This window comes from Alexandromys fortis, unplaced genomic scaffold (genome assembly GCF_014885135.2).
Source record: "Alexandromys fortis isolate MF-2015 unplaced genomic scaffold, M_Fortis_MF-2015_v1.1 scaffold_329, whole genome shotgun sequence".
NCBI lineage: Eukaryota > Metazoa > Chordata > Mammalia > Rodentia > Cricetidae > Alexandromys > Alexandromys fortis.
This window is the reverse complement of record NW_026068249.1, coordinates 387,249-457,199: the sequence shown is the minus strand read 5'-3', so window position 1 is coordinate 457,199 and position 69,951 is coordinate 387,249. Positions and strand designations below refer to the sequence as shown.

Here is a 69,951-nt window from a genome sequence, read left to right as displayed (position 1 = left end):
TCTCAATCAGACAAAGGTTTGTTCTGGAACCCTCAGGGAATGTTGTTTTTTTTTTCAGGGGAGTTCGTGTGGAGGGGTCATGCAGGGGTCCGGGAATTAATCTCAGAGAGGTGGAAGAACTCCACCAGCTCCGTAGATGCTGCATTCCGCCGTGGTCCCGACAGTGTCTTCCTGATCAAGGTACTGCGGGGTCTAGGGAAGAGCTGGGCTGGAAAGGGCTTGAATCAACAACCTTAGAGTCCCTCCTCCCCCAAGTGTCCTTTGCATGGAGCCTGACATGGTCCACGTCCTGCTGCCGCAACAGAATATCTGATATTAGATTATTTTAATGAATAGTATTTTCTTTGGCCTGTGGGTCAGGAGTTTGGGAAGCCCGAGGGCATAGTGCTGTTATTTGGCAAGAGAACTCATGCTCTCTTATAGCCTATAGAGAGATGGCACCAAGGTCAAAGAAAGAAGGCACAAGAGAGCCGGAAGGGCCCAAACCTGCTTTTATAGTGGCCCACACTTACACTAACTAGCCTGTTCCCATTGTCATATTGAGCCAGTAATGACATTCAGCCATTTGCGAGGCTAGGCCCTGATGAACTAATCTTATTAAGTTCTGCCTCCCAGCACTGTTGCATGGGAACGAACATATTACCTTAAAGGACACATTCAAACTATGGCAGGACCCTTGCCAGTAGGTACAAAGTTTCCTCTCCCTGCGCCTTATTTTCCTCTGTGTGTGTGTGTGTGTGAGAGAGAGAGAGAGAGAGAGAGAGAGAGAGAGAGAGAGAGAGAGNCTCTGTGTGTGTGTGTGTGTGAGAGAGAGAGAGAGAGAGAGAGAGAGAGAGAGAGAGAGAGAGACAGAGACAGAGAGAGAGAGACAGACAGACAGAGAGAGAGACAGAGAGAGACAGACAGAGAGACAGAGAGACGGAGCATGTGCACCTGTGGGCAGGAAAGGCCAATATCCAATGGCCATCCATCCTTCATACCTAATCTAGTTCTAGCTGGCCTTGTTATTCCTAACTCATGACAATTTCTTTCCTTGACCTCTATGATCCTGTATATATGATCCTGTTTATATGTGGGGCAGATTGTTTCCAACACAGAGGCACCTGGCCAAGGGGGCTAACAAAGGATAAAATACACTGACTCTTGTGTTCATGAAGCCCCAAGCCCTGGCCCAACCTGTCTGCTCATAGGAAGAAGTTCTCTTAACCTGCCTAAGGGTGTGTGCGGTTGGGGTGGCAGTAACTGACAACTTCATTTCCTCTCCAGCCTCTTTCCACTCCCTCTTCTTAACCAGTGTCCTCATTAGGGTCACTACAGCTGTGATGAAACACTGTAGCCGAAAGCGAGTTGGGGAGGAAAGGGTTTATTTGGCTTGTACTTCCACATCGCTGTTCATCAGCAAGGGAAGTCAGGACAGGAGCTCAAACAGGGCAGGAACCTGAAAGCAGGGGCTGATGCAGAGGCCACGGAGGGGTGCTGCTTACTTGTTTGCTCCCCATGGCTTGCTCAGATTGCTTTCTCATAGAACCTGAGACACAGGGATGGCACCACCCACAATGGACTGGGCCCTTCCTATTAATCACTAATTAAGAAAATGCCTTACAGATGGCTCTTACTGAGGCATCTTCTCAGTTGAGGTTCCTTCCTTTCAGATGACTCCTAGCTGTGTAAAGGTGACATAAAACTAGCCAGTACAATCAGTCCCCAAATGTTTGTTGTTTGGGGATCCACTCTGAGCCTTTCCAAGCATCCTCCCTGGGTGATTCCAACCACTGCCCTGGTTTTGAGGGCTCTGTGCTCTACAAACCAGATCTGGGTTGTTCTTCTGAATTTCGGAAATCTCCTTCCACTTTGTTGTTGAAAAATATTTGATTTAGCTTTTCCTCAGCTGCCCCAAATCCAGCAGCCTCCCAAATTAAGCATCATTTTTACAAAGCAACCTTTCCTCTGTGTTTCCTGTTTTAGCAAAGGTACCGCCATGTACCTGGTTTCCATATGCTAGTTGCACGTGGGTCTGAGGGAGCTGGTCTTGTTTTTTTTCTGTTTTGTTTTGTTGTTTTTTTTAGTTTTTTTTTCTCTTGCCATGTTGATTGTGTACCAGTCACATGAGGTCACACAAAATCTTCTGAGTACTCTGTACCTGTTAGGGTCCTCTATGCTGCTGTCCTCTGTCCACCTGGTAAATTCTCACTCATTTTCATCTCTTCTGTCATATGCTTTCTCTCCATGCTAAAACTTTCTGGGGCTTTTCCAGACATAACTAGACATTCCCCATATTATCGATGTGCTTTTTTGCATGCTTTTCACCTCGGTAACTGAATGGCTGGGATGTAGCAGTTGCTTTCAAGGGCGCTTGCTATCCCTGGGTGCTCAGGGCTTCTCGTAATGCTCAGCCTGTAATAGTTATTCAATTTGTGCTTCTTGAATGAATCTATAAATAAATGGGCAAATGAACATGTGAATGGGTGAGTGGCTAGAAGATACCTACTGTGGATGTGCTTGCCAAAACTAGAGTGCTATAGTTAAGTGTAACACAGGAGTGTCTGGTTATACATGGCCAGATGTGTGTGCGTTGTAGTTTGGTGACTGTTGGCTGGGAGTATTGTACTAGGGGCAAAATGGTGTACTCCACCGGCGGACTGAAAATGCATGGAACTGTGAGGAGATGCTGTCACCTAAGTGCGTACACACGCAATGTATCTGGAGGTGAACTGTCCCGAAAAGAGTGTTTCCAAATGCAGGGAGACAAAATCTGGGTGTACCCCCCTGAAAAGAAGGAAAATGGATATCCAAAGTTGCTCCAAGAAGAGTTCCCTGGAATCCCATACCCACTGGATGCCGCTGTGGAGTGCCACCATGGAGAATGCCCGAGCGAAGGCGTCCTCTTCTTCCAAGGTGTGTCCAAGAATGTAGATGGCATCCTGGTGCCCATGCTGATGGTGGGAGCGTCACTGTTGGCTTTATATGGAAGGAAATGGGAAAGCCTGTTACAGGCTAGAGGTCACGTAGAGCAAGGGGCAGAAGTCATTTTAATGAAGGTAACTTGGCTAAACATTTCTCCTTTATTCCTCATGACCCCGGGGCTGACCTCTTCTCCTTGGCCTTATGTACACATCTCACCATGACCAAAGCCCTATTGACCTTCCAGCTTGGACTTCTGACATCCCCTGGCCTTGTCCCCAGAAACTCCACACTATTCCCTGCATATCGAATTTGCCTTCAACTTCCCTTCTTGTCTGCTTTCTAACTCCTACCTAACCTTCCTCTGACTTCTCCCGACTCTTCCTGTCACTGGGTTGATCATGTGCACCTTGCTGCTGACTTTCGATGTGTGATGGCTCTCTTCAGCTGCCTCCCTGCTATGCTTGTTTGCTCTGTATAGCCGCCACCCACTGTGATCCCACCTGTCCGGGACCCCAGTGCAGGCCCAAGGTGTGTATATCCCAGCCTCGTTGAAATGCTTTTGATTTCTTGGTCATAGGTAACCGTAAGTGGTTCTGGGACTTTGCTACAAGAACCAAAAAGGAACGCTCCTGGCCAGCTGTTGGGAATTGCACCGCAGCCTTGAGGTGGCTTGAACGCTACTACTGCTTCCAGGGCAACCAGTTCCTGCGCTTCAACCCCGTCTCAGGAGAGGTGCCTCCCAGATACCCTCTGGATGCCCGTGATTACTTCATGTCCTGCCCTGGCAGAGGTGAGAGAGAGAGCCCTGTCATCTGGGACCTACTGGAATTTATCCGTGCTGGCTGAGCTCATATGCTCACCTCCCATCTTAACGCTGTACACTAACATCTTAGGAGTGAGTTCTCCTATTATCCGCAAACAGGGGAAGCCCATATTCCTACTAACCCTGGCTATCTAGCTCTTCATCAGCAGAACCTACTCTAATCCCAACCTCCCTCCCTCTCTTCCAGGCCATGGTAGACCCAGAAATGCAACGAATAGCACCCATCCTATGCATTCACGCTGTAACCCAGATCCCGGGTTGACTGCATTAATGTCTGATCACCGTGGTGCCACCTATGCCTTCAGTGGTGAGAGACTACCCCAAATTCCCCATCTCCAGCCTCCTGGCTCTTTTCCTTGTACCTCTTCTCTTACACAGCCCCTGCACTTTCTTCTTGTATTTTGTCCCTGCACCTCACCTTCACTCTGCACTCCCATCCCCTCACATGTGTACTTTCAGCCTTATCTTTGATTGTCCAGCCTTCCTTCCACATCTTCTACCTGTCTGATTCTCAGTGGCATCTACTCCCCTGTCTGTGTACTCGGCGGGACCCTTCTATCCCAGCAATTTCTCATATTTCCCTTGCCCTGCTGAGTCCTGTGGACTCAGTGTGTCCATGCCTGCTTGTATTGCTTGCTCTTGCATGTCTCTCTGAGACTCCTGGCTCGCTTCCTCTCTGGATCTGCCTGTGTCTGTGCCTCTTTGTGTCGTTTGCTCTCTCACGTGCCTTTCTGGGTACTCTGGCTCTCCTTCATTTATTCAGGAACCCATCTTTCCGAGATGCTTAGTTCTTACATCCTGATCTCTGGACTCAGCATCACTTAGGGATGAGATTGTTCCCACTGCAAGGACAGAAAAGAAGTATTGTGTACTCCAGACCCTTAGGATGTAGCTTCAGGGAGATTTTTACTTTGAATGTCCAATGAAGAGACCCATCCCTTGTCCTTTGTCATCAGTTGGTAAAAGCCACCTGATGCTATTTGGCAGGCAGGTAGTGATGGGGCACTCCCTACACGGACGAGATCTACAAAACGGGCAGGAAACAACCACATTACGTCCAACCTGAGATATATGTAGCAAAAGTGGCATAAATGGCAAGGGCCCAGAAAAGTGAAATTACCTTTTTAATTCTGAGCAAATATAGCGTGTTGTGACTAACAGGTTCTACTGAGAAATATATAGCTGCACGGAGAGTGTATCCTCTCAGCAGGAATGCACATCTTAATGAAAACATAGCTGCAACGAAACATACATGCCGTGACTATACAAAACTGGTCTGAGAACACATGTCATGCTAAGAACATGTAAGTGTCAGGAGAGTATGCATATATGGTAAGCATGTGGGATCATTGGGGGAAAACACAAAGTAAGTGTGTGGGGACGTGTGTTTGGGGGGGCAGAGAGTGATTGGATCATGCTAGGTTTGGAGTACCGAATAGGACCAAATGAATGCGTCAGGTGGACAGTTGAATTTGAGCCTAAAGTTCAAAGGAAATGTCATTCTGAGTGGAGAAGAGGTCAGGCTCATCCTCGGCATACGGATGGTGTTCGTGAGAACACCCACCAAGGGATCCAAAGGTATTTAGAGAAGGAAAGAGGACAAAACAGGAACTCAGATGTTGTAGACATAAGACCAAAAAGGATAGTCAGAAAGAGAAGCAGCACACCGGATAAGTCTGGAATTGTAGGAGCCAAGATTCTTTTTTGGAACGTTTAATGAAGAAGGACTGGTTAGGGATGTAGCTCAGTTGGCAGAGGGCTTGCTTAGCATACACACAGCTCTGGGGATCTCTACCACTGTATAAACTGGGCATGGCGGGTGGAGGCAGAAGGATCAGAAGTTCATGAATGCCACCCATGGCTCCATAACCTACATGAGAACTGAGACCCAGTTGCTGCCGAAAGCCAGGAGGTAGAACTTAGCCGTTATATTTGGAGGGCAGTGCTGACCTTGATGAACAATTTCAATGGAAGATAGAAACACAAGTATAATTAGAGAGCCGTGAGGGGAAGGGAGATGAGAGGGAGTGTTAATTCTTTTAGTACACAAAAGATTGGACAGACGGCTCAGTGAGTTAGCACGCTAACTGCTCAAGTGTGAGGAACTGAGTTTGGATCCCCCAGGATCCATGAAAAAGGCCAGGTAAACCTTTTACACCTGTAACCCCATTACTGTTGGGGAGCAGAAGTGGGAAAATCATTGGGGTTTGCTGGCTGCCAGCCTAGCTCTAGAGTCAGTGAGCGATCTGGTTTTCAAGAGAATGGGGTGGGGAGAGGGGAGAATGGCTGATAAAGCAGGATAGCCGACATCCTCCCGTGGCCTCTGCACACATGCATGAGTGCGCGTGTCCTCCTCCACACACATGTGCATGTGCCTCACTCACATACACCACACACACTTGCTAAAGTCTTGTCTGCTGCTCTCTGTGGTTGCCTCTCTATCCGGCCTGCTGACTCCAGCTTCAGTAGAGTCACAGTCCCCAGCATGGCTCTCCTCTCACTCTCCCTGTTTCTTCTTGGCCTTGGCATGCATTCTTTCCCTCTCACGACTCAATCCTGCACCCCTGGCTTGTCCTTCCACTGCATTAGCTTTCACACTACCTCTTGGCATCCCACAGGCTCCCACTACTGGCGTCTGGACACCAGCCGTGATGGGTGGCATAGCTGGCCCATTGCTCATCACTGGCCCCAGGGGCCTTCGGCAGTAGATGCTGCCTTTTCCTGGGATGGGAAAGTCTATCTAATCCAGGTGTGTATCGGGAGTGAGGTTTAACCTGGAAAGAAGGACAAGGCTATACAGGTCTATGTTGCTTACTCTCCTTTGTCCCCTAGGGCACTCAAGTATACGTCTTCCTGACAAAGGGAGGCAATACCCTAGTAAGTGGTTATCCAAAGCGGCTGGAGAAGGAACTCGGGAGCCCTCCTGGGATCAGCCTTGACACTGTGGATTCGACCTTTATCTGCCCTGGTTCTTCCAGGCTCTATGTCACAGCAGGTGAGGAGCTTTTGGGTGCCAGGGGGTCTTCTTTTTTTTTTTTTTTTTTTTTTTTTTTTTGGTTTTTCTAGACAGGGTTTCTCTGTGGCTTTGAAGCCTGTCCTGGCACTAGCTCTGTAGACCAGGCTGGTCTCTAACTCACAGAGATCTGCCTGCCTCTGCCTCCCGAGTGCTGGGATTAAAGGTGTGCGCCACCATCGCCCGGCAAGGGGGTCTTCTGCTAACTCTTCATGGCATAGATGATCAGGAGGGCATGAGAAAAGCTAAATGAAGATCCTCGTGATATAGGAGCCATGCTAAGTGTATTGCCTATTTTTTCCAGGACGGCGGCTATGGTGGCTGGACCTGAAGTCAGGAGCTCAGGCGATATGGACAGAGCTTTCTTGGCCCCATGAGAAAATTGATGGGGCCCTATGTTTGGACAAGTCCCTTGGTCCCAACTCATGTTCTTCCAAAGGTCCCAGCTTATACCTTATCCATGGGCCCAATTTGTACTGCTACAGCAGTATAGACAAACTGAATGCCGCCAAGGTGGTTCCTCAGCCCCAGAGAGTCAACAGCCTCCTTGGCTGCAGTCAATAAGAAGAAGCCCTGATGGGAATTATCCCAGTGCAGCCCAGCTACCTCTCCATTTTCATCCTAATAAAACCAGATGAAACAGTCGTCTTCATTTGAATTGAAAAGCTAGCAACTCTCTTTTTAAGATACATAGTAATCATTTTTAGAACATATAGGAATGTGTATGGGTGTGATCATTTTTAAAATGTATAGGAATGTGTATGGGTGTGATCATTTTAGAACATATAGGAATGTGCATGGGTGTGTGCACATGAGTGCAGGCGCCCACATAGGTGAGAGGAATTGCATCCCCTGGTGCTGGAGTTACAGGCAGTTATAAGATGCCCGACGTGGGTGCAGGGGAGCAAACATGGATCCCAGTCAAGAGCGCTGTGAGCTCTTAAAAGCTGAGCCATCTCTCCTGCTCAACAGACCACTCTTTTGACACCCCCAAGCTCAAACAAGGTGTTGGGAAGCAGGACAATACATAGATGGCTTTCTCATCCAAACCACAGGTCGTATCTGCTTGCTTTTCCTTTTATTTCTTCTACTTCCTCTGAGCCTCCTCCCTTTCCCTCCTTGTTCCTTTCCTCCTCTCCCCCTCCTCCTCCTCCTCCTCCTTCTTACAGGTCTCCTGTAGCCTAGGCTGTCTTCAAACTTTCTATTTAGCCAAGGGTGTCCTTGAACTTCTCTTACTGCCGTGACCTTTCCAGTGCTAGAGTTACAGGCATGCACACCATGCCCAGTTTGTGCCATGCTTGAGATCAAACCCCGTACACTGTGTCTTTTGGACAAACACTCTACCAAATGAGCCACATTCCCAGCCCAGAACACGATGTATTCCAGTCTACACACAGTGAGGAAAAAGGACCAGCGTAGGAAGAGAAACTGTTGAGTATGCATAGCATGGAAGAGAGCTAAGACTCTGACCTAACTTGCAGATTGGCCAAAACTGGTCCTAGGCATCAGGAACCTAGCGCTTAGGGGCAGCTATGCTATCCAAAGTGTGATGGCTTGGAGTCGCTGTGGACTCTCTTCTATGGGGAAGGGGGTGTAAAATTGTAGCTCTGAGTGGTTCTGGTAGAAACCAGCTGTCACAATTTCATTGCCTTGAGTTAAGCCCAAGTGAAAAAGCAAGAACATGAGGTGTGCATCAGTGGCAGACTGGGGACAGAAGGAACGACTCTGAAAACTGTAACAGTGATATGTATGTATAGAACCAGTCTCTGGGGGATTCTTCTGGGGCCTGGCTCTGTTGCATGGAAAGGCTGCTTGTTTGTACCAGCTGCCCTGCTAGCATAGCCCAGAAATAACCACACAGAAACTGTATTAATTAAAACACTGCTTGGCCATTAGCTCTAACTTCTTATTGGCTAACTCTTACATATTAGTTTAACCCACCTCCATTAATTTGTGTATCGCCACGTGGCAGTGGATTCTAACCGGAGACGGTCTCAGGTGGAGGATCCATGACTTCTCTGACTCCACCCTTTTTCCTCCCAGCATTCAGTTCTGTGTCGGTCCGTCCCCCCCCCCCACCTAAGTTCTGCCCTGTCAAAAGGCCAAGGCAGTTTCTTTATTCATTAACCAATGAAAGCAACACAAATGCAGAAGGACCTCCTACACCATGGCACCTCATGCAGTCTGTTGTTGGAGCTGTCTGGCTTCCCTTTGACCCTCCATGGTGCTTGCCAGTAGATGCTTCCCACATAGAAGTTACAATGCTTGGTTCTTTTCTGCTCGGATGCCAACCCAAATTTAGGCTCCATTACAACCATCTGGTTAGAGCTGTAACAATGGATCTTAGGTGAGAATCTATTCCTTTCCAAAATGCTGAGATTGGAGGCTGGTTTGTTTTAGGGCCAAAAAAAAAAAAAAAAAAAAAAACCTGAAACTCTAGCTGGGTGGGTAGAGGTGTTTGTTTTTATTTATTTTATGTGTTTGGGGGTTTTGCCTGCATGTGTACTGTGCAGTATACTGCGTATATGCTGGTGGAGGCCAGAGGAGAGCATCTAATCCCCTGGGACCAGCATTACTAGACAGTGGGGTGCTGCCGTGTGGATGCTGAGAATTGAACCTGGGTCCTCTGGAAGAGAAACTAGTACTCCTAATTGCTGAGCCATCTCTCCAGCCCCAGACTGGAGGTTTTATTCTGATCATCTACATCCTACTCTCCATGACTTCTTCAAAATGGGTGTAGTGCCGCTCCTGGTGGCACAGGCCTGCGATCCCACTTACTGCAGAGACTGGGTAGCCGAGGGGTCACCAAGCCAGTGAAGGCTGCTTGGCTACAGAATGAGTTTAAGGCCAGTTTGGGCAACATAGCAAGGCCTTTTCCAAATAAAACATAATAAGAGGGTTGGTGATATAACTCTGTTTCAGTTAGGGTTTCTACTGCTGGGATGAGACACCATGGCTATGGCCACTCTTAACAGAGAAAACGTTTAATTAGGGCGGCTCCCTTACAGTTTCAGAGGCTCGGTCCATTACCATCATGCTGGGGAGCGTGGCACCCCTCAGGCAGATGTGCTGCTGTAGTTGTAGCTGAGGCAACAAGGAGTCAACTGAAAGTCACACTGAGGGACGTTTGAGAAAAAAAGAGACCTCAAAGCCCACCCACACAGGACAGGGATACTCTTCCTCCAACAAGGCTACACCTACTTTAACAAGCCACACCTCCTAACAGTGTCATTCCCTATGAGAATGGGTCAATTACACTCAAACTACCACGCACTCAGTGGCTCAGTGGTGGAATGCTTGTCTAGTATGTGTGTCTGCCTATTTTTGAATGTGTGTGTGGACATGTGTGTAGGTAGGTGCCTGTGCATGAGGCCCAAGGTCAATGCCAAGATTCCTTCTGGACCACTCCTCCTGCTTCCCAGTGAGGCAGGCTCTCTCTGTCAAACCCAGAGCTTTCACCCTGAGCCAGCTCTCTAGCCTCTCTCTGCACCATTTTATGGCCATTATCCTCCACGTTCCTGACTGTGTCCTCTCAGTTGCAGAAAGGTATTGAATGCAAATGTTTCCCCTACTTCTGCTGCCCTGTGGCCAAACTGTTGCTCTTCCTCACTCACAACTGTTTCACTGTGAAGAAACCCCTCAATTACAGCTTCCCAGGCATCTTAGGGTTTTATAGCTGTAAAGAGACACCATGACCACAGCAACTCATATGTATAAAGAAACACATTTTTTAACTCTTATTAATTAGTTGATTAATTTTTTACAGCTTGATCAAGTTGCCCCTCCCTCCCTCCTCTCCTCCCAGTCTCTTCTACCAGCCTCCCCTCTTTTCCCATCCCCCCCCTAACTCAGTCCTCTTCCTTTCTCTTCAGAAAAGGGCAGGCCTCCCACGTAGATCAGTCAGCCATGGTATATCAATTGCAGTGAAACTAGGCACCCCTCTGCTATTGAGGCTGGAGGAGGCCGACCAGTAGGAGGAAAGGGTCCCCAAAGCACGGAACAGAGTCAGAGACAGCCCCTGCTCCCACTGTTAGGAGTCCCACAAGAAGACCACGCTACACATCTGTAACATATGTGCAGAGTGCCTAGGTCAGTCCCATGTTCTCTTATAGTAGTATTTCATTTGTATTTTAATAAATAAAGCTTGCCTGAAGAGCAGAGAGTAAACAGCCACACTGCTCAGCCTTAGAGACCAGGTAATGGTGACACACACCTTTAATCCCAGTAGCTACACTAGTTTGCCATAGAAACCAGGCGGTAGTGGTGCACGCCTTTAATCCCAGCACCAGAGAGGAATACAAAACAGCTCTTTTCTTTTTTTTTTTTTTTGGATTTTTCGAGACAGGGTTTCTCCGTAGCTTTTGGTTCTTGTCCTGGAACTAGCTCTTGTAGAGCAGGCTGGCCTCGAACTCACAGAGATCCGCCTGTCTCTGCCTCCCGAGTGCTGGGATTAAAGGCATGCACCACCACTGCCTGGCTTTTAAATGTAATTTTTGTTTTTTTGATTTTCGAGACAGGGTTTCTCTGTAGCTTTTTGGTTCCTGTCCTGGAACTAGCTCTTCTAGACCAGGCTGGCCTCGAACTCACAGAGATCCGCCTGCCTCTGCCTCCTGAGTGCTGGGATTAAAGGTGTGTGCCACCAACCGCCCCAAAACAGCTCAACACACAGTCTCATTCTGAGATTGGGACTGAAGTAGAGGTAAGTCAGTGACTAGCTGTTTTGCTTTTGTTTCTTTTTCTTTTTTCTTTTTTTCTTGATTTTTTGAGACAGGGTTTCTCTGTAGCTTTGGAGCCTGTCCTGGAACTAGCTCTTGTAGACTAGGCTGGCCTTGAACTCACAGAGATCCATTCACCTGCCTCAGCCTCCAGAGTACTGGGATTAAAGGTGTGCACTATCACTGCCCAGCTCTGTTTTGCTTTTCTGACCTTCAGGTTGAACCCCAATTTCTGTCTCTGGGTTTTTAGTAATTGTGCTCTCTGGTTGGTGGCTCAGTCTCTGTGAGCTCCTATGAATTCAGGTTAATTGATTGTGTGTGTGTGTGTGTGTGTGTGTGTGTGTGTGTGTGTGTGTGGTGTCCTTGGCCCTTCTGGCTCTCACAGTCCTTCCTTTCCCCTCTAAAGGAAAATATTTAATTTGGGCTGGCTTAGTTTCAGAGGTTAAGTCTGTTGTTATCATGGTGGGAAACATGGCTGCATGCAGGCAGACGTGGTGCTGGAGAAGGAGCTGAGAGGTCTACATCTTGATCTGTGGGCCACAGAAGGAGACTGTGCCACACTGGGCATAGCTTGAGTATATAAGACCTCAAAGTTTACCTCCACAGTGACACACTTCCTCCAAGAAGGCCACATCTCCTAATAGTGCCACTCCCTATGGGGCAAGCATTCAAACACTCAACACATGAGTCTATGGGGGCCATTCCTATTCAAACCACCATACCATGCATGAGCCTAACCTACCTTTTTTTCCTTTTTTTTTTTTTTTCTTAAAGATAGGGTTTCTCTGTGTAGCCCTAGCTATCCTGAAACACATTCCGTAGACCAGGCTGGCTTCAAACTCTCGGAGATTCCACTGTCTCTGCCTCCCAAGTCCTGGGATTAAAGGCGTGTACCACCAGCACCTAACCTACCTTTATCCTCTTCCATGCACACCCCATTCCTACCCATGTTTCTGCTTTTCTCCCTTTTCACTGTTTTCTAGTCCCTGAAAGCCAGGACTGAACTCCAGGACTGAGCATTTGAATGACTTTCATAACAATACTTTCATTTTTCTGCCTTACTGTCATTTTTAACTATAAAAAGAGAAGGAGAAACAAGCTCCACCTGGAGCAGAAACCAGGAGCAAATCCAGTCCTGGGAGCCAACCCAGTCCTGCGACACTGGCAGACCAGGATTGAGCCAAGCACCTGACTCAGAGTCTGTGATCTCCACCAGAACTGGAGTGGGACTGAACCAGTTACCTAGGACACAGAGAGAACAAGCTCCACCAGGAGCTGAAGCCAGGAGCAAACCCAGTCCCAGGACATGGGCGGATCAGGATAGAGCCAGCGACTAGATCCAGAGTCTGCAATTTCCACCAGAACAAGTCCAACTCCAAGCCAGGGACTTCTGCAGGAGGGGATCCAGACCAGGATTTACAGAAACAGATCAGAGCCAGCAACCTAGGGCAAAGTAGGCCCAAAACAGCAAACTCCAAGGGAGCAGAGCAAAGCACAGGAGCGCTGAGCTATCTCCAGGAACAGGAGTGACCAATGGGGTAACTAGAACTGTGACACTGACTGTACCATGAGAAACAACCATGAGCTTTGGATTCACTGGCACCTAGAAGATTATTCAACAGAATCTCAGACAGCCCCAACCACACCTATTTGAGGAAAAGATGAGTAGAAAAGGTAAAATCACATGCTACACCACAAAGAGCAACACAATACCAGTAAAACCTAAAGACCCTACAACAGCAAGACCTGAACAACCAAATATGGATGAACCAGAAGAAAATGATCTAAAAAACTAACCTCAAGAGAATGTTTGAAATTCTTAAAGATGAAATAAGGAATTACCTTAAAGAAATGGAGGAAAAAACAAAAAATTGGAAGATATCAGCAAATCACTTAAAGAAAACCATATAAAGAAATCAAACATATAAAAGAAACTACCCAGGACTTGAAAACTGAAATAGAAACAATAAAGAAAACACAAGCCGAAGGAATTATAGAAACAGAAATCATGAGAAAAAGATCAGGAATCACAAATGCAAGCATGAACAGCAGAATACAAGAAATGGAAAAGAGAATCTCAAGCGCTGAAGATACAACAGAAGAAATAGACTCATTAAATTAAATAAAAAATTAAAACATTAAATCTAGCAAAAGCTTAACCCAAAATATCCAGAAAATATGGGGCACCATGAAAAGGCCAAATCTTAGAATAATAGGTATAGAAGAAGGAGAAGAAGTTCAACTCAGAGGCACAGAAAATTATTTAACAAAATCATAGAAGAAAACTTTCCCTACCTAAAGAAAGATATGCCTATGAGGATACGAGAAGCTTACAGAACACCAAATAGACTGGATCCAAAAGAAAGTCCTCTTGCCACATAATAATCAAAACACTAAACATACAGAGTAAAGAAAGAATACTAAGAGCTGCAAAGGAAAAAGGCCAAGTAACATATAAAGGTAGACCTATCAGAATTACACCTGACTTCTCACTGGATACGATGAAAAGCAGAAGGTCATGGTCAAGCATTATGCAGACATTAAGAGACCACAGATGCCAGCCCAGACTACTATACCCAGCAAAACTGACAATTACCATAGAAGGACAAACCAAGTTATTCCATGACAAATCTAGATTTCACCAATACTTAGCTACAAACCCAGCCCTACACAAAATATTAAAAGGAAAATTCCAACCCAAGGAAGATGGTTATACCAATAAAAAAAAAACAATTGATGATCTCATAACAGCAAATCCTGAAGAAGAAGAAAAAAATGCACAAATTAACATTACCAACGATGAAAACTAACAGGAGATAGCAACCACTGGTCATCAATATCCCTTAATGTAAATGGACTCAACTCACCCATAAAAAGGCACCAGCTAGGGGCTGGAGAGATGGCTCAGTGGTTAAGAGCATTGCCTGCTTTTCCAAAGGTCCTGAGTTCAATTCCCGGCAACCACATGGTGGCTCACAACCATCTGGAATGAGGTCTGGTACCCTCTTCTGGACTGCAGACATACATACAGACAGAATATTGTATACATAATAAATAAATAAATATATATATAAAAAAAAGGCACCAGCTAACAGATTGGATACAAAAACAGAATCCATCCTTCTGCATACAAGAAAGGCATCTCAACCTCAAAGACAGATATCTTCTCAGAGTAAAGGGTTGGGAAAAAATATACCAATCAAATGAACCTAAGAAACAAGTGAGTGTAGCTATCCTAGTATCTAACAAAATAGACTTCAAGCTAAAATCAGTCAGAAGAGACAAAGAAGGTTATTTCGTATTAGTCACAGGAAAAATCCATCAAGAGGAAATCTCAATAATGGACATCTATGCCTCAAATACAAGGGCACCTCATATGTCAAAGAACACTTCTAAAACTTAAACCATACATTAAACCCCACACACTAATAGTGGGAGACTTCAACACTCCCCTCTCACCACTGGACAGGTCAATCAGACAAAAAATGAACAGAGAAATAGGAGAACTAACAGATGTTATGACTCAGATGGACTTAACAGACATCTATAGAATAGTCCATCTAAATAGAAAAGAATATACCTTCTTCTCAACATCTCATGGAACCTTCTCAAAAATTGACCACATATTCAGTAACAAAACAAACCTCAACAAATAAAAAAAAATTGGAATAACCCAATGTACTCTATCAGATCATCATTGTTTAAAACTAGAAATCAACAGCAATACTAATTCCAGAAAACCCATAAACACATGGAAATTAAACAATGCTCACAGAATCATCAGTCTGTCAAGGAAGAAATAAAGGGGAAAATTAAAGACTTCCTAAAATTCAATGAAAATGACCACACAACATATCCAAATTTATGGGACACAATGAAAGCAGTGTTAAGAGGCAAGTTCATGGCACTAAATACCTACATAAAGAAGCTGGGAAAATCCCACACTAGTGAATTAACAGAACATTTCAAAACTTTAGAACAAAAAGAAGCAAACTCGGGCCTGGAGAGATGGCTTAGTGGTTAAGAGCACTGCCTGCTTTTCCAAAAGTCCTGAGTTCAATTTCCAACAGCCACATGGTGGCTCACAACCATTTGAAAGGAGATCTGTTGCCCTCTTCTGGCTTGCAAGCACACATGCAGATAGAATACTGAGAATACTGTATACATAATAAATGAATCTTAAAAAAAAAAAAAAAAAAGAAGCAAACTCTGGGCATTCCAAGAAGGCAAGAAATTTAAAAAAAAAGTTGTCACAAAGTTGAGTTTGGAGATGCCTGTGGGGGATAACAGCATTATCCAAACACTAGGAAGCTAACTGCCAATCATGGTTTAGAGGCGCAAAACAGAGAAGTGGTATCGCCTAAAGATGCAGAAGCTGGGGTGGGCATATCTGAACTGGCTTGTACTGCTGATGCTTTTGGATCCATCCTTATTTCTGATTGATATTCAGGGACCACGGCTGATGTGGCTGGAGACGTGGATAGAAAAGGAGGGAGAGATTTCCCTTGCTTCCACCTTCAGACTTAGCTGGGACGAAGCTCACAGAGAACTGCACAAGCTGTGGGTCTCAGACCCTAGGCTTAGATGGTGCCGGGGGTGTTACAGACAAGTGGGTGTTGTGGGTGAGTACCAACAGGTGAAATATGCCATACCTACATCCATGACAACCCATATGTTGTAAAAAACGAAACATGAAGTCATAGAAGCAAAGAGAAAAATCTGTTGATTTATGTGGCTAAAACCTATGTAAGCAGATTTTGACTTCAAGCCGAGGGCAATACAGATGTTAAGTTGTTATTATCAGGCCTCTCTGTTCTGAGCCCTGCTGTTTTCTCCCACATTGGCCTCATTGTCAGGAAGGCACCACCTCCTTAGTGACAAGATGCCTGCCAAGGCTTACACTGAGCTTGATAGTTCCAGGAAAATTCCTGGACCTGATTTCTGTGTTCTTCTTTAGCTGTGTGCTCATCTCGGAATTGATTGATCATTGTAAGTGTTGCAGTTCTGAGGGGTAAGGTATCCTGGCAGCCAGGAGCCAAGGATGCCACAAAGTTACACCACACAACAACCCTCACACAGAGATTAAGATGCAGGAGAGTAGCTGCCTCTGCTGGGTGAGAAGCAGCAGAAAACTGAGCAGAAGGCAGGCTTTATTTAGTGTTTCTTGTAGGAAGGGGCAGAAGAGCAGAATTTCCAGGATGGAGATTGGTAGAATATCTAGTCCTGAGCTGGAGGCAAGCCCAGGGATTGATGGGATCTTGCACTCATGAATTGGTGGGTATTTGAACACAGGGATTGGGTTTTCAAACCCCGAAGTGAGCTCAGATCCTATACCCTACATTCGCTATGCAAGTGTAGTTCTGAGTTTGGAGCCCACTGTGAGATGGGTTGTGGGACCAAGACCCTATATAAGCAAAGAGCGGGAAGGGCGGGTCTCCAAGGCTTTCCCAGATAGGGTCACATAACTGAGGTTAGGATTGGTGAAAATGTGCCAATAGTAAAAGGTACTTATTCTCAGGAGTGGGATTTCTGGGTTAGATGCAATTTCTAGTTTTAGTTTAGTCATTTACTTATCTGTGTGGGCGCTGGATGAATGGGTCAGCAGTTAAGAGCATATCATGCTCTGTTTCCAACCAGAACTTCATACGCCAGGCAGCTCATCAGCCACCTGTAACTCCAGCTCCAGAACTTCATATGCCAGGCAGCTCATCAGCCACCTGTAACTCCAGCTCCAGAACTTCATATGCCAGGCAGCTCATCAGCCACCTGTAACTCCAGCTCCAGGGCATACAAAGCTCCCTTCTGGCCTTACTCTTCCTCCAATACACACAAATAAAAATAAACAAATCTCTTATTTTTTAATGTGAACTAGATAAGGTGGTGCAGACTTTAATCCCTACTCTCAGGGAGCAGAGGCGGGCAGACCTCTAAGCTTAAGTCTAGCTTGGTTTACAAGTTCCAGGACAGCCAAAGCTACACCAAAAAATACTGTCACAAACAAACAAGAACACACACAAACAAAGTGTATGTGTCTGTGTAAGTGTGCCACCTATGTATGGCTATGCCCAGAGGCCACAGGAGTAGGCTCTCCTGGAGCTATAGTTACAGGTGTTCCTGGGCTACCCGGTACAGGTTCTGGGAACCAAACTTGACTCTGCTACAAAAGCAACAAGTGCTCTTAGCTACTAAGCCATCTCTCTAGCCACCTCCTCCCCATTTCTTTAGTTTTTAAATGTATATATAAAAAATTTGAAACAGGACTAGACTCAAACGTGAGATCCTCCTGCTTCCGTTTCTCAAGAGCTTTGTTTTTAGTTTCTTGAGGAATCTCCATGCCACAAAACTAGAACCTTTTAATTTTTAAAAAGATTTATTTTGTTTTATGCATATAAGTGTGTTTGGCAGCGTGTCTGTGCACCATGTGTATGCAGTGCCCACAGAGACCAGAAGAGGGCATTAGATCTTCTGGAGATGGTCTTATAGACAGATGTGGGTGCTGAGGGCTCTCTTGATGAGTAAACAGTGTACTTAATAACTAAGTCATCTCTGCAGTTCCCCAAACCAGACAGTTTTTCTTTTGAGATGGAGTCTCTTTATGTAGTCCTGGAACTCACTTTGTAGACCAGACTGGCCTCTAACTCACAGAGATCTGCCTGCCTCTTCCTTCAGAGTGCTGGGATTAAAGGTGTGCACCATCACACCTGGCCCCAAACCTAACTCCAACCTCAAATCATTTTCCAGCCTCTACCTCCTGTTTCTTCCAAGTTTCTCACATGGAAGTCCTTCACTTGCTTATCTACTTTCTGTTTGCTCAGTTCACCACACTGAGCACCTCAGTTTTCTGCTGATGTGGATCATGGGGGTTTGCAACCTTCACCATGCTGGATTCAAACGACGCTGTTTCTGCTTCGACCATATTGGAAATCTTTGCAGAAGTTGATGCTGTTGACCGTTTAATGTCCTTGAACTCCCTCTTTGGATCGGGTCCATGTTGTTAATTTCTCTCATCTCCTCTCTTACTCTCAAGTTTCTTCTCACTTTCCTTCCTGGCTTGTCCTTTCTTTTGCTGGCTCCCTAAGCCCTGGCATTTCTAGAGTTCAGATCTCTGGCATTTGAGACCTTCATGGCTTTTTTACCTTAGTGCTGTTGGGGCCTAGGATATTTCTACTGAAGTGTCTTAAGGAAGTCCTTGCCAGGCTTGCAGTCTGATTTCTGAATTCCATCTCATGTATGGAGCATAGGAGAATATCTTGTTCTATAGATTTTCCTTCCTTCCTTCCTTCCTTCCTTCCTTCCTTCCTTCCTTCCTTCCTTCCTTCCTTCCCTCCCTCCCTCCCTCCCTCCCTCCCTCCCTCCCTTCCTCCCTTCCTTCCTTCCTTCCTTCCTTTCTGTTTTTCCAGACAGGGTTTCTTTGTGTAGCCTTGACTGTCCTGGAATTTGCTCTGTAGGCCAGGTTGGCCTCTAACTCAGAGACCTGCCTGTCTCTGCCTCCCAATTGCTGGGTTTAAAGGTGTGCACCATCATCACCCAGATTTCTATAGATTTTCTAAACAAAACCCACCACTCAGAAGTACTAGGGTTTATTACTTTAAATACAAGAAATCATATAATATAAGACAATATTTGGGCTCAAAAAATGGCTCAGGCAAGTAAAGGCTTGGTGCAAGACTGATGACCCAAGTTGCATCCCTGGGACCCACACGGTAGAAGGAGAGAACCAACTCTTGCAATTGTCTCCTGTATTACACACACACACCATAGCATGCATGAGCTCTCACGCCTATATGCACACAAAATAAATAAGGAAAAAGGTTTCTATAAATACATAAGTAAAAATTAATAAACCCCCAATAATCACATGTAGTGAAACATTGTTTTTTTTCCCTAAAAGTGTTAATATGGATGAAAATTATGTTCTTCCATATAGATGACATGGGCAGCAATTGGCAAGGAATGCTAATTGATTGGTCTATCCAATTTAATAGCATAACTCCATAATACATTGAGTATGGCAGCATGTGTTTAAAATCTCAGCATTTGAAGAGGAACCCAGTATGGAAGACACATAGTTTTTTTTTTTTTCTTGCACTATAGCTAATTAGACTAAGGAGGTTTGAATGAGGATGGTCCCCTAGGCCATTAGATTGAATACAGCTTAGGAAGACTTAGGAGACGTTGCTTTATTGGAGGAGGCGAGTCACTGGGGACATTCCTGTCAGTCCTCTGCCTTGATGATCAAGATGTAAGCCCTCAGCTACAACGCCAGCACCATGCCTTGTCCACCTGCTCCCATGCTCCCTGCCATGATGATGGTGGGCTTCTTTCTTCCCAGAACTGTTAAGCCCTAGATAAGTCCCAAGTTGCCTTGGTCACGGTATTTTATAGCCTAGCTACAGAAAAGTAACAGTTCTCATCAGACTGTCCATGTCTCTGGGATTATCTGGAAATATTTCCCGGAATACCTCAGCTTCCTGTTCATTGAGACTTAGAAAGAAAATTTTGGTGGGGCCATTTTAGGTGAGTGATATTCTGACTATTTTCATTGGTCAAAGCAAAAATCTAAAAGCTACTCCCCCAAGTCTATTCCTAAAAAATTAATTGCTCACTAATTTCTGTGACTGCTACCTCCTGATTTGCATTTTTCTCCATTCCTAATCCCACTGTATGGTCCTTACTCATTATCTCCTGCCTCGGCCACCTTAACTCCTTCCTAATTGGTCCCTACCCTTCCAAGGTTGACCTTTTCTTAAAGATTTATCTGTTCATTTATTATTCATAGTATTCTGCTTGCATGTATCCCTGCAGGCCAAAAGAGGGCACCAGACCTCATTACAGATGGTTGTGAGCCACCATCTGGTTACTGGGAATTGAACTCAGGACCTCTGGGAGAGCAGCCAGTTCTCTTAACCACTGAACCATCCTTCCAGTCCCTGCAATCTTGGGCTTCTATCTATTCTCCCTCAATATTCAGATGATCACATCTGCCATTCTCTCACTTTAAGCTCTGAGGACTTTCTACTGCCCTTAAAGTTATGAACATCCAACTGACCATACAAGACCCAACTTGATTTGGCATTGTTCCATCCCTTTTGCCATTTTCTGTGCCATTAACACTTGCCTTTGTTTGTTTTCTGTAGTTATAGCTAAATGCCATGAACTGGGTAATTTACAGATAATAAAGATTTGTTCAATTTTTATTTCTGAAGTCTTGGATGTACAAGATCAAGGTGAACATTTGGTGAGGTTCAACTTGCTGTTAGGACTCTGCAGGGTTTCAAGATGGCACAGGGTAAGAGGAGGGAGTGCATAAAAGAGACACAGCCTGGCTCCGCTGTGGTAGTAATGCCCTTAATCCCAGCACTTGGGAGGCAGAGGTAGGAGGATCTCTGAGTTCGAGGCCAACCTGGTCTACAGACTGAGTTCCAGGACAGCCAGGGCTACACAGAGAAACCATGTCTTATAAAACCAGCCCCGCCCCCCCCCCCCCCCAGAGAGAGAGAGAGAGAGAGAGCAACTGGCTTTTATAACAGACCTGTCCTCCACATAACCCTTTATTCCATTAACCCATGAATGGATAAACTCGTGTATGAAAGCAGAACCCTTGTGACTTCTGGGGTCAGGGTGGATGGGAGGGGCTGAGGCAGGACCTTTCTATGTGTAACTCAGGTTGTCCTCTTGACTCAGTGTGGTTTTGGGTGGAGATCTTTCACTATAGCAGCACCCATGCTCTTCCTGTCTTCCTGTCCTCCTGCTACTTTGAAAACTTCCTCTTCTTCGCCTAATATTTACTACCTTTATCTCTCATTTAAATTCTACTTCCTGTGTGGGTTTTCCAAACCTCCCAGGCCAGACTAACCCTACCCACACAGTGCCCTGTGCATTTTCTTTAAGACACCATGTTTCTAACTACTTGCTTGGTGTCTCTTCTTTCTGTTAACTTTGAAATGGTATGGAAACAGGAACTCTCTTACCTTGTTCCTTTGGGTGTTCTTAGCACCAAGGACAGTGCCTCACACATTTATAATTGTTGAGAGTGAACGAATGAATGAGAAGGATCCCTTATCCTTCTAGAAAAACCTTGCTCATTTCTCAAGGACTCGGGTCAGGTGCTAAACCAGATTCATTTGGGGATCCTTTTGTCCTGTGTGGGAACCAACAACCAACATGGTTTATATATTATAGACCCTTGTTAGATTGCAATGAACTTTTGAGAGATGGGCTTTGGGTTTTTTTTTTTTTTACACTGTTCTATTTTTGTACATATGTGAAAATGTCTACAACAAAAAGTTAAAAAAAGTTTATATGTACCACAAGATAAGTAAGAGTATATTCAAAGACAACCTTGGAGTACCTGCTTTGAACTAGTCAGGGTATAATAAAGAACATTCATCCAGATTTTGTGTGTGTGTGTGTGTGTGTGTGTGTGTGCTCGTATGGGCATGTGTATGCTCATATGTGCGTGTGCATGTACTTTTCCACTTCTGGAAAATTCCTTAGAAGACAAACACAAGATGAAATAATGAATTTACTTTGGGCACTGTTAGATGCATCTCCAATCAGCTGTTCAGTATGCTCTGAGTTCACGATTAAAGCTCAGGGGACCATGCTCTTAGGGGTTCTGCCTCTTTTTATTATTGATGGGATCTGGGTCAGCGATCTGACGACTGCTAAGACCTACCTCACTGCCCACGCAGGGCCAGCAGCGAACAGGAATATAGCAAGCACCCAGCAGTTCTTCCTCATATTTTTCACTCTCGTTCTCCGCTTTCCTTTAGTGAATTTCTAACGGGAGCCGGGGTGGGGAACTGTGTCACCGCTTTATGCTCAGAGACACAAGCAGAGTGTTAAGAAATATCTCAGTTATGGTCTAGTTTATTCTGTGACTGCAGGCAAGTCGCATTACCCTTCAGAATGTCAGCACCTGCCTTTCAAATTCAGAATAACAACTGTGGGGATTGAATAGTGTTGATCTGAGGATGAATGCATGCAAACGGTTGAACATAGAGCCTGGCACAGAGCAAGCGGTCAATAAATACGCGCTATTATTATCCCCAGGACGTCAGGGAGTGCTGCCACAAGAGCCAGAGAGCAGCCGGCTGCCAGCCTCTCGAGGCGCGGCCGCGGTCTCAGCACCGCCCCAGTGGGGATCAGGCTCCAAGCTCCAGGAGCGTCTCCCGGCGTCTGTGCAGTACCAGGGCCTCGCGGACGCAAAAGGTGAGTTGGTGGCATGGAAGGGGAGAGCTGGGTAGCGGTCCTGGGAGCCGGATGCAGCCAGCCATGCAGGCTAAGCTAGAAGCATGGGCCGCAGGGCTCGCAGAGGGCCGAGGGTCTGCAGGGTGCGGCTGGGACAGCCGCAGCCAGTGCAGCTCGCCGAGGCAAGCGCGCCCCGCCCCGGTCAAGATGGCGCCCCTCCCCCTCCCGTGCGCGACTCCGCCGCTCGGGGCGCGGCCCCGCGGTCTGCGCGCTCCTGGGCGGGGGATGTTGTGATGGAGAAGCTGCGGCGGAGCGGGAGCCCTGCAGCCTGAGCCACCTTCGCCACCTGGGCCTGGGGCCTCGCCGCACAGGTAGGAGCTGCCCCTGCCTCGGCACAGCCCCGGGAGCGGGATCCCCAGCCTCAGCAGCCTGCAGCCCTTGCAGCCCCTTCTTCTCAGGGTCTAGGTCCCCGGACCAGGCCTGATCCCCCTGCCTCATCCCAGCGTCGCCTTCCTACGGCGGGCCTGCAGACCACCCTCCGCAGGGTTCACTTCCGTACTCACACCGACCCTCTCCTCATAGCTATGCTTGATCCTCCAGGATGCCTGAGGTGGGGGGTGGGGGGGAAGCAAAGCGAGGGGCGGTGGAAGAGTGGGGGAGGGGAGGTCTAGTGCTGGGAAGGGGACTTGGAGCCGGGTAGGAGCCAGGTCGCCTGATTCCAGTCTAGAGTCCCAGGCCTGGGATCTGTCAAGCTGCATTCTGTAGTCCTCAGCGACCGAGGGGTGTGCCCTGGGGCCGGCGAGGTTCTCCTGTCAGCCCGAGAGGCCTAGCAGTGGCTGAGTGCTCTTCGGAGCAGTTTCCCCCTCCATTTCAGAGGTTATTCCCAGCCTCTTCTGAGTTCTGCCTGTCCATTGCATTCTGAACCCCCAACTTCCCATTCATTTTAAAAATCCACTCCATTCTGTCTCTGACGTCCACCCGAGCTTCCAGGCAAGGTCACCGGAGCCCTCCTTGTAACTTCAATGGACCCATTGCTGAGAGCCTGTTACCTTTGAGGAGCGTTCAGCTGGTTTGTGTCAGTTCAGTCTCCTTGAAGGGTTTCCTGTTTTCTTTCCTAGGCACTGTCTGCTGCTTCTCAGTTTCTGATGCTCTCCTCTTCCTCTCTTCTCTGCATATGTGGCCCTGGGTTCTGGCCTGAGCTGCGGTCTTTCACTTTGTCCTTTCTCCCTTACCAATTCCTCTATTTCCAGCTCTTTAAATTTAATACATAAACTGTCCAGTCCCAGATTTATTTGTCTGGGCCAGACCACTCTGAGGAAATCCAAACTCACATATGCCCAGCTGGCCCCTGGCCCCTGGCCCCTTTTCATCATCCCACAGGAGTTTCAAACCTGTAGACTCCAAGGTGAATTAATTTTCACGTCTCTTGTTCCCCTTGTACCTTACTTCTGCATCTGCTGTTTCTTCAGACCCCAAAATGGCAGCTGTCCATTCAGTTCAGGTTCTGCTCACACTGGTTTTCTGAGCGACACTCTCCCTCCCTCCTCCACACGTAATTTCACCCGGTTCTGTGTTACCCACTACTTCAGTAATTCCCAGGTCTGTTAATTTCACTTGATTCCAACTCTTGTCAAACTTACTCTAGATGCCCTCCCCTGCTCCAGTCGCACCCCATTGCCCTACCCCCCTTAGCTGCTATTATCAGCATTGGATTCGTAATGGTCATTTTAAAAATGCGTCTGATCATTTATTCGTTCAACAGATAGGATTTGAGCCCCGATACTTACAAGGTGCGGCATTAGGCACTAAGGATGCAATCAAAGAACAGACTGGTCTGGCTCTTGTCATAGAGAAATGAGGGTCTGTGAAGACGTCAAACAAGAATGGCATTGAAAGGGGGCAACATGAAGGAAGATGCACAGTGCTTTGACAGACCTCAAGATCGGCAGCTAGACTGGCTGGGGGTCAGAGTGAAGGGGTCAAGGGAATGTTGCGCTGAGGAATTGCTTAGTTTGACTAGAGTGTAAAGGGGGAGTTAGTATAATGAAGTTCCAGAAATGGGCTGAAGAGAAACCATGTAGAACAAAGACCATGATGCCTTCCAGGAATCAAAGAAAGCTGCTTTGGTTGGAGAGGTCAATTATAAGAGTTCCTCCCAGAAGGGAGGAAGGCCACGGGCAAGTTAACAGGACAATTTAGACAACTCTAAGGATTTTGACCAGAAGGTCGTTGACTTTGGCGCAGATTATGGTTGATAGTGGAGGTACTACAGAGTGGATAAGTCCAGAATTTTTTCTCAGAACAAGGTCGTTGTCTAGGAATGAATTTACTGTAAGCAGCAAGGGTGAAATATGGATCTAGGATTGTTCAATACTGGACAACAGAATAGGCGGTTATTTCATCCCATGGCCCCCGAAAGAGAATGAGATGAGGGGATAGGCATGAGAAACCGGAACGAATGTATTAGTTTGAGAGACCTTTGGGAGAGGTAGATGGAGCTGTTGGGTAGAGAGTTGATTGTACGTGTCTGGAATTCAGGTGAGGGAGCTTGAGATTTGGAAATCATCATTGGATAGGTGACAGCTGAATCTGTGCGCATGAATGACTACTTCTACTGAATACAGGACAAGGAAGAGAAAAGGGTAAAACTGAGAAACCCAGTCTGTAATGGGTGAGAGGAAGATGACCAAGCAAGGGAGTCTAAGAGGCCAAGAAAACAGTCCCCATAGGCATGGAAAGAAATCCAGGGATATAGCGCAAGGGAGCTATGAATAAGCACTGGGTGGGGACTCACGGGGTGAAATTCTCCCAAGAGTACACATGCTGACTACGCACCCACTGGTTAAATGCCACAGGCCTTGTTGACCTTAGTAGGTGTTGTTACCTCTCTTGCTGACAGGGAAGCAGGGGTAGAAAAGCCAGAAGGGAAGCCAGGAGATAAGAGTACTGAGGAGCTCAGGGGAAGGTCAGGCTAAGAACTATCTTGTTCTTACCTTGAGAGAATGTAAGTAGTAGGTGCACCTCTTGGTTTAGGCAGAAAGAGAAAGGAGAACAGATTCATCGAGTTTGATGTTTAGGATATTCCCCAAATGGCTTCCCTTTCTCCTGTGAGTTTGGAGAGGAGACAGAATGGGAGAGGACGGCTGATCCAGGAGAATTCCGACTGGTGCGCAGGCAGGAAGTCCCAGGCTCTGATGGTGTCCTGTTCTTCCTCTACCACTGCATAAAGTCAATAAAAAGGGCTTGTTCGTGGGCCGGCGAGATGGCCTTAGCAGATGAAAGTGTTTGCCACCAGACCTGATGATCTGAGTTCCTTCTTCGGGCCTCATGTGGTGGAGGAATAAGACAGACTCCTGAAAGTTGTCCTTAGACCTCTACACGTGTGCTGTGGCAAGGGTGTGACCGCACACAAAATACATAAATAAAATAAAAAGAAGAAGGTGCATATAGGTGCCAGTAATTGTTCTAGATGTCTGTGTCCTACTATGCGGTAAGGAGCTATACAGTGTCTCCCTAGAGTGTGACTTCCTCCTGGGGAGGATCCATGTCCTATTGTGGGGGGATGTAGGTGTTTGTGGGGTTATAGGTGTGTGCGTGTATGTGTGGATATAGGTATGGGGGGGATATGAGTGTGTGTGTCGGGGGGATATAGATGTACATGCACCACAGTGAAGGTATGAAGGTATGGAGGCCAGAAGACAATTTATGGAATTGATTCTCTCCTTCCACCATGTGGGTCCTGGGAATCAAACTTGGGTCTTGTGACTTTTTGGCAAGCCCCCTTACCTAATGAGCCATGTTGGCCCTTTTTTATCCTTTGAGATGCCCCAACTATAGATAACCCCAGTGAGAAAGGAGTTGGGTTGTGTTTGTTCTTGAAGAAACTAGGTAGTTTTTTTTTTTTTTTTTCTCATAAGTAAGAAGGTGGTGGTCACATTGCCTCAGGCTAGACAGCTCGGTCTCAGCACTTGCAACAGACTTTTCACTTCTTACTTCAATGCTCTTTGCCCTGGAGCCAAAGGTCATGACTCCTTAAAGTCAACCTGGCTCTTCCCTGACCCACAAAACAGCTGCTCTCTGCAGGTACACTTCCCAGTGTCACAAAAGTCAGCCTCAGCTTGACCTAGAAACATGGCTTTGTCCACCTCTGCTGCAGAGAACACATCCTTCCTGAAGTCTCATGAGCTGTCCAGGGGCATGGGGTCTCAGCTGCCATTGGATAGTCATTAAGCCACAGCATTGGTTTAAGTGTCTTTTCCTCCCTCTTTACACAGACCTGAGCCTCACCTGACCGGGACTCCTGTCTCATCCTGCCTTTTAGGGCTCCTTCATCATTTTCCAGCACCTTCCCTAAGATCCCTTTGCCTACCCAAGCCTAAGGTGGCTGTACAGACTTTCCTGGTATCTGTTCCCAGCCAGTTCCACGCTTCCAGGTTTCTAGTTCCCCAGTGTCTGTCCCCTTCGTCCATCCTTCCCTTCCACACAGTGGCCACTCTGGCAGGCACACAACATATTATCCTTGATGATGTTGTAATTCTGAGTGAGACAGAGTGCCATATATTCTGATAGCTGTGACACTGGGCGTTGTGGAACACAGGAAGGGATGGTCCTTTTTAGGTGAGGAAAGTTCAGGGAAGATTGCTTAGGAGCCCTGACAGCTGAGCAGAGGTTTGAAATACAAGAAGAGGTTCTTACAAGGAGGTGAGGAATCCAGGCTGAGGGAACAGTGTAAACAAAAACTTGGGTTTTGTTTGATGTGTTCCAGAGCCTCTCGTACTTCATATGGCTGAATATAAGGTGTGATGGGATGGGGGCTGAGAGGGGCTGAGTTGGTTGCAGTGGCCTCTCAGGTATCATGTAAACTGAGCTCAGACCTTATCCTAAAGTCAGTGGTGAGCCCTTTAATTTTGTCAACCAGGGAGTGACACAATGTGGTTTCCATTTTTGGAAAATTACTGTGGCTCTGGGTGGAGACAGAACTGCCTATTTTTTCCTCTCCATTGATTCCAGCGACCCATGGGTTTGCTCGCAGTCCAGGTGGAGCCAAAGGGATCAGCCCAACAGTTTAGTTAAACGTGAAGGTGAGGCACACACATGCACAGAAACCTTTTTTATTTGTTTCGTGCACGTTCCTAGCATTGTGCTACATTCTCAGGAGCTAGAAATTAGAAATGGTAGAGATGCAAACTGTGACTCCTGTCTCTGGGTCCTGGGCCAAGCCTGGAGAGATAGGTGGCCTTGCTCAGGTACACTGTAACACCTGCACTCCATATAGGCAGCAGAGAAGACCGAGGCAGGTGAGGGCAAGAGGGAATGGAGATGGGGGGAAGTGGTGTGCAGTGGGGGTCCTGTTGCCCGGCAGGAGGAGGAGAGAGCTTCGAGTGACACTATTGGGCGGGAGAGTGACGGGGAGAAGAATTAAGAGCAGAGGAATTGGGAAGTGGGTGATCAAGGAGGAAGAACTGGTGTGGGGGTTCCAAGGAAGGCAGAGGTCACAGAAGAACCAGCACAGGTCACTGACAGTGAGAAGGGTTGATTGGGCTGTGGGGGGTGTCCAGGGACCCTTGAGGATAGGTGACACCTAGAACCTGGTTGGTGCGTGTGTGGGAGACACCTGAGAAGTGGCTGATACTGAAGCAAGGGGTCCCCTTTCGCATGCAGACTGGAGGAGTGTGACCGAGGTACCAGAAACCACTGCGGAGACAGGTGGATCCAGAGCACAGCATAAATGGGGTCTGGGGAGATGTGAGGGCAGGCTGTACCCTTCCTCGGTGACTGCTAATCACTAGGCTCCTGCTTCTTGCTCTATGTCAGGACATTGCTAGAGGCTGGGAATGCGATATTTTAAACAACAACAACAACAACAGTAATGCAATATCCTGACCAACATGGAACTTAGGCATCAGGAGGTCAGTAAATAAACACAGGCGAAGCCAGGAGGCACTTTAATCTCAGCACTCGGGAGGCAGAGACAGGTGGATCTCAGTGAGTGTAAGGCCGGCCTGGTTCTAGGACAGCCAGGGCTGTTACACAGAGAAACTCCTGTCTCAAAAAAATGAAAGCAAACAAACAAACAAACAAACAAACACAAATGATAAATTATCTTGGTAGATGATGGTTCATGCCTGGGAAGACTGTGGGGTCACTAAGCTGGGGGAGAGGTAGCCTGCAATTAAAAAACAGATGTATAGGGAAGGTCTCTACAATAAAGTGATCCTTGCACAAAAAGACTGGAAAGGCTGGAGGCTCCAGATCAGAGGCTCCTGAGGGGACCATGGCATTATAAGGACTGGCAGCAGAGACTGGTGCCCTAGGTGAGATATTTCACAGACAAACACTGTCTATACGAAGCTAAGGCGTTGTATAGCCAAGAACTGGAGCTGAAGGCCCTTCCTCTGTGGCCTGCTCTCCTGGACATTGTCTGCCATCTCTACACACCCATCTGTCCTCTTTAGCCAGTCATTATTGTTGAATGGGCTGAGGGATGGCTGGTATGAGTGATTTATAATATACAGCCTAGGGGGCTGGCAGTGAGGGGGCTCCAGATAACACCGTGGCAGGAGGGAAGGGATAGTCAGTGTCTAGTATCCAAAACACATGAGCCTGTCCTGTGCTGGCTATGTTCCTGGCACAGTGAGCCCCAGCTGGTCAAGTGGGGCGTGGGGATGCACAGAGAGCCATTGTGCAGACACTCTGCCTTTGGTGATGAGGAGAAAGCAGGCACTACTGTGCTGCTCCAGAACACAGGGAAAGGGACAGCACAGAGTTGGGCCTGGCTTGTGGTGGGGGTGGGGCTGCAGTCTGATGGGAATGTAGCTCATGGGGTATGTACTGGTGTGTGCTGGCCTACGGAGCACAAGAAGATGAGAGACAGAACCTAAGACTGGGTCAGAAACAGGACTACTTAACATGGTCTCTCCTCCCTGTCTCGCAGGATCTGCCAAGGCCATGTCTGTTCCATCATCCCTGAGCCAATCGGCCATTAATGCTAACAGCCACGGAGGCCCTGCACTCAGCCTCCCGCTGCCCCTGCACGCTGCCCATAACCAGCTGCTGAACGCCAAGCTGCAAGCCACAGCTGTGGTACCCAAGGACCTTCGCAATGCTATGGGAGAGGGTGGTGTGCCTGAACCAGGCCCCGCCAATGCCAAGTGGTTAAAGGAAGGCCAGAACCAGCTTCGGAGGGCTGCCACGGCCCATCGAGACCAGAACCGAAATGTGACGTTGACCTTGGCAGAAGAGGCCAGCCAGGAGGCTGAGACAGCACCCTTGGGTCCCAAAGGCTTGATTCATCTATACTCTGAGCTGGAGCTCTCAGCTCATAATGCAGCCAACCGAGGGCTTTGTGGACCCGGCCTGATCATCAACACCCAGGAACAGGGACCAGACGAAGGAGAGGAGAAGGCAGCAGGGGAGGCCGAGGAGGATGATGAAGACGAGGAGGAAGAAGAGGAAGAGGAGGACTTGTCTTCTCCTCCAGGGCTGCCCGAGCCCCTGGAGAGTGTGGAAGTCCCCTCTGGGCCCCAGGCCCTCACGGATGGCCCCCGGGAACATAGCAAGAGTGCTAGCCTCCTATTTGGCATGCGGAACAGTGCAGCCAGTGATGAGGACTCAAGCTGGGCCACCTTATCACAGGGCAGCCCGTCCTATGGCTCCCCAGAGGACACAGGTACCATGTGGAGCTAGATGTGGCAGTATGGGAGGGCGTGGAATCGTGCAGAAGCCAGGGCCAGCCCAAGAACGAGGTGCAGAGCTTGCTGCCTCAGTCAGAGGGTGCTTGGCCATAGGTCTGTCTGTTGTGCATGCCGTGAAGGGTGTATCTATTCATTGTGTGGGCTGTCATGGTTAATGTGTAGACTAGCTGCTTTGATGAGCACTTACTAAGAAACTGACCCTCTGGTCAGCATTGTGGTACTTATAATTACAATAATGCTGTGACATAGGTACTCTTTCTATGTCCATATACAAACGATGAGAAAAAGGCCCGGCAAGTGTCATAGCTTCCTGAGGGTCACAGATAGTCCTGGATCATAACAGCTAAAAGCTAAAGCATCTCTGAGTCCAGACCTGAGTGAGCTCTGTGCACAGCACAGCACTAAGGTGGACTTGGGATAGTCATGTCTACTCCCGCTTTCCACCTCTGCAAACTGGGAGGGTTCATTTCTGCTTATGAACCACATGCAGAGTGCCATGCTGGTCGTTGCCAGGGTGCCATTTCAGGAATGAAATATTGGCTAAAAGTTAGGGGACAAAGAGAGTAAACTTGTGCTTCCTTCTAGGGAGATAGATATTGGAGAACAAAGATTGATCACTAAATGTGACCCATTTAATAAAGTTGGGACTCTGTATTTGCTAATGTCGTACAGAGTAGAGATTTCCCTACTGTGGCCGAAGCTACAGCCCAAAAGATCTCAGGGTGGGAATATAAGAAAAGCTTCAGTGGGGGGTGGCATGAGTTAATGATAGCTCACTTGCTTAGCATACTCGACCTAGGTTCTGTTCCTGGAAAGACAGATGCGGAGACAGACTCTGACTTTGACTTCTCAAGGTGCTAACAGTGTCTACACTCTACTAAATGGATGCTGGCATGGGAGATGCATTACAGACACCTGAGCTCTTTATCTTCTCTTTTTGAAAAGCCTAACTGAATGTTCTCAAGCACATACAGACGTAGAGATGACAGCCTGACCTGTTCATCACCCGTTTTTATAATCATCAATGCATAGTTAGTCTTGCTGTATCAATGCCTTATTCACTGCTGAGCCTCAGTCTAGGTTTGTGTGTGTGTGTGTGTGTGTGTGTGTGTGTGTGTTTAATTCTTTTCCTTTCAGAGAGTCTTGCTCTGTAACCTCAGCTGACCCTAGGTTTGCTGGGTCCTTGTCTCCACCTGAGTGTGCTGGGATTGTAGTCATGAACCACACCATACTACATACCCAGCCTGGTATTTATCTGTGTTTTTTGGAAGGGAACTCATACTATCAAATAATTACTTATTGTTAGCATACTCCCAGTTGTCTGGTAATTGTCCCACTTAGCCTTCTGAAAAGATGAGAACTATATGAATTGATATCCACAATGGTTTTGTTTTAAATGCATACTCATGCATATGGAAGTCAGAGGACAACTTTCAGGAGTTGGTTCTCTCTTTCCAACATGTGGGTTTTGCCGGGCAATGGTGGCGCACTTTAATCCCAGACGTGGGAGGCAGAGGCAGGCAGATCTCTGTGAGTTTGAGGCCAACTTGGTCTACAAAGTGAGTTTCAGGACAGCCAGAACTGTTAGAAAGAGAAACCCTGTTTCAAAACAAAACAAAACAAAAAAACAAAACCAAAAAATAAAATAAAAACTAACATGTGGGTTTAGGGGATTGAACTCAGGCGTTGCTTAACAGCAAACACCGTTACCTTAAGAATCATCTTACTGGCTCTTCTTTCCTTTCCTCTTTCTTTTATTTTGTTTATTCATTTATTTATTTGCGTGGTTAGGGACTCATTTTATAATCCTAGATACCTAGAACTAACAACTCACTATGTAGATCAGGTTGGCTTCCAGCTGGTAATGATGCTCTTGCCTCTCCCAGGTGCTGGGATTATAGCGTGAGCCACAATGCCTGACTTTGAAGTTTCCTGAACATGTATAAACTTTTGCTTTATTTTTCTGTTGATTGTGCACACAGTATGTTTTCTGTCTTGAGTTTTCCATGATCTGAACTTTTTAGCTTCTTTCTCCAAATAGTTTTGAACATATTCTTCCTCTGGATTTTGTGTAAACTAGTAGATCGTTCTAGAGCCTTGGTCAGATTCTGGTTTGGTGGCTTTTTGTTTTGTTTTGTTTTGGAAGGAGGGCACCTCATAGGTGGTACAATACCAAAGGTAAAGTCTAATTGTTTCTCCTTGTGTGCTGTTAGTGGCTTTTGGTGGCCAATGTCTTCATTCTCTGTAAAGGGAGCAGCTTTCATTTTACTCAAGCTACTTACTTACTGGATTGAGTTTAGAGAAAAAAAGATCTACACACCGAAAGTTAGATTCCAATGTAAACTTCCCAAATTCTAAATGTCAGTAACTAATTCTGGCTTTTCAGAAGAGCTGTGCAGGTCATATGTGTCTCTTTGAGGCTCGCCTCACTGCTGATTACAGTTGGTTTCCTCTGCTACCCTGGACAGGAGTCGCTGGCCAAATAGAGGCCTGGTTGTTGTCACTGGTGGCAGCATTTCTGATCTTCTGCGGTGGGAGGGCAGCAATACAGAAGGACTAAGGGTGTGCTGGGCATGGCCAGTGGTCTCAACAGGCCATGGAGGAGTGAGAGGGGACTCCTGGAGTCCAGGTGTTGTTGGACCTAGAGGTGTTAGGCCAGTCCCAAGGATAGGAGGGGTCCAGCTACTGCTTGTTCCTTCTTGGATGTGTTTCTTCTTTTATGAGAGCCACAGATGGTGGGTTTCTGCTAAGTAGAAATGGGGTAGGATAGAACAAAAGTTTTTTTCCCCTGTTTTGAGATCGCCACAAAGTAGTTTTTGACTAAATGAACTGTGTGAATTGAGTGAGTAGTGTGAATGGGTGATGAATGGACTGTGTGAACTGAGTGAGCAGTGTGAATGGGTGATGAAGGGACTGTGTGAATTGAATGAGCAGTGCGAATGGATGATGAATGGACTGTGTGAATTGTGTGAGCAGTGTGAATGGGTAATGAATGGACTATGTGAAGTGTGAGCAGTGTGAATGGGTGATGAAGGGACTGTGTGAATTGAATGAGCAGTGTGAATGGATGATGAATGGACTGTGTGAATTGTGTGAGCGGTGTGAATGGGTGATGAATGAATGAATTTCCTACCTGTGTTGGAGACACACTCTGAGCCAGGCCTTGTCCTGAACGCTGAGAACAGACTGGACAGGACAAAGATCTTCTTACCCTCTCGGGGTACTTGTGTGTACTGAGTGTCTGGTGAGGAGACAGAAATAGACAGCCATAATCAGTGATGATAAGCAGGTGGGTAGAGGAGCAGAAGGAGAGCGTCGTTCCATCCTGAGGGAGCAGGGAAGATGGGTCTGTCGTGAGAGCTCCCTTTACACTGTAGTCTGAAGGTGGACTGAGTAATATAGCTAGTAATAGTAATAGTAATTACCTAGGAGGGAGGGAGGAGAGCTAGGAAGTTGTCAGAGGCAAGGCTAAGAGGCAGACAACTAGGGGCTCTTAAGAGCACCTAAAACCCGAGGAGGGGTTTGGATTCTGTCCTGAGAGTAATGAGAGAGCAGTTAAGAGTATTAGACTGGAGAGGAACCTGATTAGTTTGGCATCTCCTAAGAACCATTCAGGCTGTAGTCCGCAGTGGAGACAGAAGGAAGCCAGTTGAGAGGCTTCTGCAGTAATCCACATTAAAGCGTGCTGGTTGTCAGACTGTAGTAGTGATGTGCACGGGTTGGGGGAGGGGAGGAGGAGCACTACACAATCATGGTCTCCTGAGCAAACTAGTTTGCCTGCCTAAGCCACTAAGGCATTCATGGATGAATGAAGGGAGGGAGGGGGGAGGCCATAATGATATCTGGATCACGTGAGTGCCTGAAGGAAAGTGCACGGTTGTGGAATTAATGCGCGTGTGTGGAAGCAAAGGCCCCGGCTGGGTTGTGCTTGGAGAGAGATGTGCCAAGCTCCAGAAGGGCCTCCCAGATGGTCAAGGCGGGAGGAGCTGCCCCCTCCAGGACAGATCGGAAGGGTGAAGCTCTTTGAAGCAGGAAGGCACGGGCTGACAGGGATGGCAGATGGATTGGTGTGCATGACTCAGTCAGGGGAACCGTAAACTGCTCCCCACATTTCAGAAACGCCCGACCCACCGTGAAGCAGGCTGGGGAGGGCAAGGGCCCTTGGGGTTGGTGTTCCTGGAAGGTTTTAGCAACAATGTCCTGAAGGGAGTTGGGGGAGGGTCTGAGGGAAAGCACACATTTGCTGAACCTCAGTAGAGTGGGATAGTGAGGGTGGAGACAGTGATGGCTGCCTAGAAGGTGGATGGGCACAAAGGACCCCTTTTCATTGGGTGTCTGCGGACTTACCTCATTTGCAGGCTGAGGATGGCGGAGCACCTCGTCTGACTAACTCATGTCAGGTGGGAGACACCTCGGCATAGCCACACCCACTCTCAGCCCCTCTGTGTCTTGGTACCCAGCAGCTTGGGTCTTAAGACTGCCTGTCCCTCAGTGCTGCCTCTTGGACCAGTCAGGATTCCTGGTTTCCTTGGTAACGGGAAGCACGTCAGCAGTCTGGGCGCTCCCAGCCATCCCAGTGCTGCTGCGGTTGCCGAGGAGACGCTGCAGCCTAGCTGGGCCCTGGCAGGTGAGGGGGGTGGTGCTGGGAAGCCTCAAATCCTCAATCTTGCTAGGGCTCAGGCTCTCAAAGACCACCCTTTAGTTGAAAGTGCTGGATAGGGTCTGGATAAGGGAGGGATCCCTGAGGGTTGGAAGCCACACCCTGTTTATGTTGAGCACTATAGGTTCTGCAGGGCCCCAGGTGGCTGAGCTATTCCCATGAGGCTGAGTCTCCTGGTGTTTGTAAAACTGGCTTAACTGTGCCATTGATGTCACTGCTGGAGGATGGGATGGAGACTCAGGATCGAGGAGGGGAACCAGGGTAAGGAAAGTAGAATAGGAGGTGCTGGAGTCTCATGAACCCCTCTTCTCATCCCATCTCCATCCCAAGGAGGTTCCCTAGTATGGTGGTCTTGGCCCCTCCCTTGAGAACTCCAGGCGGAGGAGGATCTTGCCTGGCAGACGCTCTGCCCTGGTGAGAAGGGGGCGGGATGAGCTTTTCTCTGCAGCCCAGCACCAGGCTGTGAGCCCAGCTGGCTGGGCTGGAAGGGAATGTGAGGAGGGAGGGTGGAGGCAGGAGGGGCAGGGAGTAAGCGCCATGTTCTCCCAGGACTTTTTCCTGGCCATCATCCTGCAGGACAACAGTCCAGGTGAGGGGCAGCATGGGGCTGGGTGTGATGTGGGGCAGGGCTGACAAAGAGGTGGAGGGCACACAGTCTGGGTGACAGGATGGAGTGATTTAGATCCAGGAGAGGAGGGTGTATATCACAGATATGTAGTCTGTATGTGTGTGCATGACATATTTGCCTGGGTGGGGGGTCTGGGTGGGGGGTGTCTCTGTGTGTGTGTGTAGTAACTGCACAGAGGTGGCAAGGGTTGATAATGTATTGTGCCTGAAGTGTATCCTCACCTGTATGTGTGGTACTCACACATATGTTGGGAGCCTTTGGTGGTGTGGTATGTACACATCTTTGTGGTAGGGCTGTGTGCGTGCACGTGTGTGTGTATATGTATGTATGTATGTATGCATGTATGTATGTATATACACAAAGCTCTACATGACTATGTAACTGGTGTTGCTATGTTTGCTGCTGAATTTACAAGTATACCTGTATGTGATACCTTCCATAATTTTCTATGTGCTGTGCACTATTTATGGCTGCACAGGTGTGTAGTAGGGCTTACATATATTGTGGATCCGTGTGCACATGGACAGGAACTGTCAGTGTGTGCACCTTTATATAGCCAGACATACGCACATGCACGATGTATGAGGAGGTGAACTGGGATCACTCAACCTCCTTCTCTTACCTTCTTTCCTCCTTGCTTTCTTCTTTCCCTCCATGTGGCCACATTGGGCAGCAGCAGGGCCCAGGAGGAGGTCTGAGCCATGCTCACCACTGGTGACTCAACAAGCAAGCAGGGACTATACTGTCCCTTCCTTGGCTCCTCCTTCCCAACCATGGGGGCTTGGGAAGGGGACTGGGCATCTACTGACTGCTCGTTGGGTGGGCTGACCCTCACTGAGCCTCCTACCTGGCAGATTCCTTCTGGAACCCCAACGCCTTCGAGACGGATTCCGATCTGCCAGCTGGATGGATGAGGGTCCAGGACACCTCAGGGACCTACTACTGGCACATCCCAACAGGGACCACCCAGTGGGAGCCCCCAGGCCGGGCCTCGCCTTCACAGGGGAGCAGCCCACAAGAGGAATCCCAGGTGAGACTCAGCAGCTTATTGTTCCGTGCCAGGGGTGGAAGGGGCTGTGCTGCCAGGACGAGGTGACACTACCACCCTGTACCATCCCCTTTCCAGCTTACCTGGACCGGCTTTGCTCACCAAGAAGGCTTTGAGGAAGGAGAATTTTGGAAGGTAAATGAAAGACCAGCTTCATTGTGGGGGTGACTGGAAAAGGCCCTAATTCCTCCATCTCTTTTTCCTTTGAAAAAGGATGAACCCAGTGAGGAGGCCCCAATGGAGTTGGGGCTGAAGGACCCTGAGGAGGGGACATTGTCCTTCCCAGCTCAGAGCCTCAGGTGAGTCACCAGGCGCAGTGGGCTAGAGGTAGGCTGGTTCTGTGTGGAAGGCGTATTGGGACAACCCCCAAAATAGGGGTGCCATGCCAAGTGTTCTCATTTGCTTCCAGCCCAGAACCATTGCCCCAAGAGGAGGAGAAGCAGCCCCAAAGAAATGCCAACCCAGGGATCAAGGTTTGTTCAAGACCAAGACCCATTTTGTAAGCAGGCCCCCATGGTGTGCTGTGAGGGCGTCTGTGGTCTCAGCCAGCTCTCAAACGGGGAGTTCTTTCCAGTCTCATCACAGGGCTGTGTGTCGGAGTTGGGCAGTCTTCTGACACCTTCGGTATTTAACTCAGTTGGCCCAAGGGTCTCCTGGGGACTCTGAAGGCTTGGCTCAGCAGGTGTCTCCTGCCCATGTCCTGTGTGTGGAGCTTCAGTCTTGGTTCAGAATGCACCCCACCTTTTCTGTTCTAAATAAGGAGCCCCCCTGTCCTCTGCCCACGGCACCTCCAATTCTATCTCAGATCTACCCTGACCCTCTTCTGTGTCTGGCAGTGTTTCGCCGTGCGCTCCCTAGGCTGGGTGGAGATGACTGAGGAGGAGCTGGCCCCAGGACGCAGCAGTGTGGCGGTTAACAATTGTATCCGTCAGCTCTCCTACCACAAAAACAATCTCCATGACCCGATGTCTGGGGGCTGGGGAGAGGTGAGGGCCTGAGCTGGTGAGGTGGTGGGAATGTGGGAGATGCGGGGGATCGGACTTGTCTCCCAGAGGGTTGTGAGGCTACCGGAGTGGATGTTGGTTTAAGTAGTACGCTATGGGCTGGATGTGTAACCCCAGGCTGACACCATGAGGGATGGTTGCCGAACTGTGATGGGGATAACAAGGGCCATGGGGACCTTTACTGGAGTAAGGCCCCCAGATGGGTGGTCTGATGGTTAAACAAGCCCTGCTCCTCCCCTGTGGTGGCTAATATCCCTTGAGCTGGAGATGGTGGGTCTCTGCCACCTTCCCACTGGGGTACCACTGAGTCCCGCCTCCTGGGCTTGCAGGGAAAGGATCTGCTGCTCCAGCTGGAGGATGAGACACTAAAACTGGTGGAGCCACAGAGCCAGGCGCTGCTTCATGCCCAGCCCATCGTCAGCATCCGCGTGTGGGGCGTCGGGCGGGACAGTGGAAGGTGGGCACAAGAGTCTGTGGGGTGGGGGTGGGGGCTCATCCACCCAGCAGTCAGAATCCTCTTCTCTAATCTCTTCTTTGGCTCTCTTGTGCTGCCGGACCCAGAGAGAGGTATTGACGCCCATCTGCTTTGGCTGTTCCCCTCCCACGCCTGGACCTGATACTTCGAAGCACCTAGGCTCCCTTTCTGTGCCCTGTATCTTCTCACCTGCTGTGCTGGGCATTATCCCCCATCTCAGCATGCTTACCTATCTGTCTCCTTAAGACAGAACCTACACATCACCAGGGCAGAAGTCCTGTAGGAGCTGCCACGGACAGAGAGGATGTGGGTGGAATGGGGGCCAGGCTTGGTACTTGATGGTTCTAGGAAACATTGAAGTGACCCTCCCCCAACAGGGACTTTGCCTACGTAGCTCGTGATAAGCTGACCCAGATGCTCAAGTGCCACGTGTTTCGCTGTGAGGCACCCGCCAAGAATATCGCCACCAGCCTGCATGAGATCTGCTCCAAGGCACGGCCCCTCCACTCCCTGGACTAGCTGTCACCTTTGGTCCAGAAGGGTGTGGGGAGGGTTGCTGAGTTGGTGGGTAACTAGGTGGGATCTTCAGGGCGATGTAACTCTGACAGATCCCATCCCCCTCCCCCCCATTCACTCCTCAGATCATGTCTGAACGGCGCAGTGCTCGCTGCTTGGTGAATGGACTCTCCCTGGACCACTCCAAACTTGTGGATGTCCCCTTCCAAGGTGAGTACTACAGCCTTTCAAGGCCCAGCTCAGCTTTGTTAGTTACGGTGAGGTGACCCAAGAAGAGGCACAGGTTCCTGGGCAGGCACAGCACGTGGAGATTTTCTTAAGTAGAGGGGCTTCTGTAGAGGGAGGCAGGGGGAAGTGAGGGCGAGGATTTGGCTGGGCAAGTGCATAGCTTCTGCACTGGTGCTGCAGGCTAGAACAGCTGACCCTCTTCTTCTCCCCACAGTGGAATTCCCAGCACCTAAGAATGAGCTGGTACAGAAGTTCCAAGTCTATTACCTCGGGAATGTACCTGTTGCTAAACCTGTTGGTATGTGTGCACTCTTCCTCAGGGGCCACCCCTCAGTCCTAGAGCTCTGTCCCCACCCTGTACTTCCTCGGGCTGCTTCTCTTGGACCTTGTCGTGTGTGGCAGGCAGATCCCTGCCTTTCAGAATTCATCCCATCTCCCTGTAGCTCTGTCCCCGCCTGCCCTGTGTCCTGCCTGCAGCTCCAGTGAGCATGTTTCCATCCATATGATAGTGAACAGCTATCACGTGACGAGTGCTGAGCTAGGCTCATTGGGAAAGTTTTCTCCCCTGAACCACCATCCCATGGGAAAGCTTTGATGGGCTTAGGAGGTAGGTATTTGAGTTGCTAGAAATGCGCCGCCTTGGCCTGGCACTGGGTTCAGTCTTAATATGAGCTGTGAGCATCCAGAGAAGGAAGCAGTAAGTATCATTGACACAGGTTTTGGTATTGTGAAACATAAAGGCTTTTTAAAAAGGTTTTTTTTTTTTGAGACAGGGTTTCTCTGTGATTTTGGAGCCTGTCCTGGAACTAGCTCTTGTAGACCAGGCTGGTCTCGAACTCACAGAGATCCTCCTGCCTCTGCCTCCCGAGTGCTGGGATTAAAGGCGTGCACCACCACCACCCGGCTCTTTAAAAAGTATTTTATTTAATTGTGTGTGTAAGGTGATGGGGATCAAACCCAGATCCTCAGGCATACAAACAAGTATTCTACCACTGAGTTAAACCTCCAACCTTCATTAATTCTTGATAATCCTACGTGTAACAGTTACAGTAATACCTGTTTGCAGATAATGAAATGAGACAAGAGACCATGCTTCCAAAGAACCTACATTTGTTTGTTCATTAACTTAACAATTGCCTTTGAAACTTTGTATCAGGCCTTGTGTTGGGCACTGGGGAAAATAGCCACAGCCTAACTTTCATGGCATTTATGGGAGCTTATAGTACAGCAATCAGGAACCAATCAAACAAATGTCATGATAAATTAAGTCCATAATTAATTAAATAAATTAATAAAGGAAGTAGCAAGGTGTAATCAAAGACCTTCATTTGATTTGGGGACCAGAAAACTCTTCCTGTGAAACCAGGTCTAGTGACATTTGTAATCCCAGTACTTGGGAAGCTAAAACAGGATTTCCACAGTGTGGTGAGCTATATCATGAGTACCTGGCCAGCCAGGGCTACAGAGAAAGACCTTGTCTCCTCAACCTACCTCACTCCTGCAAAAAAAGAAAACAGTCTTCTCGTGACAGTGTCCAATTAGCTGAGAAATATGAACAGTAGTAGATGTGTTAAAGTTAGATGAAGGCAGTCTCAGCTGAGTGGACACTGTATGAGGGTGCAGAGCAGGGGACACTGGGACTTGGGAAGCACTAAGAGATAGTTGTACAGGCCTGTGCTGAGGGCTGTGCACTGGTCAAACTGAGAAACCTCTAGTTTAGGATACTAATATTTTCTTCAAGATAAGAGCTACAGGGAGCCATTTGCATTGGTCAGCTTCCATTACTATATAAAACACCTGAGGTAATCAACTTCTAAAGAGAAACAGTTTATTTGGTCATGATTTGGCTTTGTCAGTGACAGTGTCAAATCATACAGGAGCCCTTGGCACAGCAAAGCTACTCCCTTCACACCCTGGGAACAAAAGTAGAAGAAGCCAAAGTTCTACAGTCCCCTTCAGGGATAGACCTCTTGCTGTTCCTATCTCTTCAAGGTTCCAGAGCTTCCAGTCACAGGGCTGGGGATCGAGGCTTTAACACATGGGCCTTTGGGGGAACACTTGACATGTACCCAAACCATACATGTTTCAGGAGAGTTCTTGGACAGATTTGAATATAGTAAAGCTTGCTTTGGTTGTACCACGAAGAAAGATGTTGAACAGATGGAAGAAGATGTAGGGAATGCAGGAGGATCTTGATGTTCATGGCAGTTGGTATTGAGAGTATCTTAGACAACAGCGGGGCTGAAAAGGAGTGTAAGTCAGTAGGCGTTGGTGACCATCAGTAGGGTGAGAGATAGAGGCCTTACGGATGACTTAAAGGTGTCGTTAAGGAGTGGTTGGCATTGACTTGATAGCCGAGTGCTAACTGGATAGCAGCTAAAAGTAACAGATACTGGCAGAAGTTAGTTTAGGTATGGGATTGTGAATTCAGTTTTAAATATGCCAAATTCAATGTACCCTTGGACAAACTAAGTGGGAATCAGGTTGGCAGCTAGGTTCATCGGTCTTGTCCATAGCTGAGAGCAGAGATCTGGGCTTGAGATAGAAGTTTGGGCATCATTAGGTTTTAGAGACAGTCAGTCCTAAGTATGGCACCAGAGGTTGGCACCAGAATATGGGCAGCTCAGAGTGAAAGGGAAAATAGCTTAGGCCACCTTTGTAGTCTTCCAGTATTTAATGTCTGTGTGGAGGAAGATGACACTTCTAGGACAGTGACAACAGGAAAGAAGTGGGAGGAGACAAAGAGGACGCCAAGGAATGGTGGCTGTTGTGGTACTTCCTGGTGCATGCCTGCAGTCCCAGCTCAAGTGACAGAGAAAAGAGGATTGTGACCTTGAGGCTAGTTTGGGCTGTGTTGTAAGACCCTCCTTCCAAAAGAAATCAAAGTAGGAGGAAGAGAGGAAGGGAAGAAAGAAGGAATGAAGGAATAATGAACAGGAGCTGGAGGGGAAAACAGGTTCTCAGAGAACAGAAACGGGTACTGGATCAGGGGACTTGCTTGGCTTTGGTTTCCTTCTTACCCACAACTTCTAACCCACCTTGACTCTTCCAGTTATCAGCCCCCACTCATTACTGTTCTCTTTCATTTGACACTGTACACAGGACACAATTCCAAAGCAATCCTTGGCTACCCTGTCACTTCCATGGGTCTGTCCTTTCAAAGACAGAGCTTTTGGACCATTGGGTTCTTAGGTTACTTCTTCCTTTTCATCTGTACACTCCTGTAAAAATGTGCGTGCATGCATGTGTGCATTCATGTGTGCATGTGTTAACCCATAGAAGTCTGAGGACAACCTTGAGAAGTCAGTTCTCTCCTTCCACCTTTACGTGGGTTCTGGGGATCAAACTCAGGTCATCAGGCTTCTGTGGCAAGTCTGTTGATTTATCTTGCCAACCCTGTGCTCCCTCTTTATCCCCTCCCCTTTTTTAAACAGTGTCCTCCCTGAAGCCACAGGGTTTACCCATCTATCCACTAGGTTATTCTTGCATACCTTACTTGTGCCCGGCATCGTTTTAATCTCAGCGTATATCAGTGAACAGCGCTGAGCATGGTCTCGCATTCGAGTGCATTACACTCCAGCGAGGAGAGACAATCAAAGAGACGTACATTGCGTGGTGTATCTGACAGTAACAGTGGCTGTAGGGGAGAGGTGAGCAGGATAGGGGAATAGGAGTGCATGTTTTTAACCCTGACCTATGAAATTCAGCTACCCTCCCTCCCTCCCTCCCTCCCTCCCTCCCTCCCTCCCTCCCTCCTTCCTTTCCTTCCCCCTCTCTTTTTCTTTTTTTCCAAGACAGTTTCTCTGTGTAATCCTTGTCATCTTGGAACTCTCTTTGTCTCCCAGGCTGGCCTTGAACTCAGAGACCCACCTGCCTCTGCCTCACAAGAACTGGAATTAAAGGTGTGTACCACCACACTCAGCCACAATCTGCCTTTTCTAGATCACCTCCCTCAACCCACCACTGACTCAGAGGCCAGGCTCCACCCCAAGATCATCTGCTTGTTCTTTCATTTGACTTTGGTGATTTCTTCCACCCCCATGAACTTTGAAATTTCCCATAGCTTCAGTTTAAATGTCGTAGACATCACACCATTCTGCCTTGCTTTGGCGACTTGCAGCGTGACTCTGCCCATCTGCTCCTTCCTGTGTCGTCATCCTCCTGTGCGCTCCTGCCTCATTAGACTTCCCATCCACGCGTACGCCCCTGCTGCCTTAGTGTACCATTTCAGACACCATTCCTGTGAATCTGCAACCTTCAGCAAATGAACCGCGTCAGACTGAGAGACAGAATCCCGGCACATTTGGTCTCTGTCCTTGAAATGACCATAATCCACACTAGAAATAGGGTTTCTTCAAACACCTTGATAAGAGTTATCTCTGAAACCAGGTGTGGTGGTGCTCACCTTTGATCCCAGCATTCCCTAGCAGAGGCAGGTGAATCTCTGTGAGTTCAGGACCAGGAAGTTCCAAGACAGCTAGGACTACACACACACAAAACATACCTTTTTTTTTTTTTCACAAAACATATCTTAAAAAACAACAAAAACAAAACCTGAAACAACAACAAAAAGAGTGTCCTTTCCGTGCCCTGGAGAAGGCCTCCCAGGTGAGACCTAGGATGATAGTCAGGAATACTAACGTAGATACTGGAAAAGAGCCCTTGAGGACTTGGCTGTTCGTAATAAATGTCCTTCAGGGTATCCTTCCCCTCAAATCTAAACACCCTTGTCCCCCAACACACATACACACCTGCCTCTACTAGTAGCTCTTACTGAAAGTTATTGTTTAGATTAGACTGGCCTTGAACTTGTGGCGAACCTTTTGACTCTGCCTTCCACATCTGTGATTTTCTAGGACTTTGAAGTGGAGGAGACCATTATGGGATTGTTTGATTTTGGTTTTTGAGACAAGGTAGCTCTGAATGACCTGGATCTCACTATGTATAGTTCATTCTGTCTCTGTGGAAGTACTGAGATTATAGGTGTACACCACCATTCCCAGAGAGACCTTTTTTATTTGAATGTTTTTATCAGCATATATTAGTTATACATAATAATGAGTTTTCTATGATATTCCATTACATGTATACAATGTATTTTGTTTAAATTCACCTTCTATTATCATATCTTCTCCTCCCACTCCTGTTGAACTTACTGATTGATGTGTTTGTGTGCTTGAGTATTTTGTTGGTTTTTTTTGTTTGTTTGTTTGTTTGTTTTGAGATAGGGTCTTTCTACATAGTTCTTACTGTCCTGGAACTCACTGTGTATATCAGGCTTGACTGAAACTCACCGAGATCTGCCTACCTGTGCCTCCACAGTGCTGGGTAAACACACACCACTGCATCTGACCCCAGTGCTGAGCCTCTTCCTCTTCCCAGCTACTGTTCTTCTGTTTTCATGTCAAGGTCTCACTGTGTAGCTTTGGCTGACCTGGACTCCATGTCTAGACCAGGTTTTGGGTTTTTTTTTTTTTTTTTTTTTTTTTTTTTTTTTTTTTTTTTTTTTTTCTCGGTTTTTCGAGACAGGGTTTCTCTGTGGCTTTGGAGNCAAGCTCAAAAACAGTATAAAACAAGCTTAAATGACTGGGCACGTATTCGCTGCAAAATAGCTGGCCAAGTCTACAAACTGCTGGGATATATTAGCCATAGGGACCCAGAAGAATAGCTCAGAGCCTTTCAATTCCTGATTGAATCACCAATTGGAGCACCAATTTCCACTACCTGGAAGAACACACGCACCGTGAAGTAGCACAAACACATTTATTTACTAACCAAAGGGAAGATCCCAGTTAAACCAACACTCTGACATGGGTTTCATGTAAAGTGCTGGTGATAAAGATGGTTGAACACAGTCATGAAAAATAAAACTGAAAAAAAAAAAGCAGTGCAGATATTTATGACCTGCTCATTGAACTGAGCTCATTCACTCCTGTCCGGGGTGGAGCGGCATCCTCACTCCACCTTCTCATAGACCCGAGTGCAGGTGACATTGTTCATCACGCAGTCCACCACCAGCTTTCCATCCTTCACTCTTCTGGTTATTGTGCTTTCCTTCCCGTCCCAGTTCTGGTGCTGGACCAGGGCACCGTCGGTGTTAGACCAGGTTTTGAAGTCACAGTGAAGCCCTGTCTCACAGATGAAACAACCACAATCCAACCCAAACAAACAAATAAAAAACCCGGGCCTGGAGGTGGATCAACTGGTAAAGGCACTTGCAGTTAGGCCTGACAACCTGAGTTCAGTCTCCTGGACCCACATGGTGGAAGGAGAGAGCTGACTCCTGCCTGTTGTCCTTTGACCTCCGTGAACATAAATACATAATAAATAATTAATTAATTAATTAAAGATTAAAAAAAGTTTGGGTCTGAAGAGAGGACGAACCTGGCTGATAGGAAGCCACTATTGTATCAAAGAGTCCAGGTAATGTTTGAATATGCATGGTAACAGATGGGGAAGTCGCAGCTCTCTGGGGGGCGGGCATCCATTTAAGGGGTGTCTATTTAGGGGACTGAAGCAAGAGTCAGTGAAGAAAACCAAGCTGGAGATTCAGGATAGAAAGAGCAAGGGTCGGGAGTCACGGAGGTCAAGGAGGAGTACCTAGACAGCAGCAGCATCAGGCCACAGGCTGCCGCGATGGGAATGCAGCCAGCCCGAGTTTGACAGGCAGAGCTGTCATGTTTGTGTCTGTGTCTTCCAGGGGTGGATGTGATTAATGGGGCCCTGGAGTCAGTTCTGTCCTCCAGTAGCCGTGAACAGTGGACCCCAAGTCACGTCAGTGTGGCCCCCGCCACTCTCACCATTTTACACCAGCAGGTAAAGGGCGCGGGTAGGAGAAAGTGTGACTGAGCTTTGCCATGGAGGAGCATCGAGTGGGGGGGGGGGGGAAGAACTGGCTATCAGAAGGGTGTGCTTCCGTGGGATAGAGCCGGGTGTTCCTTTTTAACTGGATGCCTCCCCTGCAGACCGAGGCAGTGCTGGGGGAGTGCCGGGTGCGGTTCCTCTCCTTCCTGGCTGTGGGCAGAGATGTGCACACCTTTGCGTTCATCATGGCTGCCGGCCCAGCCTCCTTCTGCTGCCACATGTTTTGGTGCGAGCCCAATGCTGCCAGCCTCTCCGAGGCTGTGCAGGCTGCATGCATGGTAAGCAGGGAGGGAGGGGGTAAGAGGGAGGGAGCGGTGTGACCTTAAGAGGCTGAGATAGAGAGTGACTGCCCCTCTGCTTCTCTGCAGCTCCGCTACCAGAAGTGTCTGGATGCTCGTTCCCAGACCTCCACCTCCTGCCTCCCAGCACCCCCTGCGGAGTCAGTTGCCAGACGCGTAGGGTGGACTGTCCGCAGGGGTGTTCAGTCGTTGTGGGGTTCCCTCAAGCCCAAACGTCTAGGATCCCAGACCCCATGAAGAAATCCCATCCTTCCTCCACCTGCTTGTGTTGGGCCCCAGGGAACTCAAGGGTTAGGGGCCCTGGATACTGTTCCTAGGCCTCACATCCCCCAGGCTGCCCCTCCTCAGTAGCTGGGGTTCCCTACCTAGGAGCTGGGAGAAACTGAGTTCCTTCACAGAAGTCATTACACTGAGCTGATGACATGAGGGTCAGAAGCAAGGCCAGCCCTGGGCTCTCCATCCCCAGTGTTTGAGGTGGAGCAGGAGGAACTGGTCCAAGCCAGGCCCCACCCTCAAAGGCCCAGCAGGGCAGGAGGGGACTGGTCTCGGCATGGATACCCTCTCCCCTGTCCTGCGGGCACCTCCGCTGTACTGATATCACTAATAAAGTCTGTCTGCGCTGCTGTGTCTCCCCAGCTCACATGAACTCCTCAGTCAGGATCTTGCTACCAGGCTCCCTTTGCCCTCCCTGTTTGGGAAGAAGAAATTGGGCCAGTGGAATCTGGAGTCCAAGTCTCTTTATTTTAGCAGCCTGGCAGGATCAGGTAGCAACAGGGTTCGCTGGAGGGTAGCACAGGCCTAGGGCGACAGCTCCTGTCTGGATCCTTAGAGCACTGGAGACCTCAGCTCTGTGGCTTTGAGAGGACATCAGCCTCAGGGGCAATCCAGATACTGGGCATAGGTAGGGCAGCCAAACCCTCCCCCAGATCCAGCCAAACAAGCTCTCCATGAGAAGGTTTGCTCCCTGGCCTGACAGGGCTCCTTCCCCAGAAGTTTTTGCCTGGTTGACTCAACAGTGCTTAGGAATATGTCCCTTTCCTAATACACGAACTTTCCCCACTCTGGGCCCTGGAATTCTAGCACAACAGGGTCCGTGACCATGAGCTATGGGCCTCTGGGAGGCTCCCATTGGGCATCAAGTGGCGGCAAAGAGCAGGGCTGTCTGCACGGGCTGAGAGCTGGGCACACAGCGTGGCCAGGCGGCAGGGTGTGCCGCAGGGCTCTGAAGGCGGATGGCCCTTATGGTAGAGAAACCAGAAGGTCTGGAAAAGTTGCTCATTGTCCCGCATGCGGTAGACCAAGTTGTGCCAAGAGGCAGGCAGAGCATCTGGAAGTCCGTAGGTTTCTCGAGCCCTGTAGAGGCGCTTCCAGTGTGGTGAGGCTGCTGGTACATTGGCCTCAGTCAGGTTCAGGATGTAGGTCTCATGGTCCAGGACCACATGAGAGCTTCCGGGGTAGTTTCCATCTATTTGGTAGACTCGGTAACCTGCAAGACAGGGTTGACATGGTAAAAGGAACAAAGGCAACTCTGGGGAGGACCTTCCTTGCCTTGACTTCCCTTTCTGAAGCACGAGCCTTAGGAAGGAAGGTTCCCTTCTGCTTCACTTACCAGGATTAAGGTTGATAAAGGTTGTAGCACTGGGCCCCAGGAAGGCTACAGCTAGCGGCCGGCTCAGAGTCTCCTCATCATAGAAGATCTCAAATTCATCCACATGAGTGTGGCCAAAAAACTGGCCAGCCAGAGTGTTTTCATACCTGGCCAGAGACACAGTGACATTAGATTGTAGGGAGTCAGAAATGAGGGTGGGTAGATCTGGGGAGTTAGGGTGGTCCTTCTCCAACTTGCTAAGCAGCTCCTCTGCCCCATGGAGAAGAAGACTGTGAGGTGCTTGAGGAAACTGCCCCCCACCGAGCTTTTTTTTTTTTTTTTCCCTGTGTAATGGCCCTGGCTGTCCTGGAACTCACTTTGTAGACCAGGCTGGCCTTGAACTCACAGAGATCAAGGTGTGTGCCACCACACTCTGCTCTTGAGTGGATTTCAACCCTTCGTGCTCCACACTCCAGCCCTCTAGTTTTTTTTTTACCTGGCTACAATTTTGTAGTAATTCCAGCTCCAGCTCTTGAGGCAATGCCCTGGAGGGATATGGCCGATTATATGCACCTGAAGGGAGAATTAGGGGCAGTTAGCAGAGCTTTGAGGAACAACAGATAGCCTTGGGCGAGTGGCCAGAAGATTGATTACCTGAAGGACATCAGAGGGTGATGTGGACTCCAGGGAACACTGGGTTCCAGGAAGTGAAGTGACACTCCCCTGTCCCTGTCCACAGGCCCCAGCCCCCACAACACCTACTCCACCAGGGTCATTACTCCCCCTTACTTTGTCTCCTCGATTCTCAGCGGCCTGAAGCTCTTCCACCAGCCACTGGAGTTGTCCAGCAGGATCTGTGGAGTTGATCAAGAGCCAAAAGTTCTCACGGGAACAAAAATTCATATTGAGAGAGATGAGGCGAAGGCCAGGGCGTGGGGTAAGGGCATAAAAGCCCCCAATTCTGAAACAAAGTAAGCAAGAGGTGTCACTACTTGGACAATTCTAGCCCTTCACCCCTGGTCCTGTGCCAGGAAGAGGCACACATGATGTCATCCCCCACCTCCAGGAGCTCCCATCCCAGCTGAAGACCAAAGCAGCGGTAATTACAGGCTTCCTCCGACAATAAAGAAGGTTCAGAGTGCTGAGGGCTCCAGGAATTCGGGACAGAGATTCAAGGAAGGCAGAGAGCAAAGGCCTTTCTGAGGAGAGGGGGGGATGCCATGAGCCTAGTCAAGTTGAGGAAAATGTGAGATATTTAAAGGAGAGGGGAATTCATTTAAGAGAGAGCTGCCCTAAGCAGACAAGAGCTGGGGTGTGGTGAGGTTGCACTGCTACTTCTAAAAGAGGGTGGCTGGAGATAAGAAAGGGAAGGTGGGGTCAGCTTAGGGAGGGCAGGAGATGCTGAGGACACTTGTTAGAACAGAGTTTACCCAGTTCTTTCCTTTCCCCCTGTCCATCTTTCTTCTCCCTTCCTGAATTTCCACAGACTGTAAGTACCTGAGGGTGTGAAGGGCGTCAGCTGGTAACCAGGGCTCCCAGGCCTTGGCCATTGCTTCATAGAGCCATTGTGAAGACTGGTTCCCCTTTATGAAGGGGGGAGGGAAGCCATTGACAGGAGTGCTCTCGTGGTTGCCCACAGCAGGATACACTGGCACAGGCCCCAAGAACTTCCTTACGAGGTCTGTGATGGTGGTCAGGGCCCTCAGCTGGTCCTGGCGAGACTGTCGCCAGACATCATGGGCAGGGATGTCTCCTGTCCAGTATACCATCTCAAAAGGGCCGGCAGGGCCCAGCCCTGTCAACAGGCTCTCCAGTGTTCGAAGGGGCAGGTCACACTTGCTATACTCGCCCCAGTACCCAGCCCCTGCCCTGGAGGTGGGCGGCCACCCAGAGCTCCGGCGGCAACAGAGTGGATCTGGGCAGTTAGGGTCTGTGCCCTCCAGGTAGTCATGATCCCAGTGTAAGTCAGTGAGGAAGAGGACACGGCTGATGGGGGCACCTGGGGCCGGTGGGCTCGGTGGTTTGGGGGGTGGCTTCGGCACTGATGGCAAAGAGATGTTCCACGTTGAAAAGATGTCCCAGTGCCCACAGGAAGGACCCAGAAGCAAGCCACAAGCTTCAGATGGGCTCAGAACCGAACGTCTCCACACCTCCACCATATCGCCCTCAAAGAGATGGACAGCCGACTGGCACACGCTCAGTGGTGCTATGTTCAGCATCTTGCACATCTTGATGGCCACAGAGCCTACCCGGGCCACATTGGGCTCCTGCTGTGGTGGAAGGAACCAAAGACGAGAGGTCAGACATAGAACCAAGTGAACCCCGGCCACCACTCCACAGGCTTCCGTGTCTAAATCAGGGCTAGGTTGAACTCAGTGGCACCATGGTAAAGAGATCTCAGTGCCTCCTACACAGTGCCTTGCGCCAGGCAGCACCAGGCCCTCACCTATCCACTCTTTAGCTCAGCTCTGATATTTCAAGCCCAGGATTTCTTAAGGCATTGTTCTTTACTCTTATTTTACAAAGGTCATAGTGGGGTAAAGGTCACAGTGGGGAAGTGGTTGCCTTGAACACAGAGGAAGCAGCCTCTAACGAGAGTATATTGAGCCCCGGGGCAGATCAGTGCCCCTCACCCTGCCCCCAGCATTCCACCACAATCCTCCCTTCTAGTGCTCACCTTCAGCCCATAGTTTAAAGCAGTGAATAAGACTTTGCAGGCCGGGCAGGTGAGGTTCCGCCACCCGAAGGCATTCTGGAGCGGAGACACTCTGGCACTGAATTTGACAGGATGTTCTTGGGCAGGAAGAGGATAAGCTCTGGCAGGAGCCCAGAGAACCACGGAGTCAAACAGAGCTGGCACCAGCACCAGGCCCAGCCCCATCCAAAGGAGTTTCACCCTGGGTGCCGGTGAGGACCTCTCCAGCCTCTGCTCCCAGCCGTCTCTGAGATGGCCCTGGCCGGATGACACTCCGTGGTGGGGCATTGTTAGACTTCGTAGGCCGGAGTGGATACCCCTCCAGGCCCCACAGGCCGAGGCCCACACTGGCCCTCGGGCCCCGGGTAGCGCTGGAGACACCCGATTACCCTTCGTTGTGGTTGACTGATCGTTCAGCAGCCAGCCACAAGACAGCTCCTCCCCTTCCTGTTCCTCTTATTTCCCCAGCAGCCGCGGAGAGTGTTGTCAAAGCTTGGGGGGCGGAGCAAAAGGGGGCTCGTCGGCCAGCCCCGATCCCGCCCCTGCCACGCCCCATCTCTGCGAGCCGCCCGGAGACGCTGGAGGTGGACCAGTGCACTTTGCTGTTACCAGTGCCGTCACCATGAGCCACTGCTGTGCGGGGCGCGCTGGCCAGGGACTGCCCTGGGCTTTCGGACTGGAACTGGTGGAAGCCTTTAGGAGACTCCTAGAAGCCTTCTCGGTCCCCGTTTTTTACCTTCAGATTCCTAGAATAGATACCAGGCTCAGCTAGCCTTTTGACTTGGAAGGGAGACAGGGAGAAAGGGCTGGGGTAGAGATCCTTTCACTGAGCAGACTGATCTGCCATAGATGTCCCTCCCCTGGGTTTCCATATGCTCTAGAAGCATTACAACACCCTTGAGTCACTTGAGGGTTTTGTTAATATTACTTTATTTTAATTTAAAAATTGGTCCTATTGTTGTTGTTATTGTTATTAATTTTATGTGCATGGGTATTTTGTATGTGTGTGCACCATGTGTGCAATGCTTGCTGGAGGGCATGGAATCCCTCAGTACTGGAGTTACGGATGTCTTGAGCTGCCATGTGGGTGCTGGGAATTGGACCAGGTCCTCTAGAAGGGCAACACTATTAGGTGTGCGGCCTGCCCTGGAGTCTGGCGACTTACCCGAAGACATATTCTTAAAGAGAATTGACTCTTCTCTCCTCGTAGCTATCCAATGCCATCAGCTCCCTTAGCTAGGAGTGGGACTTGGGTGCTCCAACACCCAGGCTGGAATTTTGTCTAGCTTGAACATCCTGTGCATGTTGTCACAATCGCTGTGACTTCATTGCATACAACTTCCTTGTTGCACCCCAAAACAGCTTGTAGTCATCCACTGCCTCTGGCTCTTTCGATCTTTCCCCTCCTCTTTCAGTCCCTTAGCTTTGTGAGGAGAGATGTGATTTAGACCCTAGTCAGGGTAGATCACTTGGAAGTCTCTTGTTCTCTGAGTGGGTGTCTGTATGACCTCTCATCTGCCTCAAGAAGCTTCTCTCTTGAGGGCTGAGACGTGCTGTGATGTACGGGTACAAAAATCAGACACCAGAGTCATTTAAATGCTTGTGCCTATTTAGCAGAGTAAATAGTAGGGGCTTCTCTCCTAGGGCCTGTGACCACAGGTCCTTAGCCCTGATAATGGAGCCAGGGATGGGTTCTAGCTTGCCTCTTGGAGGTCTCCAGTCAGAAAGCAGTTACTTAAGTGTTTTAAATCTTATTTTATTTGTTTTTTTTATTTCTACTTTGAGACAGGGTCTCACTGTGTCTTGGCCCAGCCTCCACAGTGCTGGCTGGCTTTACTGGTGGGTGCCAGCCAACAGTCTCTGATTCAGAATTATCTGGATAGAAGGGACTTGGGGCTCACAGAAGGATGTCATTTTTTCCTTTTTAATAGAGGAAGAGTTGGAGACAACAGGAATAGGCATTAAAGGCCACCCTTGGCTACAAAGTCAATTTGAGAAGTTTGAGTCCATTCTGAACTGCATGAAACTATGTCTCAAAAACTTAGAAAAATTTTAAAAAGCTTAATTTATTGACTTCTTTAAATGTGCTAAACACTGATCTGTGTACTTTACAATGACTAATTTTCAATTCTCACTTCAATCCCACAAATAGCTGTAATACTATTCTTGAGGTGGGTGTGGTGTTACCTGCCTGTAATCTTACCACTTGGGAGGTGGAGGCAGGAGAACTAGAAGCTGAAGGTCACCCTTGTCTGTGGTCAAATTTTAGACCAGTCTGAACTGCTTGAGACCCTGCCTCCAAGCAAAGTAAAACAAAACTATTGTTATTTCCATTCTGCTGATGAGAAAGCCTAAAACAAAGGCCCTTCACAACAGCAAAGAGCAGCCTAATCTGTTTGACTCCTGCACCTGGTAAGAGCCCAGGCTATAAACCCCGCTAGCAGTTTCCTTAGAGGACGAGTTTCAAGGGACTCCCCTTGCCTTGCAGACTTCATCTCAGACAGTAATGGTAATGACCACACAAGATAACATGCTGGACTTTCCTGAGGGCTCTGAGTTAGGTACAGTTTTCCTGCTGTGTTTCCCAGAATACTTTTGTATACCAAAGCTCAAGGATGCTCAGGAATAGCGCTACATTTGTATATAAGCTACACACATCTATATACTTTAAATCCCATCTAGACTGCTTATTCCTAATAATAACTATAGTTGTTACATTGTATTGCTAACAAGAAAAAGGATACATTTAGTGTAGGCATTATTCTTCCTACCCCCAGGTTATTTCTGATCTGTGACTGTTTGACTCTTCAAATAAAAAACCTAGATGTGTTTATTTATTTTATGTATATGCATATTTTGACTTTGTGTATGTATATTCACCATGAGAATGCCTCACGGTGCTTGGGGAGGTCAGAAGAAAGAGACAGGTTTCCTGAAATAGAGCTGCCGATGGTTGCTAGTTTCCATGTGGGCACCTGGAATCAAACCAGGGTCCTCTGCAAAAGCAACAAATGCTTTAAACTGCTGAGCCATGTCTTCAGCACCCAAACTTCAGACCTGAACCTGAGACCAGCACACTCAGACCTCCAGGATGAACATAAAGACTATTTAAAACTGAAGGCGCATGTTTCAGCATAGCCCAAAGATCTTCGCGAAGCTGGTGGCTGGACTAAAGCAGACACTTCCAAGAAGTGAGGATGGCAGGGTGGAGATGGTACATCTGTTCACAGGGGAGACTGAAGTCAACTTAACCGCAGACACCTACTTCAAAGAAGTGTAGTTCTAAAGAGGCCATCGAAATTGCTCTCACAGGTGTGAAGATAAACACATACTTTAACACATCTTTGTTCCCCCCATCCCCCACCAGACGGGGGCTCGCTGTGCAAATCTGGCTTTACTGGAACTCACTTTGTAGACCAGGCTGGCCTCCAACTCACAGAAATCCACCTGCCTCTGCCTCCCAGGTGCCGGGGTTAAATGCATGGGACACTACACTTCACACACCTTTGTTTTCCTTAAAAACTGTTTGTGATACCTAAAAAAACCCAAATAACAAAAGTGATTTATTCTCAACCCTAGAAGCTCTTCACTCCTTCCCTGTCTTCCTTCCCTTCCTTCTCCTTTTTATCTATCTATCTATCTATCTATCTATCTATCTATCTATCTCTATCTCTATCTCTATCTCTATTTTTTTTTTTTTTTGTGATTGGTTCTCATGTAGCTGGGCTATGCTGGCAGGCTTCTGATGTTCAGATAATTACACGCTGCCGCCGCCTCTCTGTTTTGAAAGTAACTTCTCTCTTGCTGTCCACGAGTCCAGCTGAATAGTGGTATTTCCTTAGGCCGGCCTTGGCCTGTATAGACAACCCATATGATCTCTCAGGGCCTTCTGGTTCCCCCTTCACCTTACATTCCTGATTGCTTTAGTAACTTTCATGTCCTCTGAAGTCAGAACAGTTACTTGGCCTTAAGTTCCTGATTGCTTTAGTAAACCTCATGTCCTGTGGAGTCCATGGCACAGTTACTTTGTAGTGACTCTGGCTTTATACACATCTTCTCAAAACCCGCTTTGTGAAGGCCTCAAATCATTTCTGTCAATTGAAGCGTACCTACCTCACTTAGACTATCATTTTCAAATTTTTCTGTCAATTAATTGCTTTTGTTTTGTTGTATTTTTCTCCTCAGAATACTGACAAGGCTGAGCAATAGCTAGCTATTTATCTTTATCTTTATAATTAGCATTTTTCTTGCATTTTCTAAAAAGTCTGGTTCACAGGTCAGATGTTCTGGCTCGTGCTTGTAATCTCAGTACATGAGGTTTGCTGTGGGTTTAAGGCCAGCATGAGCTACACAGTAAGCTCCAGGGCAGCCTGAACTGCATAATATAACCTTGTCTCAACAAAACAACCGAGGAAGTACAACGCACTAAGTTAGAGAATACATTCCCTTACACTACCAAGTCACCCTGTTTGTCAGGACCTTTCCTGAGTGCCCCTTTGCTGGAGATGGATACCCATCCCTTTCACCCCCATGTCAATCCAGCATCTGCTTTCTCAGATAACTCCCAGCACCAACACCTGGAGATCAGTCTTCTCTGGACCACATGCTGGAGCTGAACATGCAGGAGGGCTATTATGGCTTGCATTTAGAATCAGCACCTGAGAAGGGAAGAAAGGAAAGAGCAGTGAGTGAGGAGAGTCTCTCCAGAGGCCTCAGCTGATCCTACAGCAGCAGATCGTAAGGGACGACCTTCAGAGCTGTTCCAAGTGAAGGGAAGGACGCTGGAGCTTCAGTCTTCTTGAAACTGGCCCATCAGAGGATGTGTGTTGCCTTGGGAAGGGATGTGGCCACAGATGAGGTGACTCTTCTAGGCAGAGGCTCCTTAGAGGCCGAGGGTCATGACCCATAGTGTAGCAGCACCTCTCACGTGTAGACGGAAATCTGGGCTGCACGTGGGTACCCATCACACCCTCATCAGTCCCAGGAGAGGGTTCCAGTATAAAACTTACGTCATCATGAACGAGGCTGGTGTTGAGAGTGGTGTGGGCTTGTCTGCACAATGAGCAGCCCTCGGGGAAGGGTCATTGCATAAAGATTTAAGGCTTCAGGGTCTGGAGAGATGGCTTAGTGGTTGAGAGCACCTATTGTTTTTTCCAGAAAACCAGAATCCACATGGCTGCCCACAACCATCCCTAACTCTACCATGGGATCCTACATTCTCTTGTGACCTCCCAGATACCAGGCACGCATGTGATGTTATACATACATAATCATACATATACATACATGAAAAAAAAATCAACACAGGGATTGGTGCAACTTTCTGAGAGTGGTTGGGGCTGAAAAGTTTCTAGTTAAATTTGGGTTATTTGTCTTTGTTTGTTTTATTATTGTTTTATAAAGATAGGGTCTCGTTGCTCAGGCTGACTTCAAACTATGTATCCGGGATTAACCTGAACTTATGATCTTCACGCCTGCCGTTCCCCAGTGCTGGGATTGCTGGTGTGTGCCACCAGGCCTGGTTTTTGTGCAGTAATCTCCCATCTGAGCTAATTCCTACCTTGAGATAATTTGGTTGAGTGCCCGCTTATGGTCCCTGGGTCTCTTTGTCAGGAGACCCGTGTAAATTCTATACAGGTGGCCAACCAACTCTTCAACTGCCCAGGAGACCACAAATGAAAACCTGCATCTTTGGGTTTGGGTGGGGAAAGGTCTCCCTCCTGTGGAATTTTTAGGGAGTACCAGTGAAATGAGACTGCATTCATAAGCAGTCAACTCCAGGGCAGGGAATGTAGACTCCCCTCCAGGAAAGCTGGTCCTGGAACTCTTAAGGGGAGGTTTGTATTCAGAGCACCTGGGTTTGAATCCTAGTTCTGTCACTGTTTGTGTGATCAAACAAAGCATGTCATTACCCCAACCTTCTGATTTCTGGGATTATAGGTGTGTGTGACTATAGTGAACATGGCATGATTTAATTGGTATTAAATGTCACATAGTTATCAGGCAGGGGTGGGAGAGAAATAGACAAAATATTATATGAACGTTGGATTGAGTGTCAATAAATAGTTTTTCTTTGCACATTGCCATCTTGTTCATTATGCATCGCCTGGATCAGCTTTGACACTCGTGTCAGAGATGAGAAATCACAGCATGGATGGGAAGGGTCTCAACACCTGAAGTACTTGTGCTCTTAGCTTTATAGAAAATATGTGATAAGATCTGTTCTATTTTTTTTTTGAAATAGGGTCTCATTATGTAGTCCTGACTGACTTGTACTCAATCTGTAGACCAGGCTAGCTCTCCCGCTTCTGCTTCTGAAGTGCTGGAATTAAAGGCATACACCGCACCCAGCTAAATTCTGTTCTAGATTTGGGAGCAGTCACATTATCTTGAAGAAAACGGGAATTGCTCTAGTGGTGGGAGTGCAGATAGAGAATCCAGGGCAGCAGGTTCAGTGCAGTACTTTTGTTCATGCAGTGTAGATCTGCTTTACTTTGGGAAAGGGATCTGGAAAGAGAGGGTCAGCCCTGAGTCTTGTCACAGCTGGCATCACAATGACTGGGTAGCTTGTGCCTCTTCTGTCAGTCACCCGAAGAAGCCAAGCCCAGCTGGTTCCTGTCAGCACTCACATGGACAGACGATGTCCCCAGTATTTGCCAATGATCTCCAGTCACTGCTGGAGGAGGCTGTCAATGCAGAGCTGCCTCACACGGGTATATGGCTTGAGATGCTCCCCTGTGTCTTGAGACATTGCTGTCACCAGCCACACAGTTTCATGCAGACAGCTCATTTTTAGTGACTCAGAGATGTGTAATGGGAGCGTAATGTAGAAAAGAATGTTTCAACCCCGAGGGCTGAACAAGGGGAGATCCAGTTGGTAAAGCCAGAGAGTTTTACATCTCTCACCGTGTCTAGTCTCTGAAGAAGCTGAGCCCTAGAGGTAGGTACTTTTCCGCCATTGTCTTCTGACCTCATCCATGACTCTAGTCTAGCTGGGTGTGCTAGGAAAGGCCTGTAATTCCAGCTACACAGGAAGGTGAGGCAGGAGGATTACAAACTCAACTTCAAGGGCAGCCTGAAAATCTTATACCCTGTCTCATAATAAAAAGTAAAAGCAGGGCTAGGAATCCTCCAGAATGAGAAAGGCCCTAGGTCTAATGTCAGTACCACAAATACCTTCCAATGCCCAGCCCTTTTCCCTTTCTTTTGTCCCTGGGTGTCTACCCCACCATGGCTTCCTGTCCATGTAAATCATACTGTATAATCGAACACTATAGTTCTGCCATAGATACTCTCAGTTCCTGGGCCTCTTGCCCTCCCTCCCTTCCTCCACTGACAGGCTCCCTTGTAGGCCAGAATGTCTTTGAGCTCTAATGTAGAAGAAGATGACCTTCAGCGTCCACTCCTCTCTCCTGCCTCCCACTTCCAAATGCTGAAATTCCCGCATGTGCCACCATGCCCACTGTGCCTGATTTGTGCAGCACCTGGGATCAAACCCAGGACTTTACATGTGGTAGATAAGTACTCCACCAACAGGGGAGACCCAGTCCTCCGTCTTTACTCCTGAACTTGAAGAGCAGGAGCTCTGTGGCTGAAGAGCAGGATGCAGTGCTGCTCCGCATGAAATCACGGCTTCACACGGACTCTGCTTCGATATGTCGCCATGTTTCAGGTTGCCAGGATCAAGCCTGTCTACGGAAACGGGTTCACAACTTGGTAGATATTTTCATATTTCTGATTCCCTGCCACCACAACACCCGCTCTGCCTTGGCAATACCCACAGTGATTTTTGCCTTCTATGTGACAGATAATTTAGGAACCGCGCAGATTAAAATGCCATTGTTTTAACAAAGAAGCCCTACGTGACAGTCATCCACCCCATGTCTCCTGCCTTAACGCCCTAGAAGTCACACATGACACCCACTGTGTGGCGTGCCTCTTTCTTACAGATGGCAGAACAGGTTCAGAGACTTAAGTAACTCGTCTCGAATCACATAGCCAGGAAGTAGGAAAACACTGTTCCCAGCAGTGCTGGCGTTGTTCTGCGTCTCACTCTTTGTTCTCTCTGGGCTCTGTTGGTTATTTCCCCCTTAGTATTACATTCCATGTTGAGTAACAGAGAGCTGAAAATGACAGCCAGCAGCTCCTCCTCACACACCCACAGTTTCTTTTTCCTTCCTTCCTTCCTTCCTTCCTTCCTTCCTTCCTTCCTTCCTTCCTTCCTTCCTTCTTTCCTTCCTTCCTTCCTCCTTCCTTTTCTCCCTCCCTTGTTCTCCCTCCCTTGTCCTCTCTCTCTCTCTCTCTCTCTCTCTCTCTCTCTCTCTCTCTCTCTCTCTCTTTCTCTCTCTCTTGTTTTTTGAGACATGGTTTCTCTGTGCAGCGCCGGCAGTCCTGGATCTCACTCTGTAGACCAGGTTGGCCTCGAACTCAGAGATGCACTGCCTCTGCCTCCGGAGTGCTGGGATCAAAGGCGTGTGACACCACCTGGCTCCTCTCTACTTTTCACCGTTAACAGTGACCTTGAGTGTTAGGAGTGTAGGTGCACACCTTTAATCCCAGCAACCAGGAGGTAGGAAGAACTCTGTGAGTTCCGTGCCAGCCAGAGCTACATAGTGAGACAAACCCAATGAAAAGAAAGCAAAGCCAGGGGCTGAGGGTGTGGCTCACTACTAGAGTGCTTGCTTTAGCGTGCTTAAAGCTCCAAGTTATGCGCCTGCACTTCATAAAACAGACAGAAAAACAAAAGAATAAAGATGTTTACATGAGATCCTGAAAACCTGACCTTAACCTCTGGATCCCACAATGTGGCTGAACTGTGTTCCGACCTCCACATACACTGGCGCCCCTACCCTTGCCTCCCCCAGTGCAGGTACACACATATACACACTAATAATTTAGAAAAGAATCTCTGAAAGAGGAAGTGGGGAAGTGGGTGTAGCGGCGCCTGTACCCCACTAGTCTCATCTAAAGTAGTGCTGAGTGTGAGGATGGTCGGAACTATCCAGCAAGGCATTACTCAAAACCAAACCAAATAAAGCAAACAAAAAAAAAAAAAAAAAAAAAAAAAAGGAAGGACCAGAAAATTTAATAAAAGTGTCACAAGTCCCTAAAGGAGGTTAAACTTTTAGGAACCACATTTCAGAGAGACTGTGATTTAAGTCCATTTAAGTACCACAGTCAGTCAATGGAGAAATCCAAGTCTGGGGTTCTTCCTGGTTGCCCAAGCTTCTGTCTTGAACCCAGTATTGATGTCTTACTCCCTTTGTGTGAGTCTGTCCCATCTTCTTTCCCCACAACTCATTGTGAAACTCTTGTCCGAGCCACGATTTAGTTCAAGTTTATGAAATAGCCACAGATCTGAAGATGCCACGTGACCTTCCCAGAAAGCATGCCTCAGAGGTTAGACATGACTATGAAAGTGGAAAATATGTCACACTGCAAACAACCAAGGAATTGTTCATTTTGTTATCATTTCAAGAGGTTTATTTATTGTTATTTTTATTTGTGTACAGATATGTGTAGGCTGAGTGTGCCACAGACCAAAAGCTGGTTCCCTCAGGGCTGGTGTTGGTAGAAATCCCAGCTTGTTCCATGCGTGCTGGGATTTGAACTCTAGTCCTCATGATTGAGCAGCAAATACTCTTAGCTGATGAGCCGCCGTGAGAGCCAAAGTTAGTTTTGTCTTAATTACTGTCCCCAAGAGATCCATGAAACAAACTTGCCTCTGATCTGCAAGTCCCTTTTCCAGGCCAGACAGTTCCTGCAATGCTGGAGACTATGTAAGATAACAAGACACACATTTTTACTCCTAAGCAGCCACACTGGATGTGTTTGATCACATGTGGGCAGGAGGTTAAAGGCAGGAAATGCATCAGGACAGATGCTTGCTTCCAGCAAACTGTGGATTTTGTCTTTTAAGCCCCTTCACACTGTGGCTTGCGGCCATTTTCTGGAAAACCAGAGATGGATCTGGCCAGAAAGTCAATCAACCCGGCCAGTATTTAATTAAAGCTTGCTTCAAATTTGAGTTTGAACTGTGGTAGTGGTCTTATTCTCTTTTGGCGGGATTAACACTACCTTTCTGACCTTTGTGATGGGTAATTTGAAACCAGGATCAGAGAAATTTCTTCCACTCCTTGCCTGGTTAAGAAGTAAACTGGAGCTGGGCGGCGGTGCATACTTTTAATCCCAGCACTCAAGGAGGCGGAGGCAGGGAGGTCTCTGAGTTCAAGGCCAGCCTGGTCTACAGAGTGAGTCCCAGGACAGCCAAGGTTAAAGAGAGAAACCCTGTCTAAAACACAAAACAAACCCCCAAAACAATAGCAGAAAATAAGTAACCTGGAGACTTAAATGACTGAGGTATTGGTGTGAGGAGTGGAGAGATGGCTCAGCAGTTAAGAGAACCTGTTGTTCTTGCAGAGGACCTAGGTTTGTTTCCCAGCACATACATCATGGGTGCTCACAGACAGGTACTAAAGAAACCAGGGCCATTAGTCATGAAGGATCATCTCCTCAATGGAGGAAATGTATACCCATTTTCCAACCAGAAGGCTGGGAGTGGATCTTGTTTGTCACCTGGTGACCTTTGCTATATGTAAGTACAGTCCTCACCCAAATCTCCCAGAATACTTACCCCAGACTTTCCTTCCCTAGGCATTTATCTTTAGCTTTGTTTCTCAGTCAGTGGAACCCATCCTTAGGGAGATGCCACATATACTGGATAGCCAGGCTCTTGGTTGTACACTACACCAGATCCTAGGCCCTTAAACTAAAGAGCCCATCTTTATGGTAGAGGTCACATGTGATTGGCAAGAGTTTTGATATAGTCATGCCTTAAGCATTTTTGTGCATGTGGGGTTGAGATAATTGCTACCAGGAAACCTTTTTTCAAAACTGTATTTAACATAAATATGTTTAAAATAAACTGCCTGGTGCCAGACTCCAGAAGACAGAACCAGCTCAGCTAAGTCAGGCTGCACTGAGTTTCCTTCTTACCTCACTCGGATGTTTCTGTACCAACCATGGCATGATGCTTGCTGGGGATCCCCTCAACAACCATCTGCCACTCCAGGTGCAGAGGATCTAAGATGCTCTCTTCTGACTTCTGTGAGTACTTCAGACATACATGGATGCAGCACACCCATACACATAAAATAAAATAAATAAATCTAAAAAGTATTTTAAATAACCAAGGAAGTGATCTAGTTCCTTATCTTACAAGTGTGGCTTTAATTCCTATCTTTAGATTTGTAGGTGGAGACTGCTCATTTGTTTCCTGCCTTCCCAGACCCAAAATAACCACACAGAAACTGTATTATTAAAACACTACTTGACCTATTAGCTCACGTTTTTTATTGGTTAGCTCTTATATCTTAAATTAACCCATTTCTACTCATCTGTGTATTGCCGTGTGGTTGTGGCCTACCAGTAAGGTTTCATCTTGCACCTTGTCTCCTGCAGTGACTACATGGCTTCTCACTGACTCTGCCTTCTCTTTCCCAGCATTCTCCGCCTAGCTCTACTCTGCCTTGCTGCAGGCCCAAGCAGCCTCTTTATTCATTATAAAAGCAATTATACAGAAGAACCTCCCACATCATAGACTGACAGGTTTCCACTGCTCTAGCACAAAAGACACAAGCAGACATTAGGGCTGAGAAGTTGCTGACTTGAGCAAAGATAGGAAACAGCACTCTGGGCAGACACAGGCCAACTGATTAGGGAAGCCTAGTGATATTTGGAAATGTTTGAATGTGTGGGGATATCACTCTACTTCCACGCTGGTGTCATAGTCAGAATAAGTAAAACCATCTGCTTTGAGGAATGATTCCAAATGGGGGTGATGAAACACGGTTCAGCCTTACTGCAGCGTCTTGTGCAGGCGGACCTGTGTGCAAGGGATGTAGTCAGGCAGAGCTTACTTCATCTTCATTTCATGCCTCATAAGGCTCTTCTGCATGTTGAAAGCCAAACATTGAGTAGGACAGAGAGGCGGGGAAATGAATGCAAAGTCAAAGATCATGCAGATGATGAAGGCTGGCAATGAAGGTGAAGTTTCCCTTTTTTGCTCCTCCCTCTTCCCTTCCCTTTTTTCTTCCTCTTTTTTCCTTCCTCCCCCCCCTTCTCTTCTCCTCCCCTTCTCTTCAAGGGAGAAGAAGCAAGATGTGACTGCCTCACTGAAAAAGGCACTGAGCCATATGGCTAACATAGACAAGAATAATATAACTTATGAGTTAATAAGAAGCCTGAGCTAATGGGCCAATCAGTTTATAACTAATGTAGACCTCTGTATGATTTCTTTGAGACTTAACGATTGAGGGAACTGGACAGGACAGAAAACCTCATTCAACATATATGTATGTATGTATGCATGCATGTATAGAGAGGCAGACAGAGAGACAAGAGCACAAGCAGGGTTTTGGTTAACATCTGCCACTCTTTTTGCAACAGGGTCTCTTGTTGATTGCTGCTGTGTCTCCCAGCTGCTGGCCTTCCAGCTTCTCTCTCTGTCTTCCATTCTGTAGGAATTCTGGGATTATAGAGGCCACAATCTGGCTTTGTCTGGGCTCTTGGGATCCATACTCAGGCCTTCAAGTTTATGTATCAAGCACTCCTCCCCCGCCCAAACCATTTCCCTACTTCCTGCTCCCACCCTGTGTCTCCTCAAAGAGAATAAGAGATACTTCTGGTCCCTCGCACCGCATCTAATTAAATGTGCATCTAATTCACTTTGCATCCTGATGGCTATGGTGTGTGATCTGTAAAGAACATGTTGAGTTTTGGAGTGACTAATTTTTATTTTGGCGTCCTTTCAGGACTGATGTATAAAAACAGTCCCTGTGTTCAGAAGATGAAAGGTTCAGTTGGGACTAAAGTGACCATGAGAGCCTTTTAGGGAAGCAGTGGCTAACAGCAATCTGTAGGATGCAAGAAGTTTAGATTGACGTGGCAGAAGGGCAGCGAGACCCACACAACTGATATTGACTTCAGTTCTAATCCTTTTGTTGAAGTATTTTGAATTACATTTAAAAAACAGGTAGCATATTTATATGAATCTAAACTCAAATGGTAGTTTCAAAAGGATGGAGAGTGGAAAAGAGAAAGAAAATGAAGCTGTCTTCCTTGTTTCTGGCCACCAAGCTCCTCTCTGCTAAGACAAACATAGCATCTACTCCCTGTAGATACTCTTCGTGTTAGCTTGGCTTGTGTGGTAGGATTCTTGAGCGAAGCTGAGAGCTGTGGTGTGTGCCCCCTGTGACTGAACCTTTTGTATTCCTAGCCATCTCTAAAATTTTTGATTTCTTTCCTTTACCCATTTTTTTTCTTGAATTGTTGCTTTTTTTAAGATTTATTTTTTATCTTTACGTGTATAGGTATTTTGCCTGCATGTATTTCTGTGCACATACACATTTTTTGGTGCCCACAGAGGCCAGAAGACGACTTTAGATTCCCCTGAACCTGAAGTTATAGACAATTGTAAACCTCCTTGTGAGTGCTGGGAATTGAACCTAGATCTTCTGGAAGAGCAGTCAGTGCTCTTTAACCCCTGAGGCACTTCTCCAGCCTGGTTGTTGGTGTAGAATTTCTTTTCTACTAAAGACACTAACCTTCGGTAGTAGTTCCCATGTTGAGCTAGTCAGCACATGGCAGAGGCAGGAGGGTTAGGAGTTCAAAGTCATCCTCAGTTACACAACAAGTTTAGCTAAGGCCAGCCTGAGTCTTTAGAGAACTTGTCTCAAACCAAACTAAACCAAACCAAACCAAACCAAACCAAACCAGATGTTTCAATTATTTTTTTCTAGTTTTATTTTTCCCATTTTGGCAGCTATTGGAATGCATTTTTTTTAAAGTTTAACTTTTCTTTTATGGGTTCTGTTTTTTCCCCCATATCGATCTTCCTTTTTCAGAAGAGAAGAAACAGGAATGCCAATACCAGATGTGGTGTCTGTCACATGCCTGTTATACCCAGCACTTGGGAGTTGGTGACAACAAGAGCAGAAGTTTAAGGGCATCAGCTTCACAGAGTTCTGAGTCAGCCTGGGCTACAGAAGAATGTCTCAAACAACAATAAAAAAGAAAACAGGAGCTGTTGCTAGTGTGAACCCTCACCTAAACGGGGCGTGACACATTGGACCGCAGCATCCTTGGGCTCAGCTGGCTGCAAGCACCAGAGATTCCGAGGATTATGCGCATTAGTAATGAACTGATGTTATGGAAATATTTCTTACCTAAGAGGCTGGGACTTCTGCTAGACCTCATAGCCAGAGGTAATATATACCTTGAAGTCTCTTAGTGTACTGGATCCCTGAGCTATAGTTATGCCATTTTGTGAAAGTATTTCTTAGAATACTTTAAGTGCTAAAACCATCTTGGGTAAACTGATCTCTGGTCATGTTTTTTTTTTTTTTTTTTTTTTTTTGTTTTTTTTGTTTTTTTGTTTTTCGAGACAGGGTTTCTCTGTGACTTTGGAGCCTGTCCTGGAACTAGCTCTGTAGACCAGGCTGGTCTGAAACTCACAGAGATCCGCCTGCCTCTGCCTCCCAAGTGCTGGGATTAAAGGCGTGCACCACCAACGCCCGGCTGATCTCTGGTTCTGTAAACTATCCATAAATTCCTATGCAAACTGTCCCTGACCTCAAGGTTGTGAGAACTGCCTCCCCAGTGCCGGGATTAAAGTCCTATGACACTACCCCCAGCTACGCTACACCCAGCCCTGCTTTTCTTTTTTAAAATACAGAACACTTCATGAATTTGAACTTCATTCTCATGCATGAACCTTGCTAATATTCCCCATATTGTTCCAGTTTTAGTGCGTGGGCTGGTAACGCAAGCACCCTCTCTGACTTTGATGCCAGTATAGACTTCCTTATCCTGTGAGACACTAACACTCTCTCCTTTATTCCTACGTTTACTTCATTACTGAATTGTATCTTTTCTGCCTACAAAATTTATCTTATTTTTTATCTGTTTGTTTTGAGACGGTCTCTACATATTCCCGGCTGTCCTGGAACTCACTATGTAGACCAGGCTGGCTTTGAACTACAGAGATCCTCCTGCCTTTGCCTTTTGAGGGCTGGGACTAAAGGTGTGCTCCACCACCGTACCCTTTCCAAAACCTACCTTAACTCTCTCCACATGTCCAATGTTTTGGAATAACTGAAGAGCCCCGAGTTCAATTAGAATAGGGTTTTACAGTAGTAAAGGTGGGGGTGATAGGTTTCTGAGGTTCAGGACCCCTGATTGGCTGACACTCGTCTAAGGGTGTCCTGGTCAATGTGTGCTGGCAGGTGTTCCCATCTACAGCCCTGAGAATGCCAGGCATTTTCTTTGAATGATCTGCTCTTGGGTGGGGGTCGGGTAATCTCAGTTTGTGGTTTTCTGCTACCAGGTATTGCTTCAGGGTAAACTACTGAGACTCGGGCCTCTTGTTAAGTTTATGGACGGCTGAGTACTACTCTGGCAGGTGATAACAGTTAAAAATAAAGAACTTCCTTTTGGGTGACCTGCCCATACTTAGCTTATCATGGCTAGCCTTATTTGAAATTGGATATCAGATTGAAGATATAGTTTAGTGATAGCGTGTTTGTATGAAGTCTTGGGTTTAATTGGCAGCATTTCTCCCTCCCTCCCTTCCTCCGTCCCTCCTTCCCTCCCTCCCTCCCCCCCCACAGACATGTACACACCCTATACATCAGATCACACTCCTAGTGAATTAATTACTTGAGTTGGTAAATTAGAAGAGAACCCTGCAATGTGACAGACACAATTCTCCGTGTTGAGAATATGTAAATAAATATCAAGAACTCCTTGTTACCATGGTGCTGACAAAAGTAGTGTGGTGAACGGAGCTCGGTGTGTGTTCAGCGGGGTGAGAATCAGTGTGGCTGGGGGGGAGCGCGGTGTGTGTTCAGCGGGGTGAGAATCAGTGTGGATGGGGCTCGGTGTGTGTTCAGTAGGGTGATAACTGCTATGGAGGAAACAGTGTAGCTTGCGGGGGTGGGGGGGTGGGAGTGGGAGGGGGTGTTGGGATGGGGGGGAGGGAAGCTCGGTGTGTATTCAGGTCAAGCAGGTGGGTTAGAAGTCTTCAAGAGTCAAAGGAGCTGTGGATGAGCTAACTGGGGGAAATACTCCTGCAGAGGGAACAGCAAGGGAGAAGACCTTGGGAGGAAATCACAACTGGACAGCTGAGAATGCATAAGAAGTGGAGTGAGCCCAAGTGAAGAACTGATGGAGGCAGTGACTATAAAGGTCACAGTCGGGAGCCATTTAAAGCAGTGGTTCTGAAAGACCTGGATAAATCCAGACCCCCCCCCCCCGCCCCCAGCAGGAAAAAATAGAGCCAAAAATCTAAGCAGGGAGAGAAGAATCAGAAATCTAGGATTAGCCGGTTCAGTTTCAGGAACTAGCTGAAGATAAAGTTAGATTATAATCTTGAGAATAATTTTGAGAAACAGGGAGTTTCCTCCTTGTGATATTATTGGTATTTTTGGAATACTCTGTTTCAGGAACTAGCTGATTATAATCTTGAGAATAATCTTGAGAAACAGGGAGTTGCCCCCTTGTGATCATCACTGGATTTTCGGAATTTTCTATGATGCCCTCTCTACCACCTTCGGATTATTGGGCTGTGGTTTCTTCCCTTAAAAACCCCTCTCCCAGTGACTCGGGATCGAACTCTTCCCCTGTATGGGTTATGAGTCTCGGGCCCAGTGCACTGGTACCTGTCAAATAAACCTGTGATTGCAGCGAGGACGGTCTCTCGTGAGTTACTGGGGGGGTCGTGTTATCCCGAGACTTGAGTGAGAGTCTCCCTACACCTGGGGTCCTTCAGTTCTTACCCTTCCTAGTGCTGTGACCCCGTTAACCTCAGGTGACCTCAACCATAAGATCAATTTTGTTGCTACTTCATAACTGCACTTTTGCTCCTGCTGTGGATCCTCATGTAAGTACCTGATGTGCAGGAGATCAGATGTGTGGCCCCTGTGGAAAGGGGTCATGACCTACAGGTGAAGAACTCCTGATTTAAAGAGTTTGAGTGAGAAATAGCCCCATCTACCCCATAACCTTGGTTACTTGGCTCCTTTCTTTTCTTACTAGGCCAAACCTGTACTTTTATAATTTTTTTTTAAAAAAAAAAATGCTTCAAGATCCCCAGCAAAAGTAGGCAGCAGGAATGCTGTAGGTCCCAAATGGTGGTAGCAGCCCATGTGGCGGCAGACAATGGGCCCTGGGAGCAGCCAGTCCCAGGCAGAGATGGCTGCTGGTCCCTGAACAATGGCTGGTCTCAGGCAGGGAGACACATGGCAGGTGGGCAGAAGACAGAAACATGGATAGACATGACTTGCAGAGTGAGGTTGAATATTTATTCAAGGGGTTATGAAGGGGGAAAGGAGAAGGGGGAGAAAGAGAGAGAGAGGGGAGAAGAGGAGAGACAGAAGGGGGAAGTGGAGAAGTGGGGAGAGAGGCAGAAGCGAAGCTGCCTCTCCAAGAGGAAGATGAAAAAGAGATCAGCCAGTGGGCGTGGCTTGTCTCTTAAAGGGACCAGGGGCCAAAACCACAACAGGTACTCTAAACTATATTCCCATCCATAATATTTTTTGGACAAGGTCTCTTATAACTGAGGATGGCCTGGAATTTGCCATAGAGCTGCGGTTAGTTTTGAACTTCTGATCTCCCAAGTTCTATCTCCCAAGTTCTAGGACTATAGGAAACATAATTCAGTTCTTCCCAAATGTTTGACAGGTGCTCTGCCACAGAAGCGAATTCCAAATCCCTTTTTATTTTTTATTTTTAGAGACAGTTTGAATAGGTAGCTCAGGTTGGTCTTGAGCCTTACTCTCTGTAGTGGCCAGGATCACAGGCCTGTGCCACCAGACCAGGAGCTATGCGTTGTTCTTTTCATACCCTCAGATGCATTTCATGACTCCACAGCATCCTCTTTTGCCCTGAAATGCAATGCTAGCCTCAGATCTTTTCCTCCCTCCCTCTGTCCCCCTTCCTTCCCTCCCTTCCTCCCTTCCTTCCTTCATTCCCTTCCTTCTTTCTTTCCCCTCTCCCTCTTTTTCTCTCTCCTACTCTCCCTCCCTCCTTCCCTCTCTTCCTTTCTTCTTGTCTTTCTGTCTCTTTTCCTTTTTTTAAGATAGAGTCTCACTCTGTAGCTCAAAACTTGCTGTGCAGAACAGGCTGCCCTTGAACTCACAGTGATGTCTGCCTCTACCCTCTGAATGCTGGGATTAAGGATGTATGCCACTGTGCCAGGCACATACAGATCTTTATCCTGTGGTTTGAAACCCTTTGTACCTCTTGGTGCTCAATGGATCTTCTCTCAACACAGTTTTGAATGCAATACCTCATCCTACATCTAGATGATTAGGGTCTTATGAGAAAATGAACCTCATTTCATGTCCTAGTAAGATAGAATTTATTTATTTATAAATATTTTATTTTAAATTATGTGTATGAGTGTGTGTGCCTGTGTGTGGGTAGGCTCACCGTGAGTGGGTAGGCTCACTGTGAGTGGGTAGACTCACCGTGAGTGAGTGGGTAGGCTCACTGTGAGTGGGTAGGCTCACTGTGAGTGGGTAGGCTCACTGTGAGTGAGTGGATAGGCTCACTGTGTTTAGGTAGGCTCACTGTGAGTGGGTAGACTCACTGTGAGTGGGTAGGCTCACCGTGAGTGGGTAGACTCACCGTGAGTGGGTAGGCTCACCGTGAGTGGGTAGGCTCACCGTGTGTGGGTAGGCTCACTGTGTGTGGGGCTACCTGAGGAGGCCAGAAGAGGGTGTTGGGTTTTCTGGAGTTCTAGTTACACGCAGTTTAGAGCAAACTGATTTAGGTGCTGGAGCTGAAGGTATTCTGCAAGAAGAGTAAGAATTTGTAACTGCAGAGTCATCAGTCCAGCCCCAAGACAGAGTTCAATATAAGGAATAGGTCACATGGGTAGTGAGAAAGGCTGAATTTTGAGTGGGGCCTGGTGGCCAGGCACCCAGATACTCAGGAAGTTGAGGCAGGGGAATCTCAAGTACAGTGTGAGTTCAAGGCCAATCTGGGGCAACAGAGACTGTGACAAAGTCCTAAACAGTGGGAAGAAGGCTAGAGGTGGATCTCAGTGGCAGAGCCTGCCTAGCCTTTGAGAGCCCTGAATTCAATCTTTAGCACCACAGAAGACACAGAAAGGACCGAGTCTCCAACCAGAATCAGGCCACCCAGAGATTAACAAATGAAGGAGCTGTTAATGTGGAATTAATTGCGTGGAAGTGGAGCCTTTGTTCTCTCATGTAACCCAGTTTCTAGAACAGTAGCTGGCATCTAATAGGCACTAAAGCAAATATTTATTGAGCAAATGAAGTTTGTTCAACGATAAGATCCAGAGTGTGCGTGTGTGTGGATTGCATGCGCAGTGCCAATCCCAGCACACGGTTGCTCCAGGGCAGCCGCTGAGGACTTTGTAACAAATAACCACAGCCCAGTGGCTTCAGGCAGTGGAAACTTCTTCACACACAGTTCTGAGGCCCAGGCTTAAAAATAGAAAAGACTTATCAGAGCCACATCCCTCCAAAGGGCGCAAGGAAGGACCCTTCGCTTGGCCTTCCGCAGTTTGTGGTCTG

At 47.7% G+C, this 69,951-nt stretch overlaps 3 protein-coding genes and 1 non-coding gene across 4 annotated transcripts in view; 2 read left to right on the top strand and 2 right to left on the bottom strand.

Moving 5' to 3' along the window:
• The window catches only part of Hpx (hemopexin), an 8,117-nt gene extending 732 nt beyond the window's left edge, over nt 1-7,385 (top strand). Inside the window, exons 4-10 of the mRNA XM_050131325.1 lie at nt 59-180; nt 2,742-2,895; nt 3,482-3,694; nt 3,915-4,034; nt 6,346-6,476; nt 6,560-6,722; nt 7,045-7,385. Coding sequence (XP_049987282.1) covers nt 59-180; nt 2,742-2,895; nt 3,482-3,694; nt 3,915-4,034; nt 6,346-6,476; nt 6,560-6,722; nt 7,045-7,304 — 1,163 coding nt within the window. The 3' untranslated portion in view covers nt 7,305-7,385. The remainder of the gene's footprint in view (nt 1-58; nt 181-2,741; nt 2,896-3,481; nt 3,695-3,914; nt 4,035-6,345; nt 6,477-6,559; nt 6,723-7,044) is intronic.
• A 15,501-nt stretch (nt 7,386-22,886) lies between these two features.
• On the top strand, nt 22,887-46,686 carry Apbb1 (amyloid beta precursor protein binding family B member 1). The gene is made up of 14 exons (XM_050131323.1): nt 22,887-23,019; nt 29,583-30,317; nt 36,485-36,660; nt 36,757-36,813; nt 36,892-36,977; nt 37,088-37,151; nt 37,515-37,664; nt 38,012-38,139; nt 38,535-38,649; nt 38,799-38,883; nt 39,116-39,199; nt 45,602-45,717; nt 45,867-46,043; nt 46,134-46,686. Exons 2-14 carry the CDS (start codon nt 29,597-29,599, stop codon nt 46,299-46,301), a joined length of 2,127 nt encoding a protein of 708 aa, XP_049987280.1. The 5' UTR covers nt 22,887-23,019; nt 29,583-29,596; the 3' UTR covers nt 46,302-46,686.
• Nucleotides 46,687-46,786: 100 nt separating this feature from the next.
• On the bottom strand, nt 46,787-50,796 carry Smpd1 (sphingomyelin phosphodiesterase 1). Its single transcript, XM_050131324.1, has 6 exons — nt 50,330-50,796; nt 49,150-49,922; nt 48,442-48,613; nt 48,149-48,225; nt 47,674-47,819; nt 46,787-47,550 (listed from the first exon to the last, which is right to left on the bottom strand). The coding sequence occupies exons 1-6, from the start codon at nt 50,633-50,635 to the stop codon at nt 47,141-47,143; spliced, it is 1,884 nt and encodes a 627-aa protein (XP_049987281.1). The 5' UTR covers nt 50,636-50,796; the 3' UTR covers nt 46,787-47,140.
• Nucleotides 50,797-65,071: 14,275 nt separating this feature from the next.
• Nucleotides 65,072-65,178, bottom strand: LOC126494138 (U6 spliceosomal RNA). The gene has a single exon (XR_007589955.1). It is a non-coding gene; the product is annotated as a U6 spliceosomal RNA (small nuclear RNA).
• Between the last annotated feature and the right edge of the window lie 4,773 nt (nt 65,179-69,951).

Coding starts and splice junctions, on each gene's coding strand:
- Apbb1 (XM_050131323.1), top strand. CDS start 29,597: ATGTCTGTTCCATCATCCCTGAGCCAATCGGCCATTAATGCTAACAGC. Junction 36,661..36,756: donor GCCCACAAGAGGAATCCCAG/GTGAGACTCAGC, acceptor TCCCCTTTCCAG/CTTACCTGGACCGGCTTTGC. Junction 45,718..45,866: donor TCACCATTTTACACCAGCAG/GTAAAGGGCGCG, acceptor CCTCCCCTGCAG/ACCGAGGCAGTGCTGGGGGA.
- Smpd1 (XM_050131324.1), bottom strand. CDS start 50,635: ATGCCCCACCACGGAGTGTCATCCGGCCAGGGCCATCTCAGAGACGGC. Junction 48,614..49,149: donor GACGCCCTTCACACCCTCAG/GTACTTACAGTC, acceptor ACTTTGTTTCAG/AATTGGGGGCTTTTATGCCC. Junction 47,551..47,673: donor CTTTATCAACCTTAATCCTG/GTAAGTGAAGCA, acceptor CCTGTCTTGCAG/GTTACCGAGTCTACCAAATA.